This window comes from Acomys minous (genome assembly GCF_964271855.1).
Source record: "Acomys minous genome assembly, chromosome: 12".
In the NCBI taxonomy this organism is placed as follows: domain Eukaryota; kingdom Metazoa; phylum Chordata; class Mammalia; order Rodentia; family Muridae; genus Acomys; species Acomys minous.
The window spans coordinates 79684765-79755187 of NC_140493.1; the positions used below are offsets into that span (position 1 = coordinate 79684765).

At 46.2% G+C, this 70423-nt stretch overlaps 2 protein-coding genes and 1 pseudogene across 5 annotated transcripts; 1 reads left to right on the forward strand and 2 right to left on the reverse strand.

Annotated features, from left to right (window-relative positions):
• Positions 1–17301: 17301 nt before the first annotated feature.
• Positions 17302–53868, reverse strand: GDPD1 (glycerophosphodiester phosphodiesterase domain containing 1). Of its 3 annotated transcripts, XR_014783523.1 has the most exons (12): positions 53138–53868; positions 46172–46214; positions 41858–41993; positions 38294–38339; positions 34970–35044; positions 30677–30795; positions 29870–29959; positions 25601–25734; positions 22199–22258; positions 18978–19029; positions 18510–18695; positions 17302–18111 (listed from the first exon to the last, which is right to left on the reverse strand). XR_014783523.1 is itself a non-coding variant. In XM_084803302.1 (11 exons), exons 1-11 carry the CDS (start codon positions 53277–53279, stop codon positions 18573–18575), a joined length of 1020 nt encoding a protein of 339 aa, XP_084659428.1. In that variant the 5' UTR covers positions 53280–53868; the 3' UTR covers positions 17302–18572. The 3 variants fall into 3 exon arrangements, 2 of the variants coding, with proteins under 2 accessions (XP_084659428.1, XP_084659429.1); XM_084803302.1 differs by having other exon boundaries at positions 17302–18695; XM_084803303.1 differs by lacking the exon at positions 34970–35044 and having other exon boundaries at positions 17302–18695; positions 53138–53864.
• A 2127-nt stretch (positions 53869–55995) lies between these two features.
• On the reverse strand, positions 55996–65586 carry SMG8 (SMG8 nonsense mediated mRNA decay factor). The gene is made up of 4 exons (XM_084750566.1): positions 63777–65586; positions 62004–62149; positions 58390–59262; positions 55996–56412 (listed from the first exon to the last, which is right to left on the reverse strand). The coding sequence occupies exons 1-4, from the start codon at positions 65536–65538 to the stop codon at positions 56215–56217; spliced, it is 2979 nt and encodes a 992-aa protein (XP_084606692.1). The 5' UTR covers positions 65539–65586; the 3' UTR covers positions 55996–56214.
• Positions 65587–69330: 3744 nt separating this feature from the next.
• LOC311579091 (small nuclear ribonucleoprotein Sm D3-like) lies at positions 69331–69939 on the forward strand (annotated as a pseudogene). The gene has a single exon. The product of its transcript is annotated as a small nuclear ribonucleoprotein Sm D3-like (transcript).
• The last annotated feature ends 484 nt before the right edge of the window (positions 69940–70423 follow it).

Consider the following 70423-nt stretch of genomic DNA (forward strand, 5'->3'; position numbering starts at 1 on the left):
AACCACATGGTGGTTCGCAACCATCTATAAGGAGTTCTGGTGCCCTTTTCTGTCCTGCAGGCACACATGCAGGCAGAATATTGTATGCATATACATAATAAATAGATAGATAAATGAATAAATAAATACTCAAAGAATATGACTTCATTGGAGATCCAGATTTTGGGGTGGTGAGGAGATACAGTCTTTTAATTTATTTAGGATTTTTTTGGTTTTTGTTTTGTTTTTTGAAGGTTTTTTGTGTGGGGGGTCAGCTTTTGGGGGAGCGGTTCAAGACAAAGTTTCTCTGTATAGCCCTACCTGTCCGAGACTCACTTTGTAGACCAGGCTGGCCGTAAATTCACAGAGAACCACCTGCCTCTGCCTCCTGAGTGCTGCATCCTCTTCCTCTGTGGCCTGGCAAGGCCGCCCTGCCAGGGGGACATGATCAACAAGTGGGCACCAGAGTCCATATCAGAGGCAGCCCCCACTCCCCACACACAAGGAGACTGTGCGGCCAAGCAACTACCTCTGAGTAGGGGGGGTCTAGGTCCTCACCATCCATGGTCCTTGGTTGGTGCGTCAGTCTCTGCAGTAACCACCTTAATTGCCTTTTTTAAAAAAGGGTTTATTTATTTTATGTGCTTTGCCTGGCATGTATGCAGTATACATACACACATACTATATATATGCCTATGCAGTATACATACACACATACTATATATATGCCTGGTGCCCTCAGTGATCATGAGAGGGTTATTCGCTCCCCCAACCTGGAGTTATGGGTCGTTGTAAACCGCTGTATGGATGCTGAGAATTAAATCCGTGTCCACTGCAAGAGCAGCAAGTGCTCTTGACCACTGAGACATCATCCCAGCCGTTATTGGTAGATTTTATTTTGAGTCCGGGCCTCATTACACTATCCAGGCCAGGCAGCAACTCACTGTGAAACGCGAGGGCTACAGGTCCCTAGCAGCTGAAATTACAGACCTGCCAGTGTGAGAGAGTAAGTTAGGGAACAGGGAAGGCTGAAAGGGGCACTTGGTAGGCCCCAGATGGCGTGGACTGTTCATACTCTTCCCACATATGACTGAGATTATAAGCCTGCAACACTACAGTAGGCCATGTTTACTTTCTAAGACAGAGCCTCATCGTGTGGCTCAGACTGACTTCTAACTCAAGGCAATGGTAATCCTCCTGCCTCGGCCTCCCAAGTACAGAGAGTACACGCTTGAGCCATTGCGTTCTACCATCTCTCTCTTCCTCTTTCTTAAAATGTTTTTATTTAATTTTAACTTCTGTGCGTTGGTGTGAGGGTGTCAGATCTTGAGCTGTGAGCTGCCATGTGGGTGCTGGGATTTGAACCCTGGTCCTTTGGAAGAGCAGGCAGTGCTCTTAACCACAGCCATTCCTTCAGCCCCCTCTCCCTCCTTCTTATCCGCACTCCTCCCCAGTCCCTTCCTCCCCCCCCCCCCCCCCCGTGCTTTTGCTTCTGCGGGTGCAAGGCATAGAACCCAGAAACTTAGACAAGTACCCCACCAAACAAGCTACAGCTCTGTCTTTTTATTCTTGTTTTCCTTAAGAGTCTGAATATTACTCTTCTGGAAGATTATTTCAGTGCCACAAGCTGTGCAAGAGCAAAACCATTTTCTACCACAAGCTTGTAAAACGTTTTAAAGTTCACCTAACTATTAGGATTAAGTTTTTATTCGCTTATGCTACTTTCACAGATGAGAGACGGTCCTAAAAGTGCAAAGCTGCAGCCAAAGAATATTTCAAGATCCCTTCTACCATAAATATAAAAAGAAAGCTGGGAACATAGTTTAGATATCGCCACGGCCCAGCACACTGAGTGAGGCCCAAGGTCCTGTCCTCAGCAAGGAGGAGCCACAGCAATTAGCTTAGGCCTCTGCGGCCTCCATGTAAAACACCTACTGGAATTTTTGCTTAACAACACATTGTGGGGCTGGAGAGACGGCTTAGAGGTTAAGAGCACTGTCTGCTCCTCCAGAGGTCCTGAGTTCAATTCCCAGCAACCGCATGGTGGCTCACAACCATCTATAGTGAGATCTGGTGCCCTCTTCTGGCCTGCAGGTATATGTGCAGGCAGAACACTGTACGCAAAAATAAATAAATAAATAAATAAATAAATAAATAAATCCACACTGTGTCTAGGAGCAACACTATCTACATCTGAAGCTTTTTGGTTTTTTGGTTTTTCTGAGACAGGATTTTTCTATGTAACAGCCCTAGCTGTCCTGGATTCACTTTGTAGAACAGGCTGGCCTTGAACTGACAGAGATCCACCTGCCTCTGCCTCCCTAGTGCTAGGATTACAGGAGCGCAGCACCACACCTCACCTTTGTGTTTTTGTTGTGGTTGTTTTGGTTTGGTTTGGTTTTGGGTTTTCAAGGCAAGGTTTCTCTGTGTAGCCTTGGCTGTCCTGGACTCATTTTGTAGACCAGGCTGGCCTTGTACTCACAGCCATCCGCCTGCCTCTGCCTCCCAAGTGCTGGGATTAAAGGCGTGTTTTGATTTTTAATGTGGGTGCTGGAAACCGTTCGAGGCTTTTTCGTTAACATGGGTGCAGGGGTTCAATCTCAGGTTCTCATACTTCCCCGCAAGCCCTGGATGAGCTGAGCCATCTCCCCAGCCCCACAAGATTACTTTTGTTTGTTTGTTTGTTTGTATTCTTTTTTGAGACAGGCTTTCTCTATGTAATAGCCCTGGCTGTCCTGGAACTCTCTTTGTAAATGAGGCTGGCCTCCAACTCAGAGATCTGCCTGCCTCTGCCTCCCAAGTGCTGAAATTAAAGTCGTGCGCCACAAGATTACTTTTAAGCTGGGGACCCAGAGCAGAGATGTACAAAGGCCCCAAGGCCAGAGTCTAAGGAGAAGGATGGAAGAGCTAGTACAGTAAGAACTCACGCTGGGCAGTGGTGGCGCACGCCTTTAATCCCAGCACTTGGGAGGCAGACGCAGGTGGATCACTGTGAGTTCGAGGCCAGCCTGGTCTACAAAGTGAGTCCAGGTCAGCCAAGGCTACACAGAGAAAACCTTGTCTTAAAAAAACAAAAACAAAAACAAAAACAAAAACACTGGTGAGATGATGTGGTGAGAAGTGGAGGCTGTCTCAGGGGGGAGACACCATGCAAGGCCTTGTTTGCTTTCTCTTTTGTTTGTTTGCTTGTTTGTTTTGTTTTTTGAGACCAGGTTTCTCTGTGTAGCTTTAGCTGGACTGGCTTTGTGGACCAGATGGGCCCTAAACCCACAGTGATCCGCCTGCCTCCACCTCCCGAATGGTGAGATTACAGGCATGCACCACCTCACCAGGCTCTTGTTTTGGTTTTGTAAGATTTATTTACCTTTGGGCTGGAGAGATGGCTCAGAGGTTAAGAGCACTGGCTGCTCTTCTAAAGGTCCTCAGTTCAATTCCCAGCAACCACATGGTGGCTCACAACTATCTATAATGAGATCTGGTGTCCTCTTCTGTCCTTCAAGCGGAATAGTGAATAAATAATATATAAATAATTTTTAAAAGATTTATTTATTTTTATGTGTTTGAGTGTTTGTCTCCATGGTCACCAAGTGCATGCAATATATACATCAGCCAGCAGAGGGCACCAGATGCCCTGGAACTGGAGGTACAGATGCTTAAGAGCTGCCTAGCATGAGCTGGGAACTAAGCCTGGTTCTTAACTGCTGAGCCATCTCTCCCGCCCCTGGCTATTCCTTTTTGTTTTTCTTTAACCTTTTTTTGTTGTTGTTGTTTACAGGAGTATTTGCAAAGCTATGACACAGCACACAAGTGGAGGAGGTCAGAGGACAATCTATATAGTAGTTACTTTCACCAAGTAGGTTCTAGGGATTTACCTTTACCCACTGAGCTATCTCACAAATCCTGACATATGCTTTGGGATTTATCATCACCACCACCACCACCACCACCACCATCATCATCATCATCATCATCATCATCATATTTTTTTTTAGTTTTTTGAGACAGAGTTTCTCTATGTAGCCTTGCCTGTCCTGGACTCACTTTGTAGACCAGGATGGCCTTGAACTCACACGACCCACCTGCCTCTACCTCCCGAATGCTGGGATTAAAGGCAGATGCCACCACTGCCCGGCTTTGTTTTGTTTTGTTTTTTGGTTTTTTGAGACAGGGTCTCTCTGTGTAGCCTTGGCTGCCCTGGACTCGCTTTGTAGACCAGGCTGGCTGTTTTGGTTTTTTTTTTTTGAGAGAGGGCTTCTCTGTGTAGTCCTGGCTGTTCTGGACTCGCTTTGTAGACCAGGTTGACCTCGAATTCACAGGGATTCACCTGCCTTTGCCTCCCGAGTGCTGGGATTAAAGGCATTCACCACCAAGCCTGGTATATTTTTTGTTTTTGAGACAGGGTTTCTCTGTATAACCCTGACTGTTCTAGAACTCACTCTGTAGATAAGGCTAGTCTCAAACTCAGAGATTCAACTGCCTCTGCCTCCTCAGTGCTTGAATTAAAGGCATGGGCCACCACGCCCAGTTGTCTTTGGATTTTTAAAAATATTTGTTTATTTTGTATGTGAGTGTTTTGCTTGCACCGCACTAGCAGGTGGTGCCTGGAGAGGTTGTGAGGTGCCGTGTGGGTGCTGGGAAGTGGACCCAGGTCCTCTGCAAGAGAAGACAAGAGTTCTTGACCACCAAGCCACCTCTAACCCCTGACATATTTTTAGCTGCTTGGGAGGCTTCCTTAGGGGCAGGCTAAAGCCGGAAAGAAGCTGGAGAGATTCTGAAGTAATACAGGAAGGAAATGGTTTGGGATGATGTCAAGGCTGTGGCACTGAAGGAAACGGAAGATCTGATTTACTGAGCCCAGGGGTGTAGGCCTGTAAACCCAGCCACTTGGATGGCAGAGGCAAAAGGTTCATAAACTCAAGGCCAACCTGTGCAATTTAGCAAGACTCTAGCTAGGTAAGAAGTTGGCATGTGTTTTGGTTTGGTTTGGTTTTGCTTTTTTTTTTTTTTTTTTTTTTTTTTTTTTGAGACAGGGTTTCTCTGTGTAGCCTTGGCTGTCTTGGACTTGCTTTGTAGAGCAGGCTGGCCTCGAACTCACAGTGATTGATCCACCTGTCTCTGTCTCCCAAGTTCTGGGATTAAAGGCGCGCGCCACCAGACCTGGCCCTATTTTTTTTTTTTTTTAGATTTATTTATTTTATCTTATATATATGAGTATTTGGCCTGCTGGAATTGGAGATGGTTCTGAGTGACTGTGTGGGTGCTGGGAACAAACACTGGGGCCTCCGCAGGAGCAACAAGTGCTCTCAATAGCTAAGTCATCCCTCCAGCTGTTTTGTGTTTTTTAAAAAACAACTGGAAGCCAGGCGGTGGTGGCACATGCCTTTAATCCCAGCACTGGGGAGACAGAGACAGGCGGATCTCCATGATTTCAAGGCCAGCCTGGTCTACAGAACAAGTTCCAGGACAGCCAGAGCTGTTACACAGAAGAAACCCTGTCTTGAAAAAAAAAACCCCAAACCCAAACCAAAACAACTAGAACTGGGCATTGTGGTACATGCCTTTAATCCTAGCACTGGGGCAGGGGGGGTGGGAGGTGGCACGGGGGTCAGAGGCAGGCGGATTGATGTGAGTTCAAGGCCAGCTTGGTCTACAAAGCAAGTCCAGGAGAGCCAAGGCTACACAGAGAAACCCTATCTCAAAAAAAAAAAAAAAAAAAAAAAAAGATACACTGTCAGTTTGATCCTCAGTACTGCCTCCCCAAAAAGTCATTCAAGCCATGTGCGCTGGGCCATACCTCTACTCCCAGCACTGAAGAGGTAGGGCAGGATTGCTTGCAAATTCAAGGACCAAGCCAGTGCAGACAACTTAGTGGGACCCAGTTTCAAAAGAAGCCAAGTGGGGTGGGACTTGGAAAAGCATTTGTTATCCAAGTGTGAAGATTTAAGATGGAACCTCGAGAAGCCATGTAAAGTCAGAGTAATCTGTGTTGGTAAGCCCAGTCCTCTGAAAGACAGGAGACGGACAGGAGACCTACCCCAAGCTCACCAGGTAGGTAGTGATCAACAACAGAGAGACTTTGGCCCGGTGTGGTGGCGCACGCCTTTAATCCCAGCACTCGGGAGGCAGAGGCAGGCGGATCGATGTGAGTTCGAGGCCAGCCTGGTCTACAAAGCGAGGCCAGGACAGCCAAGGCTACACAGAGAAACCCTGTCTCAAAAAACCAAAAAAAAGAAAAAAGAAAGAAAGAAAGAGAAAAAGAGACTTTGTCAGGCTGGACATGGTGGCCTGTAATCCCAGCACTCGGCAGGCAGAGGCAGGTGGATCGCTGTGAGTTCGAGGCCAGCCTGGTCTACAAAGTGAATCCAGGACAGTCAGAGCTATTACACAAAGAAACCATGAGAGAGAGAGGGGGGGGGGTGGAGAGGAGGTATCTTCTGACCTCTACGCGTACCCTGTAGAACACGAACACACACACACTTAAACTGGATGAAAGCCGTTTTACAATAATAGCCTCTTTACAGACCTCGCCCAATGGTTCTGCAGGATTCGCAGATCCACCCGAAGAATTGCTTCACTTCTATAACAAAGCAGAGAATTAAGAAGTGTGAAAGAGGTCAAGAACCTAGGTCCGGGAAGCTAATGCCTTCCGTACAGAAAGAGCTCAAAGCTACCTGCAGTGCTGAGAAAGGGCACCAACAGGAAGCGGAAGTGTGCCCCGCCCCATCGCCCTTTCAGGGCTCCAACAGGAAGCGGAAGTGTCCCCCGCCCCATCACCCTCCCCAGGCTTCCACGCAAGGACAAACCATCTGGAATTGCTTAGGGCATTCACAAAATGAAATGTTCTGGTCATCAAAGAATTCAAGATTAAAACCAAGTATGTATAACACAGATGTTTTATTCTCAGAGGATTCTCTGACATGCTTGAGTCAGTTTCCTATATAACTAACGGCTAGCAAAACCAACTTTTTGGTTTGGTTTGGTTTTGGTTTGAGACAAGGTTTTTCTGTGTAGCCTTCACTGTCCTGAACCTGCTTTGTAGACCAGGCTGGCCTCGAACAAATTTTTTTTTCCAGCCAGGCATTGTGGTTCATGCCTTTACTCCAGCACTCTGGAGGCAAAATCAGGTAGATGTCTGTAAGTTCAAGGCCAGCCAGGCCTACATAAGCAGTTCCAGTGAAATCCTTGGTTTGTTTCTTTTCTTTTTCTTTCTTTTCTTTCTTTTCTTTCTTTCTTTCCTTCTTTCTTTCTTCTTTTGTTTGTTTTTTGTTTGTTTTTTAAGACAAGGTCTCTCTGTGTAGCCTTGGCTGTCCTGAACTCACTTTGTAGACCAGGCTGGCCTCAAACTCACAGCGATCTACCTGCCTCTGCCTCCCGAGTGCTGGGATTAAAGGTGTGCGCCACCAGGCCAGCTTGTTTGTATCTTGAGACAGGGTTTCTCTGTGTAACAGCCCTGGCTGTCCTGGAACTTGCTCTGTAGACCAGGCTGGCCTCGAACTCAGAGATCCCCTTGCTTCTGCCTCCTGAGTGCTGGGATTAAAGGCATGCATCACCATGCCTGGCTTGAGACACTTTCCTTATAAGAAATAAACAAACAAAAAAGAATCCTTGGATTTCTATCTTATTGCCTTAATGTGGGACAATACATGGCTGTGGTGGCTCACAACTGTAATCCTAGCACCCAGGAGGTAGAGGCGGGAAGCTCCTAAGTACAAAGTCAGGTGACTACATATCAAGACCTTATCTTTTGGGACCTTGTCTGAGGGCTGGAGAGCTGGTTCAGTGGTTAAGATCACTTCCTGCTTTTCCAGAGGACCCAAGTTCAGTTCCCAGCACCCACATTGGATGGTTCACAACTACCTGTAACTCCAGCTCCCGGGGATCTGGTACCTTCTACCGAACTCATTAGTGGAGAACTTCTGTGAATGTGTGTGTGTGTGTAAGCATACGTGTGTGTGTAAGCGTGTATATGTGTCAGTCCTTCCCACGTGCTTTGCTCCACGCACCTCCCAATCTGTCTCCTTTGCACCGCCACACCCACAAACCACAGACACTAGTATTTCACATCCTCCCTGTGGTGTGTGCACCATGGCTTCCTACACACCTTAGACCATGGCCCTTTGTAGTCTTCTGCTTTATGGGAGGTTGGCTATGACAAGGAGAGACCTATCTGATATAGAGTTTCTTGGCAGAGAAAAAAGAAAACAACTAAAAAGGAGAGATGAAGCCATGAACAGTCTTTCTGGAAACCTCTACCCTAAAGGCACCCAGATCACCCCTGTTTATATTTCTTTAAAGGAGCTGGCCAGGCCCTCTGCCAGATCGAAGGCGAAGACAACAGAGACGTCCTCTGCAGATACATCAACGCCCACAATCTTGGGCTGGGCGTCAATCTGCCACACAGCCTTGGGGTGGCAGATAAAGGTGACTGCTGCCAAACCAGATGACTTGAGTTGACCTCTGAACCCACAGTGGCAGAAGAGAACTGAATCCTAAACGCAGTTGCTTTGGCTGGTGTGGGGGTTAAAACTGTGGTCCCAACCAGACCTCGTGGTGATCAGGCCCTGGGCAAGCTGGGGGGGTTATCTAGGTTCCTCTTATGGAGGCAGGAAAGTTAAACCCAAACAGGGCAGTCCGTTTTATGAGCCGGTGTCCCGAACTGAGTAAAAAGGCAGAAAGAGAGTAAGCACAAGAATTCCTCACCCTGGGCCCGGCGTGTGGCGCACGCCTTTAATCCCAGCACTCGGGAGGCAGAGGCAGGAGGATCGCTGTGAGTTTGAGGCCAGCCTGGTCTACAAAGTGAGTCTAGGACAGCCAAGGCTACACAGAGAAATCTTGTCTCGAAAAACCAAAAGCCAACCAATGAACCAACCAGACAAACAAAAACCATAAAAACAAATAAGGGTGCATACCCCCATGCCTGGCGTGTCTATTTCTCTATATAGCTCATCTGGCCTTGAATTTGCAAGCTTCTTGCACCTGCCTCCCCTCTTAAACACTGGCACTACAAGCATGTGCTCCAGACTTCTGCTAGGGAGGCAGAGGCGGGAGAATTCCTGGGACTTGCTGCCTTTCAGCATATCCTAGAAAGCATAAAGCTCAATCAATTTCGGGGGCAGGGGCTGCCTCCAAGGAGTGATGGAGAACTCCTTATCCTCTCTTCTGGCCTCTCCATGCATGTACAGGCACACACATATGTGCACACACATGTTCATGAATGGATAAATAACAGTTGTGCCACTTCTCCAGACCCCACCTTGTTTTTTGAGCCATGATCTCGTCATTGGCCTGGAGCTCACCAATTAGACTAGGCTGATTGGCCAGCTAGTCATAGGGACCCTCTTGTCTTAGCCTCCCGGATACTGCATTTACAAGGGTGAACCAACATTGCTGGCCTTTTCACATGGGTTCCAGGGATTGAACTCAGAGCCTTGTGATTGTGTGCCAAATGCTCTATTGAGCTATCTCCCGTGCTGGCTTTCTGACAGAGGCTCTCACGTGGCCCAGTCTGACTTGGCATTCTCTGTACAACTGGAGCTGGCTTTGAATTCCTCATCTTCCTACCTCACTTCTTTCCCAGGATTGGGAAACCCTTGCATTACCAGAATTACAAGGCTTCACTACCGTGCGAGGTTTCTAAATGTTTATTTCAGAGTCACATGACCTAAAAAGTGATGACTTGTAGTCACGCACCCAACCAAAAGGAGAGTGGATCCGATATGGAAAGGGGCTTGGGAAAATGTTTGCAGCACACCCTAGAACATTGTGTGTTTAATACTAAAAACTATAGCTTCATCACTGGTAAACTTTATTTTATTATTTTATTTAACATAGACTACCCCTATTTTATTTTATTTTTTTGAGACAGAATTGTACTATGTAATTCAGACTAATCTGGAACCTTGCTATGTTGACCATGCTGGGCTCAAATTCACCATTTAACCCAGGACTATCACCAAACTCGTAGCAATCCTCCTGCTTCAGACTTGCAGAGTGCCAGGATAACATGTATGGGGCACACTCCCTGCTCCCGCCCTTTTTGTTTGGTTTGGTTTGGGTTTTTCGAGGGAGTTTCTCTGTGTAGCTCTGGCTAGTCTGGAACTCACTCTGTAGACCGGGCTCGCCTGGAATTCACATAGATCCAACTGCTTCTGCCTCCCAGATGCTGGGACGAAAAGTGTGCGCCACCACGCCTAGCAACTTCTGCCCTTCCTTCATACAGCATTTGCTTGCGTTTGCAAATCAAAAAAGGTTTTTCTGTCACTCAGGAGGCCAGAAGACTAACTGGTTTTACCTGCTCAGGGAGGGATTCATCAAGCCTTGGCCCCCGCTTTGTTTGTTTTCTTCTCCTAGACTGTTTGGTAGTCCTGGAGACAGCGCGTGCTTGGACTCCCGTTCCACCACCAAACCACTCTATGCCCCGTGTTGGACCCCCAGCCTCTTACAGACATCAAGGATGGTAGAACATGCCTGTAATCCTATTTCTTGGGAAATAGAGGCAGAGAGGATCAGGAGTTCAAGGCCAGGCTTGGCTTCAGGTTCAAGAAAGAGAGAAAGAGGTGGGGGAGGGAGGGAGGAGGGAGAGAAGAGGGAAGAGGTGGGGCGAGAAGGGAGGGGGCGGGCGGGAGGGGAGGAGGGGGGAGGGAAAGGAAAGAGCAAGAAAAATGTCCAGAGAAATTTCTTTTGGCCAACTTCCCAGATGAATTGGCCAGAGAACAGCATGAAATAAGGGCATAGGCAAATATACAATAACTGCGGTTGTTCAACAGGAGGTCACTTACAAGGGTGTGGAGGGACCTCAGGAGCGTAGACCGCAGCCCGCTCAGACGCGAGCAGCGCTCTCACCCACAGGGCGCGAAAAGTTGCTCCTTATTAGAACCCAAGAGGACGGCTTCCAGGGACAGACACCTCCAAATAAGCTTGCCTTCCTGCCATGGGGCATTAGCCTCAAGTGAGCCAAAAAGGAGGCCTGAGAGAATAAAATTTACCTCTCTCTCTGATTTCAAGTATGGTTGCCTCTTTTGGGGGAGGGGCGAATGGTTCAGGGATGGGGATTATAGTCAACTGAGCAATTTCCTCAGTGCAGGAAGGCACAGACACCTTTGCTATCATACCTTGCTCATGAAGGAAAAATAAGCCTCCTTCTCAAAAAACAAAAACAAAAACAAAAAACCAACAACAAAAAAAACCTCAAAGTGATATGTCCCTCCCACCTACTTCCTGTGCGTCTCTCTATCCATCCTCCTGACTTCCTCTTACTCTCTGGTTTTTTTTTTTTTCCTATATTCACTTACTGTCAACTGGTTGTTTGCTCCACCTCTTGATTTATGGCTGACTTTATTTAATCCTGTTTAGGATTAAAGGTGTGTGCCAGGGCTGAGCCACACCCCAAGTAGAATCAGGTTTTTCCAGTAAGCAACACAATCTCAGGGTTCACATTGAGATTAAACATCCTGCAACAGTTGGCTATGAGAGCTTTCTTTTCTTTTCTTTTTGGTTTTTTGAGACAGGGTCTCTCTATGTTAGCCTTGGCTGTCCTAGAGTTGCTTTGTAGCCTGGCATTGAACTCACAGTGACACACCTGCCTCTGCCTCCCGAGGGCTGGGATTAAAGGCGTGCACCACCACATCTGGCACGAGAGCTTTCTTTTCAGCTTGCCTAGATTTTGTCAGTTGATTCAGTTTCAGCCTACCCCCATAAGTAGCCAATCTCCAGATCCCCTCACCTTTGACTTCTCTGCCCGACTCTTTCAGAATGTACACCCCCACTTGGATGTGTGTATGGATCTATAGAGCCACTGTATTTGCAGCCATGGCCTAGAAGAGCTGTTTAAAGTTAAATGAGGTCATATGGATGAAGTCCTAGCGTGACAAGACCGAAACTCTTTTTTCTCTCTTCCGTAGGAGCATGTGTGCAGGCCAGAGGCAACCCACGCATGACTCTCACCCACTTTCTTTGAGACAGGGTCTCTTTTTCTTTTTTCTTTTTATTTATATATATATATATATTTTGAGACAGGGTCTCTCTGTGTAACCTTGGCTGTCCTGGACTCACTCTGTAGACTAGGCTGGCCTCGAACTCACAGTGATCCGCCTGCCTTTGCCTCCCAAGTGCTGGGATTAAAGGCGTGCGCCACCACGCCCGGCCAGGGTCTCTTTTTCATTGCTGCTGTGTATCGCAGACTAGCAGTCCCTCAAGCTTCTGGCAATTCTCCTGCCTCAGCATCTTTCTCTCCCTGGTAGGGTGGCAGTGGATGGCAGATGCTCACACCACTGTGTCCAGGTTGCACGTGGGTGCTAGGGATCCAAACTCAGGTCAGCAGGCTTGCCTAGCGAGTGCGCCACCCACTGAGCCATCTTCCCAGTTTTTCTTTTTTCTTTTCTTTTCTTTTAAGGATATCGCTGAGTAGTTGAATAGTCCTGGCTGGCCTAGAACTCGCTGTGTAGATCAAGCTGGTCTCAAACTTGGGACTATCATTCCGCCTCCACATCCCAAGCACTGAGATTACAGGCCTCCACCACCACACTCTGAGAGCTGAGATCCTTGTGAGAAAGGGGCATCAGAGACCTTTCCCAGCTCCGTTTGATCCTGCTAATTCTGTTTGTTCGTCTATTTATTGAGGCAGTGTCTCGCTGTGCACCCTTGGCTGGGCTGGAACTTAACATAGAGGCTTACAGGAGTCCTCCTGCCTCTGCCTGTGCCTCCGTCCTCGCGCTGGGATAGAGGCCGCTCAGCAACAGAGTGTAATTCTGTGGAGACATTGATTCCTGGGTTCCGTCCCCAAAGCCCCCACCAAAGTGAACTGCATAGTCTTCCTCCCCTGACTCTGGATTGATTCCTTTTCTAGTCTTAAGTCTCAAACCCTGGGACAAATGGCTGAGGTGCCTATTTAACATATCAGAGTGGACCTGGCTGCCAGGTTCTCCCAGCATCCCTCAGTCCTCCTGGCTGGCGTAGTCCACCCTGAGCTCTCCAGCCCTGAGAGCTAGGCTGCTCTTCCCTATATAATCTAGCTATTTTGGCTACCTGACCCTTTATGTACCTCTGCCCTCTTGGCCACTGCACCCCCCTCTCTCCTCTCCCTCCCCTCCCTCCCTCTCTTCACACGGCCCAGCTCAGTCTGGTCATCATCCCTCTGGGCTCTCCCAGGTGTGCAGGCCTCTCACTATGCTCTCCCTTTTATCGATAATAAACTCTCTCCTCCACCATACCCAGGAGCGGTCATGTCTTTCCTTTTTGTTTCTTTTTTTTTTTTTTTTCATTCACCTAGCCCATAAGCATCAAAGGCAGGTTTTTCTCGAGACAGCTCACAGCTGTATCCCAGTGGCCTGGTAAGGCAGGCTCTCACCAACACTTGAAGGCACAATGAATGCCCAGGTGAACTGACACAACCCTGGCTGGGCTCTTTCTCACACACTCACAAGCCTCTGCTTTCAGAACACACCACACTGATGCCCTTTCAAACGCCCTGGTTCTGTTATTTCTTTGAATAAGTTGCCAAGTGTTAACCAGCATCACTGACAGCCACTCAACACACCTTTTTTTCCCCCCTTTGTCGCTTGCTATCAGTCTCATCAAGGAAAGACACAAAGGAACCAGTCACAGCCGCCTCCTGGAAACCAAATGCGACCATCCTTTCCCAGCCAACTTGGGGAGCGGCTGATAACAGCCTTTGTTCACAGGTTGAGGACAGCGGTCCCCTCTACTTCTGCTTCTCCCACCCCAATTTCTTTGTCTCCTTTGAACAGATCTAAGACTCAAATCTCTGGCCCCCCGCCGGCCCCTCCCTCTCTGCTCCCCACCCCTCCACTCTTCCCTGAGAACCTATTCTCTTAATTTCAATGATCAACTCTTTTTCTTTTGTTGCTGTCAGTAGAGTTTATTGATGCTTGTTTTCCTAAAACAGTCTTGTTACATAACCCAGGCTGATCTCTGGAACTCGTGAGCCCTGTCCTAGCTCCAAAGGGTTGAGATTCCAGGCATATACTATGCCAGGCTGAACTGATTTTTGAAAATTTTCTTTGTTTTCCCCCCTGAATTATGCTATTTTCTTTTGATTTTTTTAAAGAGGAACTGGAATTTGTTGTTGTTATTTGAGACAAGTTTTTACCATGTTAAATTTGGCTAGCCTGGAACTTGATATGTAGACCAGGCTGGCCTTGAACTTAATTTGCCTGCTTCTGCTTCCCCAGTGCTGAGACTAAAGGTGTTTGTCACCATGTCTGGCTTGTGATTTTCTTTTTTCTTTTTAATGTTTGAACACCAAAAAAGGTAAAGAATTAACACTGCTCCTTGTAAGTAATGTTGTATTTGCATATATTAATTATACATAATTCAAATTGCATAAGTGCCTGCTTGCGTGTGTGTCCCAGTGAGATTTATTAGGGCTTGTTTACAAGAAGTGGTACTCTTGCTGAGTGTGCTGGTGCATGCCTTTAATCCCAGCATTTGGGAGGCAGAGGCAGGCAGATCTCTGTGAGTTTGAGGCCAGCCTGGTCTACAAAGCAAGTTCGAAAACAAAACAAAAGAGGAAGAGGCAACCCTCCTAGTGGCTAAATCAGTAGAGAAAATGTCCCCCCATCAACCACGGACCGGTATAAACCATAAGGGAGTGCTGGGGCCCCACGAATCCCTCCCCTTGCATGACTGGGTGCTGATAGGCCCAGGCTTGTGCAGGTAATCACAGTTTCTGTGAGTTCAAGAGTATAACAGCTGCCTGGGATGAGTCACTCGGAGTGAAGGTGCCTGCCTCTGGCCTGATAACCTTAGTTCAGTGCCTAGCACGGCCACTTCCTAGAGTGTGCCCGCTGACTTCCACATAGACACCAGGGTTCATACTTCAAGGGTGGCCACACATTGAAACACAGTGTTCAGGCGTCGGTTTTTTGAAAGAGTTGTGTAGCTCTGGGCTGTCTGGGGGGCATTGCAGAATCCAGACTGGCCTTGAACCAATCTCAGAACTGTTTTCTAAGTACTGGCATTACAGGCATGTGCTACCTCATAAGGCTGAGAGGATTTGGCATTTCACTCTTATCTACGGCAGAGGCAGATTCCCTTTTTTATTTACTTATTCTTTGATACAGTCCTCTAGGGCAAACTCACATTGCAGTTCTAGGCAGGACCATTCAGTGTGACTGAACTGCTTAGGGTGCGTGCGTGTGTGTGTGTGTGTGTGTGTGTGTGTGTGTGTGTGTGTGTGTGTTGCACATGTGTGCCACAGCATTTATGTGGAGGTCAGAGAACAAGTTTGTAGAGTCAGGTCTCTCCTTCTACATTAGTGTGGATTCAAGGGCTAGAACTCAAGTCACCAGGCTTTGCCCATAAATGCCTCTTTACTCAATGATCATCAGCATCTTGGGCTTCTGTTTGGGTTTTTTGAGACAGGGTTTTCTCTATTATGTAGTTCTAGCTGTCCAAGACCTGCTATGTAGACCAAGCCGGCCTCCAACTTATAGTGATCCACCTGCCTCAGCCCCTCAAGTGCTGGGATTAAAGGTGTGTGCTCTATGGCAGGCCACACTTTTTATTTTTGTTTTTTAAGAGAAGTCTCTTGGCCAGGTGTGGTGGCACACGCCTTTAATCCCAGCACTTGGGAGGCAGAGGCAGGCGGATCGTTGGCGAGTTCCAGGCCAGCCTGGTCTACAAAGTGAGTCCAGGACAGCCAGAGGTACATAGAGAAACCCTGTCTCAAAAAACCAAACCACAACCAAATACACATAATAAAGATCAGCTGCTGGACATGGTAGCATAGGACTGTAACTCTTGTCATCTCAACACTGGGGAGGCTGAGGGAGGAAGACTAAAAGTTCAAAACCTAACCAAGCTGTAGAGTGAGTCCAGGGCAGCCTGAGTAATTTAGTTGCAAAAAGAAAATAAAAACAAAATGAAGGTGTTAGAAATACAACGATAGCAAGTCCAGGACAGTTAAGGCTATATGGAGAAACCTTGTCTCAAAAAATAAAAACAGAAAACAAAACAAAACAAAACAAAAAAGGCCCTGGGTCCAATGTTCAGTATGGGGCATGTACAGATCAGCCAGGCCTGGGGGTGTAGGTCTGTAGTTTTGTCACTCAAGAGGCCGAGGCAAGGCCTGTGAGGTGGCTCGGCCAGTACACAGGACATCCTGAATTTGATCCCTGGAACCTACTTAAAGGTGGAAGGACAAAACCAACTGGACAAAGTTGTCCTCTGACCAGTGTATGTGCAGCATGTGCGCTCATACATGTAAATCATGCACACAGGCACAGGCACACACACACACACACACACACACACACACACACACACACACACGCGCGCGCGGGACGGTGGGGGGTGTGAGGGTGGTCCGCTGAGCCTTTAATCTGAGCACTCGGGAGGCAGGTGGATCTTTGTGAGTTCGAGGCCAGCCAGGATTACAAAGTAAGTCCAGGACAGCTAGGGCTGTTATATAGAGAAACTCTGTCTTGAAAAACCAAAAAATTCAGCCGGGCGGTGGTGGCGCACGCCTTTAATCCCAGCACTCGGGAGGCAGAGGCAGGCTGCATCTCTGAGTTCGAGGCCAGCCTGGTCAACAAAGTGAGTCCAGGACAGCCAAGGCTACACAGAGAGACCCTGTCTCGAAAAACCAAAAAAAAACAAAACAAAACAAAACCAAAAAATTCAAAAATAGAGGCTGAGGTAGGAGTATCTTGAGTTCAAGGCCAGCCTGGGCTACAAAAATGAGACATTAAAGATTAAATAAGATTAAAATGATCTCTAAGTACTAGAATTAAAGCCGGGGGCTGGTGACACAAACCTTTATTTTCAGCACTTGAGAGGTGGAAGATAGGCAGATCTCTAAGTTTGAGGCCAGCCTCGTCTACCGAGTGAGTTCCAGGACAGCCAGGGCTACACAGAGAAACCCTGTCCTGAAAATAAAATTTTATAATACAAAAGCTCCTCTGCTCTAGTAGATTGGCTTACACAAGTCGTTTGTCCAAATACCAAGAAGTAACTTCCTTATTATAATTCTGTTTTCCTTTCTTTTTCTTTCTTTCTTTCTTTCTTTCTTTCTTTCTTTTTGTTGTTGTTGTTTGTTTTTTGAGACAGGGTTTCCCTGTGTAGTAGCCCTGGCTGTCCTGGAACTCTCTTTGTAGACCAGGCTGGCCTCAAACACCCAGAGATCTGCCTGCCTCTGTCTTTTTGGGATTAAAGGCGTGTACCACCACCTCAGCCAGCTTTCCTTTATTTTCTCCATGCTAGTGAGAAATCTCGAATTTTACTCACTTATTAACTACCTCATTGATTGAAGAAACTGCATGAAACACACTGGAATTATAAACATAAAAGAAAATCAAGACCCTCTTTTTGTTCTTGGAAAACTTTATTACAGTTTAGACAACAAAGCAACGGACGGGACAGACGGCAGAGTAAGGCTGTCCTTTATAACAGAGCCCACATGAGCGCCGGGACTGAGGCAAGAGACGTTTGTTAGTCTGTGCTCTACGTATGGCCCAATCTGAGACCATGAAAATCAATCACAAAGGCTAGAGACAGATTTGCATGAAGTCACATCGGAAGGCAGAGGAAGTGACGCGTAATGCTGGGTAAGTCTGTCCGGATTTGACCCTCAGAGGAGTAAATTCCTCAGGACCAGGAGCAGGCGGCTAGCGGTAAAGACGCCCGCAGCCGTACTGCACGCCCCCCAGCTCCGTCATTACGGGAGTTCCATGTCACTTCCAATCCAGATAAACCTTCAAACAGTCTAGTCGAGCCTTAAAGAACTGTGTATTTCTTTAGAGGAAAATATAAGAACACGACTAATTGGATCTTGTCTTATTTTACAATCATAAAGTCTACTTTTAAAGACATTTTAAAAAATTAGACATGATAGCATTGTCACACACCTGAAAAAAGACTCCAGACAGAATGTCCCCATTAACAAGCACAACCCAGAAGTCTGCCTCGGCCCACAGATTTGGTTTCTGAGTAACTAACAAACTTATTTACTTGAATTTGCCTTCTATCAACAGCGCAGGCCCTGCCAGGTAACTATAAACATCTATTTTTAGGCTCTTCTTCCACTGTTTTGTCCCGTTAACTAAAATGCACCTAGACACAACCAGACAACTCAAAAGGCTGTGATGGCCTACAATAATTTTCTTCTTCTTTTATCTAAAAAAAAAAAAAAAAAAAAAAAAATTAAAGACAGGGTTTCACTATGTAGCCCAAGCTGGCCTCCAATTCATGACTCTCCGGCCTCGGGCTGTATCTTAGGCTCCGCAGTCTTCTTTTACTATGGTGGGTCTTGCTTCAATTTGGCCTCTAGTGTTTGATTTTAGATTTACAATAGTACAATACGGCATCATATACAGACATCTTGATCAATGACCTCACAGCCAGTTGTCTTTCTAATCTAGTCGCCAGTGTAAAATATCAATATTGTTGAAAATAAATACATAGTATAGAGAAGTTTTTACATTTCCATACAGACTTAGAAATGAGGTAATAAAAGCTGAACTGGCTAAACCTTTTACCATTCTGGAAATCTCAAAGAAACCATGGCGACACACCTTTCTTCCGATCTTTTCATGTCGTGTCTCCTGTGAATGATTTGGAGTACTTTTTTTTTTTTTTTATGCTGAAAAATTCTTTAGGAAGTCCTTAAGCTTTGTCGGGTAGTCTGTCATCACTCCAGTGGCTCCCAAGTCAAAAGCTCTTTTGTACTCGTGTTCTTCATTTAAAACCCAAACGTATACCTGGAAGTTGGGGTGTAAGAAGTGCAAACGTTAAACAGAAAATGCCTTTACATCTGCTCACCCTGACTGCAACGCACTGACAATGAACCTCGTGAAGGCCACAGTTTCTCATTACACATGCACGCCCCGCCCCTCTCATTACGCATGCACGCCCCGCCCCTCTGACTCCTCATTATAATTGCAGCATCAAAGTCGCAGCTCAGACAGAGTTAACCCCTGTGCTGTGGCCTGTATTAAATGGTGAGCGCTGCTGCGTCAAAATGAATCAATGCCCAGACTTACTTGGATGCCCCGGGCGGTGAGGTGGTCAAATAAAGCTTTCCGCATTAGTAAGCTAGAGGGAGAGAACACGGTAGATTCAGGCACATCTTCACTGGGACTAGAATTAACCTTTAGTTGTCTTCTCTGTCAGTTACAGAGTTTAGAAGTCACTAGTTTAATACCAGTGCTTCAGCAATCCCTGTCAAGCCATAATGACTGTAATAAATTAATTACCTTTCCTTCTTTGTTCCTTTTTTTTTTTAACGGTCTCACTACATAGCCCTAGCTGACCTATCTGTCTGAGCAGCAGACACCTGCTTTTCCAGGGGTGAAAGGCCACCGCACCCAGCTGAGTGAGTGTTCCTAACGTCTGGCTGCTGGCCATCCAGCGTCTGCTCTCAGGCTGCCGCTGAATGCTCACAAGACCATTCTCCCGCAGCAGCCTCAGGCAAGCGGAGGCTTCTAGAACACTTTGCCTGCAGGAGCCAGAATGAGAGTAAGGACGAGCTAGAAGCCCTGGTTCCTGTTCCCAACTCTCCAAATCAAATAAGGCCGGGAACGCAGGCGAAGCGCTGTGCCATCTTAGCTCTTCAAATGTGGCTTTGGATGTCTTTTTTTGTTTGTTTTTTTCGAGGCAGGGTCTCTCTGTGTAGCCTTGGCTGTCCTAGACTCACTTTGTAGATCAGCCTGGCCTCGAACTCACAGTGATTCACCTGCCTCTGCCTCCCGAGGTTTTGTATGTCTTTTAACTGTAATATTCTGTATCTATGAAAAATCATTTTCCAGTTTCAAACACTTGTATTTACTTCAGCAAGATGGAAACTAGTAAGACTGGAAAATTACATTTTTTTTTCTCTGTGTTAGCCTTGGCTGTCCTGGACTTGCTTTATAGACCAGGCTGACCTCAAACTCACAGCGATCCGCCTGCCTCTGCCTCTCGAGTGCTGGGATTAAAGGTGTGCACTACCATGTCCGGTGAAAATTACAAATTAAAAAAAAATTTTTACTTTAAATTATGCCTATATGTGTGTTGTCTGTGTAGACAGGTATGTGAACACATGAGTGCACGTGCACGTAGAGGCCAGAAGAGGGCGTCAGAACCCTTGCAGCTGGAGTTACCGGCAGTTGAAAACTGCCTGACATCAAACTCTGTGCTAGAGTATTTACTCTTAACCACTGAGCCCTCCCAACAGCCCCTATAGATTAGGCTATCCATTCATATGTATTACAGTGATTAAATAAGACAATCTAGCAATCGTGAACTTTTGGGGGTTCAAAACAGGGTTTCTCTTGTAGTCCTGGCTGTTCTGGACTTGCTTTGTAGACCAGGTTGGCCTCGAACTCACAGAGATCCACCTGCCTCTGCCTCCCCAAGTGCTGGTATCAAAGGCGTGCGCCACCATGCCCATGGCAACCATGAACTTTAACACCAATTAAAATGTATTCTTGCAAACTAGAAATTAAGCCAAGAGTAAAATGAAAAAAACAGACCCCCGTGACATACAGAAAAGAGAAAGCTAATTTTCTAAGACTCTTTGAAAGAGACACTAAATAGCAAGAGGCTGCCTTTTAGAGTTGTAACATATTTAAGCATTTAGGGCTCCACTTGAAAACAAAAACGCGGAACACTTCGTTGTTTTGATCTAAAATGAAACCCAACATTTGCAGAAGGTTTCGGCGTAAGTATTTCAGAGAGATGTGCCAGCAGGCCACACCCACTTCTGTGCGCCCTGTATTTGACAGGGTGTCCACACAGTTCTTTTGGTCATGTTGAGCTGTGGGTCTGTGGAAACAGCAAGGAAGCAGAGGGAAGGGTTAGTTTTTCCGCGCTTGCTAGTAACCAGCCACACAGCCCTGAGTCGATCAGATAAGTGACTGGGCAGACTCATGGTTGGGTAGACGCATGAACATGGTTTACTCGGGAGAGTAGAGGAGACTCTTTCTCTAGGTTCCCACTAAGGTTTTATGACTAGTAACTGAGCCGGCTCAGGTAGGTTACTGGGACCCAGCTGTGCAGCAGGCACATCAGTCCTGGCTACAAATGACATGTGGATGGACTGCATGTTCCAAGTGTAGCATCCAATAAACACAGCTGCGGGGCTAATGAGTTGGCTTAGGAGGTAAAAGGGCTTGCCCGAGCCTGCCATAAGTTCCATCCCCTGGCACCCTCCTGTGAGAAAAGAGGAGCAACGCCTCCAAGTAGTGCTCTGACTTCCACACGACGCAGCACTAGACACACACTCCCCCCCTGCACACAAAATAGATTTATTCAATTTTTTTTTTTAAAAGCCAGGCATGGAAGGACTAGAGAAATGGCTCAGTGGTTAAGAGTACTGGCTGTTCCGCAAAAGGACCCGGGTTCAATTCCCAGCATCCACCTGGCAGCTACAACTGTTTGTAAGTCCAGTTCCAGGGGATCTGGAGTCTTCACACAGACACGCAGGCAGGCAAAACACTAATGCACATAAAAAAATAAATGAGCTGGGGGGTCCTGGAGGGAGAGGGAGGGGGAAACTGTAGTCAGGATGTAATATATGAGAGAATAAATTAAAAATAATAGGGCAAGCTGGGCGCATGCCTTTAACCCAAAACCTCAGGGGCAGGTGGATCACTGTGAGTTCGAGGCTAGCCTGGTCTACAAAGTGAGTCCAGGCCAGTCAAGGATATATAAAGAAACTCAGTCTTGAAAAACAGAAATAAATTAAATAAATAAATACCCTGTTTTGGAAAACACACACACACACACACACACACACACACACACACACACACACACACACTACACACTCTTTGGGAGAGCTAGAAATGGCTTGGTAGTTAAGAGCACTTGCTACTTTTTCTTTCTTTTTTTGTTTGCTTGCTTTATGTAGACAGGGTTTCTCTGTGTAGCCTTGGCTGTCCTGAACTCTCTCTGTAGACCAGGCTGGCGTTGAACTCACAGAGAGTTCTGTACTTGCTCTGTAGTCCAGGCTGGCCATGATCTCACAGAGATCTGTGCTAAGATTAAAGGCGTGCGCCACCACGCCCGGCTGAGCATTTGCTACTTTTGCAATCACCCACATCAGGCGGCTGTGACTCCATCAGGTACAAGGGATCCAATGCTCTCTCCTGGCCTCCTCAGGCACAAAGTATGCATGTGGTACAGAGACATACATGTAGGCATGCACGTGCACACACATCCTCTCTCTCAAAAAAACTACTCTTAAAATATATAGATATCGCCACAGCAGCAAAGTACTTACGTGTCAGAAAGCCAGATGAGGAACTTGTGACCTTTGGACATAGTGTGTGGTTCTTTTAGCCTAGAGAAGTCAAAGGCTGAAGTATGAATTAGGAACACAAGGCTGTATCCGTGTGACAAACAAGGTAAATCCAAACTGAAAACAGAGCCTATACATAGGGTGGGAGGCAGAGGCAGGAGGATCTCTGTGAGTTTCAGTCAGTCTGGTCTTCATAGTGAGTTCCACAATAGTGAGAGCTACATAGTGAGACCCTGTCTCTAAATAAATAAATACATAAATTAATTAATTTAAAAATAACAGGAATTTGGTTCTGTCTCCACTGGCCTTACGCTAGCTTTTACTAAAGCCATACAAGGCTAAATAAAACTAAGGAAAAATTAATTTCCCAGAGACCTAGTGTCCTGAGCTTATCATATCATGCTTGCACAGCAGACATTTTACCAACCGAGCCGTCTCTTTAGCCCTCGTAACCACCCCTTAGAGGTAAGACCAACGCCACAGTGTCTGTGCTTGCTATGTTTATTATGTTTGAATAGATTCACTTCTCTAAAGAGTGCACAGAGCTATCTAGAGGACATGGTACTCTATTCTAGGCAAGAGAAAGCTAAACGCTTCAGTAATAAATGGTTAGAATCACTTAATACAGCAAAAGAAAACAGTTTCTTTTTGTAGACAAATGTTTTCTGAGTACGGTGGGATGGCGCACACCCGAAATCCCAACACTCTAGAGGCCGGGTAATATAGGACTGCCGTGAGTGTGAAGTCAAACGGCTGCACTAGTGAGGTGTGTGTATGAGTGAGTGAGTGAGTGAGTGAGTGAGTGAGTGTGTGAGTGTGTGTGTGTGTGTGTGTGTGTGTGTGTGTGTGTGTACACAAAAAGGTATTTCAGTTCTTTTTTCTTTTTCTTCAAGACAGGGTTTCTCTGTGTAGCCTTGGCTGTCCTGCACTCACTTTGTAGACCAGGCTGGCCTCGAACTCACAGAGATCCGCTTGCCTCTGCCTCCTGAGTGCTGAGATTAAAGACGTGTGCCACCATGCCAGGTTTGTTTTGCTTTTTGAGACAGGGTTCTCTGTCACACAGAGCCCTGGCTGTCCTGGACTCTCTTTGTAGACCAGGCTGGCCTTGAACTCACAGAGATCTGCCTGCCTCTGCCTCCTGAGTTCTGGGATTAAAGGAGTGCGCCACCACCACCCGGCTCAGTTGTTTTTTTCTATGAAATGTCCATGAAGACTTTTAACAAATACAAGTGAGAATTGATGAAAAAGAAAAAGATCACCACGGAACTCAGACAGTGAAAGTGGCCAAGAGCAGGCGCTAAGCACAGGAATCCGAGCATGGGTCACCCAGACAGCTCAGGGGCTTGCTGCCACCTCTGATGACCTGAGTTGGGTCCCCTGGTTGCCCTCTGACACCTGCGTGTGCACGGTGGCACACCAGGGGACACTCATGTATACACACAATAAATAAATGTAAGAAAAACTTGGTTGGAGGGGGTGATGGGATTGAGGGGTGGCTCAGACAGAACAGTGCTTATCTGAGCCTGAACCCCAGCACCCACGCTGAGTGAAACTGGGGAGCCTGATGTGCAGGGTGATGGTGGAGACCAGCAGATCCCTGGGGCACGCTCGCCACCTAGCCTAGCCTAGTCGGTGACCCAGGGTCCCAGCTGAGAAAAGATCCTGTCTCAAAAAATAAGGTGGGGGCTGGAGAGATGGCTCAGTGGTTAAGAGCACTGGCTGCTCTTCCAGAGGTCCTGAGTTCAACTCCCAGCAACCACATGGTGATCTGATGCCCTCTTCTGATGTACATGAAGACAGCATACTCATATACATAATAAGTAAATAAATATCTTAAAAAAAAAAAAAAGCCGGGCGTGGTGGTGCACACCTTTAGTCCCAGCACTTGGGAGGCAGAGGCAGGTGCGATACGATGTAATTAAGAAGCTTGTGATATCAGGATTTTTTTTTCAGGGTTTTTCGAGGCAAGGTTTCTCTGTGTAGCCTTGGCTGTCCTAGACTCCCTTTGTAGACCAGGCTGGCCCCAAACTCATAGCAATCCACCTGCCTCTGAGACTAAAGGCGTGCGCCACCACTACTCAGCAAAAGAAGAATCTTTAATTGTTAAAAAGAATTGTGAGAGCCGGGCGTGGTGGCGCATGCCTTTAATCCCAGCACTCGGGAGGCAGAGGCAGGCAGATCGCTGTGAGTTCGAGGCCAGCCTGGACTACAAAGTGAGTCCAGAACAGCCAAGGCTACACAGAGAAACCCTGTTTTGGGGGAAAAAAAAAACTGTGTTCCTTAAATGTGTCATACATGTGTACACTTTGATCACAGCAAACCCCCACTGCTTTTTATTCCACTCCCTCTGAGCCATTTTTTTCTTTCCAATAGGACCCTGTCATGTTCATGCCCCCTCTGTCTTTAAAATCAGTTTAGTTAGGGTCCTTACAGGAGCATGGGTGTGTGTGTGTGAGGTTACTGACTAGAAGAGCAGCAAGGTAGCAGAGGCTTCACTGTCTAGGAAAGCTTGCCCTCTCCCTGAGGCTGTCAACCCTCAACTAGGGGAAGGAAAGTCTATTGTTTCCACTGATATTTGCTTTATTCTGCTTTTCTGTAGTTATAATGAACTATCTGGAAGGCAGACATGGTGGGACACACCTTTAATCCCAGCATTCGGTAGGTAGAGGCAGGCCGACCTCTCTGAGTTCCAGGCCAGCCTGGTCTACAAAGTAAGTCTAGGACAGCCAGAGCTGTACACAGAGAAACCCTGTTTCAAAAAATCAACAAAACAGAAAAACAAAAAGATTATCTGAGGCTGGGTTCTTTTGTTTTGTTTTGTTTTTGCTTTTCAAGGTAGGATTTCTCTGTGTAGCCCTGGCTGTCCTGGACTCACTTTGTAGACCAGGCTGGCCTCAAATTCACATTGATCCACCTGCCTCTGCCTCCCAAGTGCCGGGATTAAAGGCGTGCGCCACTGAGCCCAGCCAAGGCTAGGTTCTTTAAAAAAAAAAAAAAAAAAAAAAAGAGGTTTACTAGGTCTCAGTTCTAGAAGCACAAAAGCACAGCATGGTATCTGGTTCGCTTCCTGCGCGGGCTTCATGGTGGCAGGCAAACAGTGTGCAGCTGAGGAAGAGGCATTTGGACGCAAGAGGGAGCGGAAGAAAACCACAGGCAAAAACTCATTCACCTCACTGAGTCACCAGATCACCGCGGCGTGGAAGCCCGGCCTGGAGTTTAGGTGAGCCGCAGCCAAGGCCGGGCAGGAGCTGGGAGCGGCCTCGGCTGGCATGTGAGAGGCCTGCAGTCCGTCCCCAGCACCAACCAGTTAACCCCGGGCTGCAGGGGTGGCCGGCCACAAAGCCATTCTGTAGCGGGGCAACGGCAGAGAGCACAGGGACTTACTTCAGGATGATAGAAGGCATTGGGATTTCAAAGAACTGTTCGCGAATGGGCACGAAGGGCAGGAGGCCGGTGAAGAAGAAGCCCAGGATGAGGAGGACGCGCTGCAGGCTGAAGAGTATAGGGATAGCGGAGTTCTGAAACACAAACGGCGCCAAACGTTACTCTAAGAAGCAGGACCGTTTAATACACCTCAGATTATGCTTCCCAGACTATATGCTGACAAGCGTCCCCCGAATATGGATATTCGTTACAATAACAGCTCAGAATTCTAGCCCCTGACCTTCTGATCCTCCTGCCTCAGCCTTCAGAGTAGTTGGGATTATAGGCTTGGACCTCAAGCCTGGTTTGTTTCTTTTTGTTGTTGCTGGTTTTTGTTTTCTTTTGTTTTTGCTTTTTTTTTTTTTTTTTGGTTTTTAGAGACAAGGTTTCTCTGTGTAGCCTTGCCTGTCCTGGACTCACTTTGTAGACCAGGCTGGCCTTGAACTCACAGCGATCCGCCTGCCTCTGCCTCCCGAGTGCTGGGATTAAAGGCGTGCGCCACCACCTCCCGGCTTGTTTTTGCTTTTTGAGACAGGGCTTCTCTGTGTAGCCTTGGCTATCCTGGACTCACTTTGTAGACTCAAAGATCTGTCTGCCTCTGCCTCTGCCTCCTGGAGTGCTGGGATTAAAACTGTATGCCATTGCACCAAAGTAAGCCTGGTTTCTTAGAGTAATTATTTTTTGGGTTTTTTGTTTGTTTGTTTGTTTTTTGATACATGGTCTCTTCTTATGTACACCAGGCTGGTCTCGAACTCATATCCGCCTGGATCTGTCTCTTGAACGCTGGAATTAAGGGCATATGTTACCACAGCTAGTATGACTTTGAATTTATTTTTGTGTATGTGCATGCTGTGCATGTGGGTGTTCATACCACGGTGCACAGTGGCAACCAGAGGACAACTTTGGGGAGTCAGTTCCCTCCTTTCACCTTTGTATGGGTTCTGGAATAAATGACTAAGATGAAATTGCTGGTTCATATGGTAACTGTGTTTAGTTCTATTTAAAATAAACCCTCTTCAAGTGCTGAAGAAAGTGGTTGTGCATTCCCAGCAGCCCAGGGCAGATCCGGCATCCCGGTATTTGTATTGTTATCTTTAGAAAAGTTGTGTGATGGTGTAAAAATGCCAGCAGCTTAAGAGGACTCTCTGGCGTGTTCTCTCCCTGTGGTAACACCTGAAAATAGCATTAGACAATGACCAGCCGAGGGAAAACCATTCCAGTTCTAAGTTTTGATTTTTTAAAATATTTTTTATTTAATTAATTTTAATTTATGTGTGGTGGTATGAGGGTGTCAGATCTTGGAGTTACAGTTGTGAGCTGCCATGTGGGTGCTGGGAATTGAACCCGGGTCCTTTGGAAGAGCAGGCAGTGCTCTTAACCACTGAGCCATCTCTCCAGCCCCCAGTTCTAAGTTCTTAAGACCCGAAGCTGCACAGCCAACTGCATGCTCTGTGGTTTCCTTTTGTTCACAAGCTGCCTTGGGCCCTCACAGCAAATAGTGCGTAAACAGCACTTACTGGGCTTAGTGGGGCCTCAGCTGTACTCTGAGTCATGGCATGCGGGACCCTGTTTTTGCTTTTTTTCTGCTGAGAAGGAAGGACGGTTTGTTTTTTTTTGTTTTTTGGTTTTTCAAGACAGAGTTTCTCTGTGTAGCCTTGACTGTCCTGACTCACTCTATAGACCAGGCTGGCCTCGAACTCACAGCAATCTGCCTGCCTCTGCCTCCCAAGTGCTGGGATTAAAGGCGTGTGCCACCACACCTGGCTTCTCACATATATATTTTTCTTTCTTTCTTTCTTTCTTTTTTAAGATTTATTTTATTATTATGTATACAGCATTGTCTGCTTGTTTACCTGCAGGCCAGAAGAGGGTACCAGGTTACATTATAGATGGTTGTGAGTCACCGTGTGGTTGTTGGGAATTGAACTCTGGACCTTTGGAAGAGCAGGTGGTGCTCTTAACCACTGAGCCATCTCTCCAACCCCCAGAAGGACAGTCTTTTTTTTTTTTTTTTTTGGTTTTTCGAGACAGGGTTTCTCTGTGTAGCCTTGGCTGTCCTGGATTCTCTTTGTAGACCAGGCTGGCCTCGAACTCACAGTGATCTACCTGCCTCTGCCTCCCGAGTGCTGGGATTACAGGCATTCGCCACAACGCCCGGCTCGGAAGGACGGTCTTAAAAAGAGTTCTTTGTATCTGAAAACTTGTGTCATGGTATTTTTTTTCCTTACACTTTGATATCATTTGTGTCCTTAAAAAGGACATTGGGTTGAGGATGCAGGTCGGTGGTGAGGAGTTATGAACTAGCAATTTGTCAGCCTGTGTTGAATCCCCAGTACCACAAGAGTAAATGAGTGAATTGTATACATAAAAAGGAATCTTCAATTCTTAAGATTTTTTTGAACTTATGAGCTTATAAAAGTTGCTGGAGGAAATGTAGAAAAGCATTTCAAAAATAAAGCAAAGCTTTACAGACATATTCCCAACAATTGGAAAAACTTCAAAGGGTGAAGGTCCTACTATACGCACCATGCGACCTACTATACGCACCATGCGACCTACTATACGCACCATGCGACACACTCATCACTTTCACTTGTGTGTGACGGGGGAGAGCAAAAACTTGAAAAACTAAATGGTTTGTTTGGAAATTACGCACAGAAGTTTAATGTGCCAATAAAATAGACATTACAACACAGAGATTACCTTCATCTGTAATGCACACAGCCAATCAACCATCTTACCTGTACTCAAACTGACTGACGCTAACCTAAGGGACTGACTCCTGAGAGGCTTTAAAATTCCCAAGGCTTGAGAAGAAACCAAGCGATCCCCCGTCTGCCCGCCGCTTCGCCAGAGGGCCTTTTCTCTGCTGTGTAAGCTTCCTCGGCCTCGCCCCCCCAATAAACACCTTCCTTCAGCTGGTCATTCCGCCCGCACCCCGCCCCGCCCCGCCCCCCCCCCCCCATGCTTGGGATTCTTCTGCTGCTACGTGGGGCACTTCAGAGTTTGCCTGTCTTTTAATTCTTTAACTGTGGGAGGAAGTGGACGCAATCAAAATGCCCAGATGATATCACAGCAGACATAAGATGCTAGATGCCCCCCCCCACCCCCGACCCTCGTCACCATACACAATTGCTGGGCAGTTCCTTCCATTCGTACACGAGCTTTGAAAGGAATGGGTTTTGCAAACTCTGTCACAGTGACATGTACAAGCAGTGTGGGACTTTCCTGGGCAGAGGTCTAAGGCGGCTCCTCTCAGGAGAAGCCAGCTTTACCTGTGCGCAGATGAGGGAAGCACTCCCTCCTGTCTCCAGAAAGAAACCATAAAGTCTCATTTGGCGAAAAGGTGTGATTACCCTGGTTCCTTTTGGACACTTCAAAGCAACCTCTGTTTGGTTTTGGTTTTGGTTTTTTTCCGAGACAGGGTTTCTCTGTGTAGCCTTGGCTGTCCTGGACTCACTTTGTTGACCAGGCTGGCCTCTAACTCACAGTGATCCACCTGCCTCTGCCTCCTGAGTGCTGCGATTAAAGGCATGCACCACCTCTGAATTAACAAAAGGATCAATTCTGAAGGCAGGCTCCAGGACATAGCCTGGGTATAAGCCTCCTGCAATTTACATCCCAGAGCTTTAAAAACCAGAGGTCCCCGAGTGGGGGCGGGGGAGCTTTTTCTTTCATTCTCAGCCCCTGTCCCTTCTATCTTTTTTTTTTTTTTTTGAGACAGGGTTTCTCTGTGTAGCCTTGGCTGTCCTGGACTCGCTTTGTAGACTCACAGAGATCCACCTGCCTCTGCCTCCCGAGTGCTGGGATTAAAGGCATGCGCCACTACACCCCAGCCTGTCCCTTTTATCTTTAAGCTTAGTTTGGACTCTTGTTTTTATACTGTTTTAGAATGCATGGAAAATATTTCGTGAATTAAAACCTAGTTCTTGTTTCTCGGCTACCTAGCCCTCTTTTAAGTCTGCAGCTCCCTTCTGACTCTGGAAGCGGAGGGCTCACTCCTGCAGAGGAGAACGGGAGCCTGGGCTCCCTCTGCCTCAGAATGAGTTCCCTTCCTCTTTCACCAGGGGAACAATCAGCCCCGCTGCCTGAAGGCGCGTCTACGCCCTCCTCCTTCCGATTTTTCCTCCTCCACGGAGAGCGGTTCATCCGAGGGGCTGCTGAACCGGAGAGGAGGGCGGGAAGAGTCAGCACTCAGAGCCTGCACTGTGTGTCGCTTCGGAAGCTTACCTCTTTGTAACACTTGTCTACAATTTCAGAGCTGGCATTGCCCCACACTGTCAGGTGCTCTCGCTTATACTGTTTCACCAGTTCCGAGACCTGCGAGGGAAAATCCAAGGGCTTTATGCATGGGCCTGTACATAAACCCACCCAAACCGTTTTACTTTAAAAATGGGTTACAAGCAGTTACTTGGCAAAAGATGGTATACAACTGTGGGGAAACCGGTAATCAAACTGAGACTATGTTATAGGAGACAAAGCTGTTTACATTTACCAGTCTGAGACAGATTTACTAGAATATGACTACTTAGTAAGGTGACATACATCAACCACAAATGAAACAACCTAAAACTGGTCAATTAGGGGCTGGAGAGATGGCTCATCACTTAAGAGCACCGTCTGCTCTTCGAGAGGTCCTGAGTTCAATTCCCAGCAACCACATGGTGGCTCACAGCCATCTATCATGAGATCTGGTTCCCTCTTCTGGTATGCAGGTGTACATGCAAGCAGAACACTGTGTATGTAATAAATAAGTAAATCTTTAAAAACAAAACAAAAACTGGTCAATTATAGAAACGTCCAGCTGAACGGAGCCTCCGAGAGCTTACGTTTTTATCCGTGACTAGGCTAGGCTGACTCACTCTGAGAACAGTTCCCAGGACTGTGACCTTTACAGGCATTGCTTTAAACAATGCCGAGCCTCGGCGCGTATCTACTTTCCTTGATCGCTATCAGTCTCTTACTCTCCAACCTTCAGCTTCTGAAACCAAGCAACGCCGACGCCCAGAATATCACATCTGCTCTCGCGCTGCGTACCTTCTTAATCAGCACGTTGTTGTTGACTTTGATGTCAATGTTAATGGGAGTGTCAGGAAAAGCCTCAAACACTTCCTGCAGCAACGGGATTCGGTTGTCTTTGCCCTCAGTCTTGCATGCTGAGAAAGCAAAACATTTAAAAGGTGACATCCATTCTAAAAGGGTAACTCTTACTTTGTTAATGGTTGCAACTTATACTACAGTGTCATGATAGGACAATGACAAAATGAGGCAAAGGGCAAAGGAAAGAGAAATCGCGTGAAGTGCAGCAACACAGACAAGCCACCATGAGCACCTGATGGCTTCCTTTTTCCCTGTGCATATTCGACACAGTTACAGTCCAATGTGCCTACAGTTGTTAGCCTGATATTTTCAGATACACAAGAATATTTTCATGTAGCTGGGTGTGGTGGCACATGCCCGTAATCCCAGCACTCAGGGAGGCAGAGGCAGGCAGGTCTCTGTGAGTTTGAGGCCAGTCTGATCTATAGAGAGTACAGGACAGCCAAGGCTACACAGAGAAACCCTGTTACAAGGGGGAAAAAAAACCCAACCAAACAACAAATTTCACTGGGCTGGAGAGATGGCTCAGAGGTTAAGAGCACTGACTGCTCCTCCAGAGGTCTAGAGTTCAATTCCCAGCAACCACACGGTGGCTCTCAACCATCTATAATGTGATCTGATGCCCTCTTCTGGCCTGCAGGTGTACGTGCAGGCAGAGGACTGTATACATAATAATAAATATAAAAATCTAAAAAATTTTCATGTTATACATTTATAATTATGATTTCAATTTTTTTTATTTGTTAATTTATTTTGGAGGAAGGGTTTCTCCGTGTAGCCCTGGCTATTTTACAACTCACTCTGTAGACCAGGCTGACCTTGAACTCAAGAGATCCGCTTGCCTCTGTGATTTCAATGTGTAAAGTTTTCAAGATAACTAGAGTCATATGAAGATTCTGATAACCAAGACACAGATCTATGCACTGTCTGTCCAGCTGTCCCAATGGTAATGCACTGCAAAAGCATATACGTATCAAACTCTAATACTAACATCCACACAACTCATTATTTCCTCACTGGCTTATTTCTTGACTTTTTGTTCGTGTTTTGTTTTTTTGAGACAGGGTTGCTTTGTGTAGACTTGGTTGTCCTAGACTCACTTTGTAGAGTAGGCTGGCCTAAAATTCACAGAGATCTGCCTGTCTCTGCCTCCTGGAGTGCTGGGATTACAGGTGTGTGCCACCACGCCCAGCTATTTCTTGCCTTTTGTTTTTATGCCGCTTGGGATAAACCCAGGGCCTCACATGTTATAGGTTGCACTCCACCACTGAGCTACGTGCACCCACTGAGGTTTTAAATGGTCTTGGTTTTTGAGACAGTATCTTCTGTAGCTCACCCTCACCTTGAACTCACTACAGAGAGAGAGAGCTCACCTTAAATGACTGATTCTCCTGCTCCCACCTCCCAAATGTTGGAACTACACAACACATGTGACCTCACTCAGCCTGCCATTAATCATATGAGGATATTTATTTATTTATTTTTGTTTTTCAAGACAGGGTTTCTCTGTGTAGCCTTGGTTGTCCTGGACTCGCTTTGTAGACCAGGCTGGCCTCAAACTCACAGCGATTCACCTGCCCTCTGCCTCCCGAGTGCTGGGATTAAAGGCGTGCGCCACCACCACCTGGCTCATATATGAGGATTTTTAAATGTTGAGTAGCTACACAATAATTTAATTAATTTATTTGCTGTAAGGTCTCATTCTATATAGTCCTGGCTGTCTGGGAACTCTCTTTGTAGGCCAAGCTGGCCTCAAACTCAATAAATCTGCCTGCTTCTGGCTCCTTATTGCTGGGATTAAAGGTGTGTATCACTATCCCCAGCTATTTATTTTAATTAACCATTCGTTAGTTGAGACTGCTTTGCTATGAGATTATCATTTAAGTGTTCAGAGATTTGAGAATAATTTTCAGGTAAAACAATTACACTGTCCCAGCACTCGGGAGGCAGAGGCAGCCAGACTGCTGTGAGTTCGAGGCCAGCCTGATCTACAGAGTGAGTCCAGGACAGCCAGGGATACACAGAGAAACCCTGTCTCGGAAAACTAAAAACCAACCAACCAAAAAATAAATAAATAAATATTTGTAAAATATGTATTCATTTTATTTTAAGTGTGTGAGTGTCTGGCCTGCATGTCTGTGTGTGCACCAAGTGTGTGGCTGGCTGGTGCCCACAGAGGCTGGATGAGGTTGTGTGATGCCCTAACAGGAGTTATGGATGGCTGCTAGTCACCATGTGGTGCCTGGGAACTGAACCCAGGTGCTCTTAAAGAGCAGCAAGTATTTTTAATCACTGAGCCATCTTTTCAGCCCCAATCTGTTAAGTTATTATCATCAATATTGTTATTCAGAGAAAGGAGTGATAAAAATTATGTATAAGGCCGGTTGTGCTAATGTACACCTTTAAATACTCAGGAGGCAGAGACAGGCAGATCTCAGCGGTTAGAGACCAGCCTGGCCTGCATAGTGAGTTCCAGGGCAGCCAGTACTATGTAGAGAGACCCTGTCTCAGACAGACAGACAGACAAAAGGTAACAAAAGATAGAGCTGGGTGTATAAAGGTGCTGCTGTCAAGCCCTGATGCCCTGAGCTATTTCCTAGGACACACAGGGGGAAGCAAAGGACTGACTCCCACATGATCTCCACACACAGAGACAGGACTACCTACCTGTAGCCCCACTATATATAAACTTTTAAAAAAAAATTTAAGTCTTTGAGAACAAAGCTAATAGATAAAACACAAATCCAAGAGATCAAGTAGAAAGAAAACAATTGTTGCATGAAGGAAGGTATATAACCCTGGGCTTTTCAGTCATGCAGTTAAACTCATCAGTTAAATTCTTTTTGTATTTAGTGTCTTAGAAAAATCTTGAGATGTGCAAGGCAGTGGTGGTGCATGCCTAATCTCAGCACTAGGAGACAGAAGCAGGCAGAGCTCTGAGTTTGAGGTTAGCCTGGTCTACAAACCGAGTTCCTGGACTACACAGAGAAACCCTGTCTCAAAGCAACAACAACAATAACAACAACAACAACAAAAACCACAACAATTGTGGGAATGGGTATCTAGTACTTACAACTGAGTTTAAATTTATCACAGACTACAAAAATCAATAAAAAAAAAAAACAGGCTGGAGAGATGGCTCAGAGGTTAAGAGCACTGCCTACTCTTCGAGGGGTCCTGAGTTCAATTCCTAGCAACCACATGGTGGCTCACAACCATCTATGATGTTATCTGATTCCCTCTTCTGCAGATAAAGCACTCATATACAATAAATAAAATAAATAAACCTTTAAAAAAAACCCTACATTTAAAAATTGAAAGCTTGGCCTAGAGAGATGGTTAGAAGAATTTGTTGCTCTTTCAGAGGACATAAGTTCGGTTCCCAGCACCCATTTCCAGGCATCTAATGCCTTCATCTGGCCTCTAAAAGTACCAGGCACATATACACATGTAGGGAAAACATTCTCACACGTAAAATAAATAGCTATAAACATCATTCTTTAATGTGGAAAACTTCGGCTATGAATACAGATAAGCTGGTAGTGTCTGCCCAGCACTAGGCTGTGGGTTAGAACCCCAGCACTGCCTAAATAGGTCAGGGTGGTGTATGCCTGTGATCCCATCACTTGGGAGATGGAGGCGAGAGGACCAAGAAACTCAAAGCCATCCTTGGCTACATAGCAAGTTCAAGGCTAGCCTGGGCTACATGAGACCTTGATCTGAGAAAAAGAAAAAAAATAAAAGAAAATCTTTTCTGTTTTTGAGACAGTTTATGTAGTCCTGGCTGCCCTAGAATTCATTACATAGACCAAGCTGGTCTTCAGATCCACCTGCCTTGGGATTGTCGTGGCTTCTGGCTGGTAGGAGAGGGACCGGAGAAGCAGAAAAAGACTTAGGCAGAGGAGGAACCTGCAGCTTTGTGTCTACGGACCTTTGCCTGTCTAGCTGTAGCCAGTCCCCACTGCTTGCGTGGTACTCATGTGTCCCAACACCGAGGGCATCCTCTCTGCCCTCAGTCTGCAGCAGGTGGGTCCCTTTTGTGCTTCTTCCTCTTCAAGTACCCTTCCCCTTCATCCCCAGCACTCTTGGGGTTTACCTCTTCCCAGTGTTTTTTTATTTCTTTGGGGCACACCCCAAAGTAGCTTTGTAATCAAAAACAAGACAGGGTTTCTTTGTGCAGTATTGGTTGTCCTGGAATCACTTTGTAGACCAGGTTGGCTTCGAACTCACACTGATCCGCCTGCCTCTGCCGCCCAAGTGCTGGGATTGTAAAGGTGCGTGCCACCATGCCGAGCTGAGCCATCTCTTCAAAAAAAAAAAAAAAAATTTTTTTTTTAAAGTTCAATTTCTCTGTTGTGCTAGACTTACCTCAAACTCAATAAACACATGTGGCCCTTGGCTGTCTCATATCAGGACACAGAAATACAGAATGCTCCCATCACTGCAGAAGGTTCTACGTGGACAGCGATAGTCTAGTTAAGTAAAATAACTGTTGTCTTTTAAGTATGGAAAACTGACATTCAAATGACTTGCCATGAGCCAATAGCTATCCGTAGCCAAGTAAGATGACAAGGGACACGGAAAAAGGTCAAACAGACACAATTAACTTTAGATAAACAAATTATATAGAGCTACCATCACATACATCCCAGCATCCGGAGGCTGAGGCAGGAGAATCTCAGTAAAGCAACCTGGGCTATCTATGCAGAGACAAGGAGCCAGCAAGATGGCTCAGCAGGGTCTACGAACTTTGGCTTGTTGGAACTTGCTATGTAGATCAGGGACAGAGACCTCAGAGACCTACCTCTCTCTGCCTGGCCCAAACGTTGAGTAGTCTAAAATCAATTATGAGTCAATGGCAATATAACTAAAAGGGATTTTTTTTTTTTGGCTTCACTTTTGTTTTTATCCTTGAACTTGGTGGCCTAGCGCCTAGGAGACAGAGGAGAGTGGATCTGAGTTTGAAGCTAATTTAGCCTACACAGTAAGACTTTGTCTCAGAAAGCTTTAAAGAAAAAAATCTTTAGTTGTCTGAAATCTGAGCACCTGTCAGCAGGCAGGGCGAGTGCTCAGAGTTTGAGCGCTGGCCAGGTAGGTGAGGTGGAAACAGTGTCAAGTTCTAGCTCAGTCATTTGCTTGCTATATGACGTTCATCACGTTAATCTCCTCTGTGACTTCAGTTTCCTTCTCTGTAACGGAAGATGGGCTAGCTGGCTTCAGAGGGCTCTCCACATTCATAAGTTTAAGATTTTACGAGGAGACATAAAGCCGGGGGGGGGGGGGGGGGGAGTTGTTTTGTTTTGTTTTGTTTGAAACAGAATCTCATGTAACTCAGGCTGGCCAAGGATAAGCCTGACTTTGTAGTCTTCCTGGCTGGGTCACTGAGACCTGCCCGCTTCTGCCTCCCAGAGTGCTGGGATCACAAGCATGCGCCACCAGACCTGGCTTTTCTTTTCCTTTGAGGTTGTTTTCTAGCCGGGGCAGAGCCTTGTCCCTCACATCTTCCTGCTGAGACCACTGTGTTGCAGATGTAGCTAAAAACTTCACATCTTAACCTTCATAAATCCAATCTATCTAAAACTGACAGAGGCTCAGAAAGTTTAACATAAATTACAAGAGTGAAAAGAACATTTCCACAAACCAACATAGATCAAGGATACTTAGGTGAAGACAAATCAAACATATGCCAGATTGAAATATACCTTACAAAAGCCGGGCGTGGTGGCGCACACCTTTAATCCCAGCACTCAGGAGGAAGAGGTAGGCGGATCTCTGTGAGTTCGAGGCCAGCTTGGTCTACAAAGCAAGTCTAGGACAGCCAAGGCTACACAGAGAAACCCTATCTCAGAAAAAAAAAAAAAAAAAGGAAAAGAAAAAGAAAACGCCTTGGGACCTGTGAGATGGCTCAGAAGGCAAGAGATGCCTGCCACCAAGCCTGGCAACCTGAATTCAATACTACGCAATGAAAGGCAAAATCGACTCTCCTAGGTTATTTTTTATCTCCACATGTGCACTGTGACAAGCTTGTATATAAACACATACACAACAACAACTAAAAACAACCAACCAGTCAACAGGATTACTGACATCTATAGATGGCAGAAATATTTTCAAATTATATAACTGACAAGAGGTTAAAACTCACAGTATAAAGGGACTCGGGTGACTGACAGCCTATAGATGGCAGAAAGTACCGTATCTTTCGGACCATAAGACTCACTTTTTTCCCTAAAAAAGTGGGGGGTGGGGGGGAATTAGGGTGCGCCTTATGGTCTGATTGCTGTTTCAGTTTTACTAATCTAAAAACTGGGTGTGTCTTATGGTCAGGTGTGTCTTATGTTATCTTCAAATTACATAACTGACAAACACAGTATCTTCAGATTATATAACTGACAAAGTTCACAGTAAAAGGCACTCAGAAGCTGGGCCAGGCAGAGCACAGAGGAAACGAAGCTCTTCGGTTTAAGGCCAGCTTTGGCTACATGGTGAATCCCAGGTCAGCCTGGGCTACATAGCAAGGCTGTGTCGGTGGGCTGGTGAGGTGGCTCAGTGGGTAAAGGCCGTTACCACGAGGTCTGATGACCTGAGTTTGAACCCCAGAACCCACAAGGTGCAAGGAGCGCTGCAAACAACTTCTTCAACTATACTGTCAGGTCTACAAGCTCAGCATGGCCCAGGCAGATGAGCGTAGACTCTCTCTCTCTCTCTCTCTCTCTCTCTCTCTCTCTCTCTCTCTCTCTCTCTCTCTCACACACACACACACACACACACACACACACACACATATAAATAAATAAATGCTACTTAAAAAACTTAAATAGAGCCAGGTGTGATGGTACACGCCTATAATCCCAGCACTTGGGAGGCAGAGGCCAGCAGATCGATGCAAATTCGAGGCCAGCCTGTTCTACAAAGGGAGTCCAGGACAGCCAAGGCTACACAGAGAAACCCTGTCTCGAAGAACCAACAAGAAAAACAAAAACAAAAACAAAAACGGATCAGCTGGTGACAGAATCAAATATTCCAGAGCCAGAAAGGATCTACGAGAGGCTGGCTCTGTCTGGGTGTCTGTCCTTCATTCTATTTATAATGGGCAACTACTACTAGGCAATGCTATAAAACTTGAGGCTTTAGAAGTACAAAAAAAAGAAAAGACAGAGAGAAGCAGAAAGCCATCAGGCACGGTGGCTTGTTTCTACAACTTCTACCACTCTGAAGGCTGAGGCAGGAGGACTGCTGTGAGCTTGAGGCCAGCCTGGGATACACACTGAATTCAAAGCCAGCTGGGACATAGACTGAGACAATCTCAAAACACACACCCTTGCTCCCCCACAAACCCATATAATTATTATGGTATTAGGCTTCAACTAGTTGTCAACTGAATTTAAATCTTTGGGCTAAATAGTCTCAGATTCAGCTAGTCATCAAGGTTTTAGATTTGTAGGTCAGAGGTCAGGTTAGAGGGCAATACTATTAGCAAGAAATTACTATTCTTCTCAACATAAATTAATATACTTTCATGTCAGTGTTTAAATCATAAAAAAGAAATGTTACCTCTCTGAAATGGGACATCCAGTTTGCAAAGGTAAGGTGGGAGCTCCTTTAAAAGATATGATTAAAAAAAAAAAAGGTTAGCTCTCAAAATCAAAAAGCGCTTTAGTGTCTCACATTATGACATAAAAATTGTTTTCTTTAAAAAAGAGAACCACGCAGAATACATTTAAACCCAGTATCCTTTAGCATTTCCAGAGGCAAATTCATGATATAATTACTTAGACACCAACCACAAGAAACCTGTCCTATTTAAATTTATATACATTTTAAAAGGTTTTGCCTCTTTACTTTTTTTTTTTTTTTCTTTTTGGTTTTTCGAGACAGAATTTCTCTGTGTAGTCTTGGCTGTCCTGGACTCACTTTGTAGGCCAGGCTGGCCTTGAACTCAGAGATCCGCCTGCCTCTGCCTCCTGAGTGCTGGGATTACAGGCGCGCACCACCATGCCCGGCTTGTTTTAATTATCTTTAATTATGTGTAGGTGTGTGTGTAGTTGTGCGTGTATGTGCTTATGTGTGGGCACAAATGGGGTTGAGATGTCAGGCACCCCAGAACTGGCTAACATTGAAGTGGGGAACTGAACTCAGACCCTCTGCAAGAACAGTTGTAAATGCTCTTAACTGCTGAGCCATTTCTCCAGGCCCTAAACTTGTGTTCTTATTGTTTTGTTTTGTTTGTTTTTGAGATATGGTTTCTCTGTATTGCCCTGGCTGTCCTATAATTCACTCTGTAGACCAGGCTGGCCTCAAACTCAGAGATCTGCCTGCCTCTGCCTCTCGAGTGCTAGGATTAAAGCACCACCAGGCCAAGTACTGGCAAAACATTTGAGTGCTGTAATTATAGGAATTTGCCATCACATCCATTATATTAAAGTACTTGAAACACAATATACACAATCTCTGTTGAGTATAAAACTGTAGAAAACCAACACACTGTAACAATATTGTTAGTTTTCTTCAGGTAACAAAAGTGGACACTCTTTCTTTCTTCCTTTTTTTTTTTTTTTTCTTTTCAAGACAGGGTTTCTCTGTGTAGCCTTGGGTCTTAGAATCTCTCTGTAGACCAGGCTGGCCTCAAACTCATGAGGATCCACCTGCCCCTGCCTCCCAAGTGCTGGGATTACAGGTGTGTACCACATGCCTGGCTTTTATCTGTCAGGATTTACTACTACGCACATATATAGATTGTATGGTTTACATTTTTTTTCCTGGAACGGGAAAAATTATTTATTTTCCTGGTGGGTGAAGCCAGGTCGGGGGTTGTTTAGGAGGCCATGGGTCCCCTTAGGGACAGCAGACGCCCATCCCAACCGCCCCTCCCTCCGCCCTGCTCCAAGAGATGTGGGTCCTGTTCCGAGCTGGGGCCATGGCGCCCGGCAGGCGAAGGCTGAGGCGCCAGGGCGCCAACCCTCGCCTTTCAGGAAGCCAGGTGGCCACTCTCATGAGGTAGCCTCATCGCTGGCTCGCCTGCCAGCTCTCGCCAGCTCTCGGAGCATAGGAAGCCCAGGAGAGGCGGGGGGAGGCGGAGCTTATGCATAGGTTACCCCACGGAGGGCGGGGTTTGCGCAGAAATGTACCACAGGACATTCAGAGGACACAATGCAGAAGTCAGTTCTTTCCTTCCACCAAACAGATCCCAGGGACACAACTTAAGACTGCCAGGCATGGTCTCAAATGCTGTTATCTACTGAGCTATCTTGTTAGCCCAGATTTTTTTTCCTCTATGACCAGCTTATAAAATTGTGTGTGTGTGTGTGTGTGTGTGTGTGTGTGTGTGTGTGTGTGCAAGCATGGGCACCATGTGTGCCACAGTAGACATGGAGCTGAGAACATCTGGGACTCAAGTTTTTCCTTCTTTTAAAGTAAGACACCCTTGGTATTTCTGTTGCCCCGTGTACTCCAAGCTAGCTGGCCCCCAAGTTTCCTTTTTCCTTTCTCCACTTCTCATCTTGTGGTAGGATCACAAATGCACGCAAATTCATCCTTTTTTCCCCCCTTTCCTTTCGTCTGGTTTCTTTATTTATTAAGTGTATTTGTTTATTTTTATTTTATGTGCATTGGTGTTTTGCCTGCCTATATGTCTGTGTGAGGGTGCCAGATCCCCTGGAACCAGAGTTACAGTTTTGAGCTGCCATGTGGGTGCTGGGACTTGAACTCGGGTTCTCTAGAAGATCAGCCAGTGCTCCACTCCTGAGCCATCTCTCCAGCCCCTCATCTGGCTTCTTAACCTGGACCATGGAGCTCAAACTCAGGGTGCCAGCCTTTCCCGGCGGTCACTTCCATCCGCTAAGCCATCTTGCTGGCTCCTGGATAGACTTCAATGACGTTTTCCTACACTGGAAGGCTGAAGCTCATTCCTACATTAAACATGATTCAAATAGGCGATTTGAATTGTAATGTGATTTTTCACACTTGATGATGTTGGGGGCTGGTAAAGTAACTGCCTAGTAGGCAAACGGCCCTGGGCTCTGTCTTTAGCACCTGTGTAAACTGGCACAGCAGTTGTACCTACAATTCCAGCATTTGGGAAGTGAAAGCAGGATCACCAAGAAGTTCAAGGTTACCCTCAGTTACATAGGGAGCGTGCACTCGGCCAGCCTGGGATACGTGAGATTCTGTCTAAACAAAAGGATTAACGCTAATCCCCATAGACGCATTTGAATTATATACATTCTTCATTGGATGCCAAGGCAATTTAACATTTTTTCCTTTTCCTTTTTTTTTTTTTTTTTTTGGTTTTTCAAGACAGGGTCTCTCTGTGTAGCCTTGGATGTCCCAGACTCACTTTGTAGACCAGGCTGGCCTCGAACTCACAGCGATCCGCCTGCCTCTGCCTCCCAAGTGCTGGGATTAAAGGCGTGCGCTACTCCATTTATTTTTTTAAAGGATTTATTTATTACATATATAGTGCTCTGTCTACATGTATGCCTGCACACCAGAAGACGGCAGCAGATCTCATCATAAATGGTCCTGAACCACCATGTGGGTGCTGGGAACTGAACTCAGGACCTCTGGAAGAGCAATCAGTGCTCTTAACCACTGAGCCATCTCTCCAGCCCCCGTTTTCCATTTATTTTTATCACTGTTATTCTTTAAGGGCTTTGCTCACTTTTCTTTTTTCTATTTTGTAAGTATTTTGCCTGCAGCAGGTATGCTGTGCACCACTTGCATGCCTGGTACCTACAGAGGCCAGAAAAGTGCACTGGATCCCCTGGAACTGGAGTTACAGTTGTGAGCTACCATGTGGGTGCTGGGAACGGAACTGGGACCCCCTAGAAGAGCAGGCAGCCCTTTCAACCACAGAGCCATCAATCTGGTCCCTGTTTGTTTGTTTGTGACAGAAGCCCAGACCTGAAGACTGGCCCAGACTGGCTCAGACTGGCCCAGACTGGCGTCAAGCCTTTGGCAGGCTCTTCGCTTCCCAGGTGCTGGCGTTTTATCTGCGAGCCACTACACCAGCTTAGTCATCTTCGTTTTCAAAAGCAATTTGTGGAGGTGACACCTGGCTCTTTCTTGCCTTAAAAACATTACCCTCGAGCATAACAACATTGGTTTATTGTTACTTACACAATATTTGAGATCAGAGACATTTACGTTGATCCCAGTTGCCCTCTTCAGATTTGCATCATGTGACACGACAACCTGTTCATCTTTTGTGATATGGCAGTCCAGTTCTAACATATCGGTTCCAATGTTAACCGCGCTGAAGACGTGAGAGGGAAAAAACGGCACTTTAAAACCCAGTAAACATTTACTTTACATGTATCAGATATGCAAATTCTGATTTTAAGATCTGAGGTGTCCAACAACACTGAAATATCTCAACCAATTTATCTTCCACCAATGTGATGTTGTAATCTTATAATAAGTTATTAAAATGCTGTGACTTGTGATAAGTGAATCCTGTTGTCTCTTCCATAAGCAGCTATGGATAATTCTTACATTTCAATACAACGGGACAAATATTTGACCAGAAATTAAGAGATTTGGGTGGCAGTTCCTAATACCTTAGTGTAACTTAGAGCAATCTGACTTTCCTTTTGTGGTCTGTATCTCAATACGTATAAAATGAAGGTATCAAAAACTAAGATAAAGATGGCTGCATTTAACATCTTGATTCGACTTGTGGTATATGCTGTAATCCCAGCACCTGGGAGGAGGAGGAGGAGGCAGAAAGATTACAGAATGAAAATTAAAAAATAAAACTTCAACAACGGATTCCAAGGAAAAGGTGACCTAGAAAAAGACAGTAAAGGAAGAGAATAACCAGGTGGGCTGGTGCGTTGTCTGTGATCCCAGCACTCAGGAGTTATAGCAGGAAAAGAGGTTCAAGGTCATCCTCGGCTACACACAGGGTGAAGTTCAAGGCCAGCTTAGGATACATGGCATCCTATCTAAAAGCAATGGAAAACAAAAACAAAACCAGAAAATGAAAATAAAGAGAAAGGAAGAAAATGAATGAATGAATGAATTTGGAATATAATACATGAACAAAAGAAGTTTGTCAGAGACATAGAAATGATAACAATGAAAATAAGTAAAACTCCGGAAGATGGAAGCCATCACTGAGCTCAAGAGTGAAACAGAGAGCTTCAGAGCCGCACCAAAGTAAAGCTCTTAGCCTCTGCAGAGGGTAGGACATTTCACTAGTGAGGATTTACAAAGGGCTGCCAAGTGTATAAACAGATGCAGACTCACTAAGCAAAGGCTGGATACAGTAGCTCACATCTGAGCTCACCTGAGAAGCCTCCAGTTTTGAGTCCAACCTAGGATATATAGTGAGTTCTAGAGCAGCCTGGGGACACTATGAGACCTACTGACGCATGCTCACATGGGGTACAGCTCAGTAAAACAGAGTGTGCTTGGGTTGAGTGGCACACAGCACACCCAACTCTTCTAGCTCCTTTGCCTGAAAATACTACACACACACACACACACACACACACACACACACACACAGACTTGGATAACACACCTAGCATCCTCCAGTGCCTGTCTGCTTTGGGCTCCATGTATGTGACCTTCCAAATAAGTTTCTCTTCCCCTCAGTGACCATAAAACTTGAGAAGTTTCTACTCAAATGTGTTCCTGACAGTGCACAATAAGGAAACACTGACCTTGAACTCACAGAGAGCCTCCTGCCTCTGCTTCCTAAGTGGACTGCTGAGATTAATGGTGTGTGCTACCATGTCTGACTAATGCGTCTGATTTTAATCAAAGGCACACCCAATTATGCATAGATGATAGAGGATTCTCCCTAAAAATTCACTTGAGAACCCAGTGTTTCCTTATTGTGCACTCAAATCAGAGTCAGGCAGAATCTCCCGTGTGTGTGTGTTTGTAAAGACTTTATCATGAGATGGTGGGTGTGGTGGCAGATTCCCTGTACATCTCAGAATTTGGGAGGTTGAGAAGGTGCAGAGTTCAAGGCTAGCCTGGGCTACTGAATGGAATCCAGTTTCAAAAAAGAAGAAAGCAACTGGGCATGGTGGTGCAGGCCTTTAATCCCAGCCCTTGGGAGGAAGAGTCGGGTGGCTCTCTGAGTTTGAGCTAGTCTGGTCTACAGAGAGAGTTCCAGGAGAGGCAGGGGTGCACAGAGAAACCTGGTCTCAAAAAACCAAATAAATAAATAAATAAATAAATGAGTGAGTGAGTGAGTTAGGCAGCCACATGATGAAAGAATAGAACTGACGTAATCAATCTTCACACAGGAGATACACACACACACACACACACACACTTAAGAACAAAACAAAGCCATGAGAGCTAGGGCACTGACTTAATTATTTTGACTATATGCCTAATCAGCCTCCCAGGTATTGCTAATATAACTTTCTTCTTCCTCTTACCATACTTCACATAAGTATTTCAGGGACTACATTGTCCTCTGAGTATTCACCTGTGTGGCCTAGTTTAATAACCTGTTTTATTAGCTTTTAGGAATCAGGTTTTGCAAGGTGTGGTGCTGCATGCCTGTAACCATAGCACTGGGGAGGTGGAGGTAGGAGAATCAGTGTAGAGTTATTCTTGGACACATGTTCCGTTCAAGGGCAGCCTGGTCTATGAGAACTCGTTCGCAAACCAACCCAGCAGATGTTATACACCCAAGGGCTTCGCCAGCTCCGCGTGTGCACGCACGCAGTACACTTCCTTAGCTTTAGGTTCCACGCTCACTACAAATGAATGCCGTCCCTTTACCAGCCTTTTGCTAACACACTGCTTTGTTCTCGGGGCGTGCCGCTCCAAATCTATTCCAGTGACCAACTAGTGAGACTGAGGAGCGTCAGAGCCTGAGCGAGATGCCAGAGAACGGGAGACAGAAAGGCAAAAGCCCTGCTCTGCCTTACTCAGCCTACAGGAGATGGGATTTGTGAACGGATTTTCTGAGCCACATGGAAGGATGCTTCATGAATTGTGGTGTGTGTGTGTGCGTATGTGTGTGTAGGCTTTATTTTATTTTATTTTTTTACTTTTTTGGTTTTCTGAGACAGGGTTTCTCTGTGTAACAGCCCTGGCTGTCCTGGACTTGCTCTGTAGACCAGGCTGGCCTCGAACTCAGAATCCGCCTGCCTTTACCTCCGAGTGCTGGAATTAAAGGCGTGCGCCACCACGCCCGGCTGTGCAGGCTTTATTTTAAATATTTGTTGAGACGCCATTTCTATTCCTTAGGGTTAGGGCAAAGATCCCCCTCTGTGGATTTAGGAGCTGTGCGCAGAGCAACAGAGGCAGTACTTGGCTGAAGCTGACCACTGAACTGGGGAAATGGAGTTCAGGCAGAGAGAGGCAAAAAGCCGGCAAATTTATTGGAACGGTTGGGTATAGAGGAATCCCATTTATTTGGCTACACCCCTGGCTGCAGCGATGCTGTCACTCAAGCTCCTGGTCCCCCAAGCTCTGGCAGCAGAGTCCCAAGTCTGAGGATCAGGTTCTTCTTGAAGTCACTCTTGTCAGTCTCACCATACAACCCTGGCTGCCTGAGAGTCACAGAACTGCCCGCCTCTGCCTCCCCAGTGCTGGGAAGAAAGGCGTGAGCCACCTCTCCCAGAAGAAAAATAATCTTTAAGATGTCACTGAATGGCAAAAAAGCAGAAACTTAGACCAGATTCTGCTGGGACGTGGGAGTACCTCAGCACGGAGCGCACGCTTAGCACACAGGAAACCCTGGCTTCAACCTCCAGCATTACATATAAGATGTTTCCAAATTGCCTAGGAGTGGAAGGCCACCTGGTCAACAGGGAGATATGCCCACCCGACCTTAAAATTGGCTTAAAATCTTATTCTTTTTTTTTTTTTTCTGACTAAGTATGAATGGGTAACGTTTTCCTTTCATTGACCTTGCTTCATATCCTGTTTGGTGATTCAAGAGAGGAAAGCAGGCTGGTGTTGATCATCCGCTCTGAGACAAAGAACAAGGGCGCCAACCAGTGCCCTTCCGTAGCTTCCACTGCTACCACAAAGCCTTGAAAAGGCCTCTGCATGAAACATGAACCCCTTAAAGACAGAAACAATTTAACTCATCTTAATAAAAGATAACAACGGTACACAAGACAACGGCAGGTTCCCGCCGCTCAGAGACACACAACCCTACTCATGACCAGCGGCCAAGGTAGCTCTTTCTGCGCTGGACCCATTAGCGGTCGCTCACAGTCTGTCCCTTGTCACGGACGTCTGCTTCCACATCTGGAAGCCGAGTCTTTCTGGACTACTCTGCAGTTATTGAGAAGCCAAGCACTCTTTGTAAAACGTCAAACTATTAAAAAGGCACTTTATAGAAACCACCCTCGCAGGTGAGCGGCACATACACACGCTGTCCCTCCGGAGTCCCCATCGCTCCACTGCCAGGCTGTGAATGAGGAGGCGGGCCCCTCCCTACGTACTTACTGCTGGAAGGCGGCCATTGTGTTCTCCAGGTTTTCTCCAGCACCTGTGAAAACACGGGGTTTACGTTTCGTTTACTTGTCATTTTTAACATTTTATTTCTCTAGAAATCAGGATGAAACCCTCCTTCCTCCCCCCTCCTTTTTTTTTAAAGTGAGGTGTGTGTGTGTGATGGGTGAGGTGGGTAGAATCCTTTTTTTTTTTTCCAGGGTTTTCTTTTTTAAATCAACAAATTATGTATTTGATTTAAGGGATTTGAGATGATGGTTCCCTCACTGTCCATGGCAGTCACTGATACTCTTCTAGAGCACCCCCTTTTAAAAAAAAAAAAAGATTTATTATGTATACAGTATTGTGCCTGCATGCATGCCTGCCCACCAGAAGAGGGCCCCAGATCTCATTACAGATGGCTGTGAGCCACCACATGGTTGCTGAGAATTGAACTCAGGACCTCTTGAAGAGGAGCCCGTGCTCTTAACCTCTGAGCCATCTCCCCAGCCCCGTTTTTGTTTTTTGAGACAGGGTTTCTCTGTGTAGCCCTCTCACAGAGATCCACCTGCCTCTGCCTCCCGAGTGATGGGAGTTAAAGGCGTGCACCACCACCACTTGGCCTAGCTAGAGCTTGTTTTTGAGGCTGGAGCTACAGCTGTTAGTGGAGTCCCTAATTTGTACAAAGTCCTAGACTTGAGCCCCAAGACTTTGTGGTACTGTAAACCAGGCATGAAAGCCCAAGTCTATAATCCCAGCACTTGCAAGGTAAAGGCAGAAAGCCCAGGAGTTTGGAGGCCAGCCTAGGACACATCAGACAGACTTAAAAGAGAAAGAGAGAGAGAGAGAGAGAGAGAGAGAGAGAGAGAGAGAGAGAGAGAGAGAGAGAGAGAGAGAACCCACTTTTTAAAAAAAATAAATAACTGCTGCTTAATTCATCTGTCCTTTCAGTCCACAACTCTTTTATCTGAACTTCTTTTATCTCCGTCTGAATTATAGGCATACTTATAACAACTTCAAAGCTCCCCTTTTGAGTTCTTTGATGTGTAATTTTTAAAGCAGTTTATTTCAGGATCTGTTTTAGGATAAATGGTTTTCAATTGCCGGCATGCTAGTAATGCCTATTAGCTTGACAGTATGAGACACTATATCCAGACCACACAGGACCGAGATGCAGGTTGAGAGGCAGTGCGTCTATCAGAGCCATGTGCGCAGCCGCTGCATGACAGTCATCACAGTGACTGCATGGCGGTCAGACTCTATATATCCAGAGGTCACAAGAACCTTAAAAAGCACCATCTCCTCAAGGTTAAGCACCTCCCACAGGACAGCTCCTAAGAGCTTACAGTGCCCTTGAAAAACCCAGAAAGAAGCCGGGCAGTGGCGGTGCACCCCATTTAATCCCAGCACTTGGGAGGCAGAGGCAGGTGGATCTCTGTGAGTTCGAGGCCAGCCTGGTCTACAAAGCGAGCCCAGGACAGCCAAGGTTACACAGAGAAACCCTGTCTCAAAAAAAAAAAAAAAAAAAAGATAGACTCTTCTTATACATTCCTGGATGGCCTCTAATTCACAGACATCTTCCTGCCCCTACCTTCCAGGTGTTAAGATTCTGTGATCCCAGCACTCAGGGAAGCAGAGGCAGGCAGATCTTTGTGAGTTGGAGGCCAGCCTGGTCTACAAAGTGAGTCCAGGACAGCCAGGGCTACACAGAGAAAACCCTGTCTCCAAAAACAAAACAAAAGGTTAAAACCGTATTAACTGATTAAATTACTGACTAGGTGGTGGAGAGGCCTGGAGATGTGAGTCAGGGGTAGAGAGCTTTGCCTGGTATGCAGGAGGCCCTGTGCAGACAGGACACCCAGCACTTCCCGTACCCCACTAAAGTCTTTACAACCACCCTGTGAGGTAGTTAAGCTTCTCTAAGGATGAGTGATGGGGGGTCGGGGGAGGGTGGGGGTGGTTCGCGACTGTTATCCCAGCTTTGTTAAGCCAAAAGGGAACTGTTTTTGAGGCCAGCCCAGACTACTTCCACAGTGAGATCCCATCTCCAACATAAAACAACAAACCACCACCCAAAACAAAACATTAGCTAAGAGCCAAATTAAACAGCATTTCTGAGCCCAGCTTTCCAACACGGACTATGCTGCAGATTTTTATGTTGCGATGCTGCTGCTCAGATAGCCTCATCTCAGTTCTATAGGTAAATGACATCCCTGGTCTTCTGTTTGCTGTAAAGCTAGGAGGCAAATTGCAGAAGGGCTCTACCTGAAGATTACTGAGACTCATCTGGTGGAGCCCGCAGGGTGTCGCTGCGGGACTAATTAAGAAACACAGTGTTCCTCTCCAAGGAATTATTTAGGGGTAAGGCCTTCCGTCATGAACTTGCTAGAATTCACTTTCTCTCAGATAATCATCATGTGACTCACAGGAATAGCCTAATTAATTTTTTTTTTGTTTATCTCAAAAACTAACTACAGTTTACAGATCTACAATTAAGCAACTGTACATACAAACAAAATAATCGTTTCTACGTTTTCGAAGACAGCGTCTGGTGCATTCCAGGCTAGTCCCAACCTCACTATGTAACTGAGGATGACTTTGAACTTCTAATGCTCCTGTCTCTGGGCTTCCGTGCTGGAATTACAGCATGTGCCATCGTTATCTGGCTTACATAGGTCGGAGGCTAGAACTCGGGGGCTTCATGCATGTTAGGCAAGCGTCATTTCCTCAGCTCCTCAAAAAATTTTACTACAGATTATTTATTTCACGCAGGTGGGACAGAGTACACACACCATGGTGTGTGCACGTGCAGGTCAGGTCAAGAGCAACGTGAGGAGGAAAAGCTTTCTCTCAGCTTACACCTCTAGCTCAGAGTCCATCACTGAAGGAGGCCAGGATAGAAACTCAAGCAGGGCAGGAACCTGGAGGCAGGAACTGAACTGAGGCAAAAGCCATGAGGGAACACTGCTTACCGACTGGCTCCTCACAGCTTGCCTCAGCCTGATTTCTTATACCCTCTAGGACCACTTGCCCATGGGTGGCACCACCCACAATGGACTGCGCCTGCCCATATCAGTCATTAGTCAAGAAAATGCCCTACAGACTTGTCTACAGGCAATCTGGCAGTGGGGCACACCTTTAATCCCAGAACTTGGGAGGCAGAGGCAAGCAGATCTAAGTTCGAGGCCAGCAGGGTCTACAGAGTGAGTTCTAGGACAGCCAGGGCTACACAGCGAAACCCTGTCTCAAAAAAAACAAAAGAAAACAAACTAGCAAACAAAAATCCCTCTTCTCAGATATATGCCTAGCTCTGTGTCAGTGTGACAAAAAACAAGCTCTCATCTGCTACGAGAGTCTCAAGGATCAAATTCAGACTATCAGGCTTGGCAGTTAACATCTTTACCGACTGAGCCATCTAGCCAGCCCTATTTATTGGTTTATTGAGACAGAGTCTTATGTACGATACCACAAGGCAACTTCCAACTCACTATGAAGTCAAGGATGACCTTGGACTGCTCATATTCCTTCCTACACCTCTCGTGTGTGTGTGTGTGTGTGTGTGTGTGTGTGTGTGTGTTTAGCCATTTCACTATATAGACCAGGTTGGATTCAATCTTCCTATCTCAGTCTCCACAGTTCTGAGACTACCACACTGTTAATTTTATTTATTGTTTCACTGTATACTTTTATTGTATGTGTATGTGTGGGAGTTTATATGTGGAGGAAAATCCTGGTGTCATTTTTTTTTTAGATTTATTTATTATTTATACAGCATTATGTATGCCTCATATGTGCCTGCACATCAGAAGAGGGCACCAGTTCACATTCTAGATGGTTGTGAGCCACCATGTGGTTGCTGGGAATTGAACTCAGGACCTTTGGAAGAACAGCCAATGCTCTTAACCTCTGAGCCATCTCTCCAGCCCCTTGGTGTCATTTTTTTAAGTGCTAACACTTTTATTTTATTTTATTATTGTTGTTGTTTTCTTTGGAGACAGAATTATCTCATTGGCCTTCAACTCACCATACAGACTATGCTAACTGGCCAGAGCCCCAGAGACCAGTCTGGCTCCATCGCTCCGGGACTACACGTGCATATACCACTGGACCCAGCTTCAGCTACACAGGTCTGGGAATCAAGCTCAGGCCCTCTTACTAACTTGCCAGCAGCACCATATGTTTTCATTTTAATTAATTCCCACCCCCTTTATGTACTGCTTCCCAGCTGCTTTGGATCAGTGAATCTTTGATAGAATTGGAAAAGGAAACATTGCACTCAGCGCATCCTTATATGGAAGACCTTTTTAAACATTTACTTATGTTACCCATGTGCACACACACGCACGGGGTCCAGGTTGTGGGAGTCAGATCTCCTCTCCCACCTCGTGGGGTCCCTCAGATTGTACACAGCTATCTGCCTCTGCTCATCTCCCAGGCCGTGATCTAGATTTAAGTGCTACAAAGGAAAGCAATATTGGTCCAGCTCCTTCTATAATCTTTAAGACGTTCTCTATACGAATCGATGCTGATGTTTCCTGCAGTTGTCATCTGGCCACCATTATACTATCATTAACACCCGCATTTATATGATGACATTTAATGTGCTATAGTGTTGTTTATAAGGTCAATGAAAAAAAGATATGACAACATGCTTCAGCCATAAAATAATCATCTTCCAAAGGAAGGTTGGTGATGACAAATATCTGTGATGCCAGCACTCAGGAAGCCTGAGGCTGAAATCAAGGCTAAGGCTATTCTGCTCAAGGCCAGCCTGAGGTACACAGGAAGGCCATTTAGAAAGCAATAAAAAGATGGCAAGGGCTGGGCTGGATAGATAGCACAGTAGGTAAGTCATTTGCGTCAGATTCCTAGAATCCATGCACAAGCCATAAGTTGTGGGAAAGACTGTAAGCTTTGTCACAGGTGAAAGCACTCTTGGCAGGCCTTACCCTTGGACACACCATGGATACCTTGAGATAGACTGGGTGGGGCCATCCTGGGCCTGGAATTCAGGAAGCAGACCTGGCGACTCCACCTGGACTATTGTTTTTCTCATCAACCCTCAATGGGAGAAGGAGACTGCCCCTCGCACGTGACACAGACAGGCACAGAGAGGAAAGAGCTGCAGCAGGTTGAGACCGGGCTTGAGCGCCCGTGAATCAGCGAACAGGCCCGGCCAGCACGCAGGCCAGAGACACCTAGGGACCCGTCCTGTGGAACGGATACCGGAAGGTTCACTCTTTTTTTCCCTCTTGTGTAAGCTAGTTGGGTTGTATAATAAAGTTTAATTGTTAAGAAACAGAGCCAACAACAAGTAGTAGAAGCAGCAACTCGTGTGTAACCCCAGTGCCCCTGTTGGAAGACAGGAGGCCGGACAGGAGAATCCCCAGCCCCCAAGTCAAGCTTACTGCTGAATTCGGCCCTGAACAACAAAAGGCCTCATTTCAAACTAGTGGACCAATCTCTGCTAATGTCCTTTGACCTCCACACATAGCATGTATATGCCTACACTCACATGCCAACACACCATATACCTAGGCATAGACATATTAAAATAAAAAAAGCCCACCACCAGCAGCTAGGAGTAGTAGTGCCTGCCTTTAATCTCAGCACCTGTGAGGCAGAGGCAGGTGAATCTCTGAGTTTGAGGCCAGCCTGGTCTACAGAGTGAGTTCCAGAACACTCAGGGCCACAGAGGAGAAAAAAAAAAAAACCTCAGAAAAACAAACGGTGGGAAACTGTTTACTAGGTGTTTAACTGATGAAACCGTGGGAGAATAATGTGCTTCTATGACTTATTTGTCACAATATAAGTCATGGCCCCACCATAGTGGCCCACACCTTCACTCCCAGCCCTGGGAAGCCAGAAGGAGAATTCCAGACTAGGCTGGTCTACACAGCGACTTGCAGGCCAGACAGCACTCCATAGCAAAAAACCCCCATCTTTGACAAATCTAAAAAGAAAAGCCATTATGGTACTACACCAAATTTTAGACTGTAGAATTTACCATTGAAACTCTAAAATTTCAAGCAACTTAAACTTGGCGCCATATTCACCTCAAAGAAAAGTTTAAGGTGCCCGAAACAATTTCATATTTTATACATTATGACTGGGATTTAACAGTAACGAAGAGGCAAAGGAGTGGCGTGTTGTAGGAAATGTACTTTTGCAAGAGAAAAAAATTATCTTAAAAAAATAATAATAATAATGATCATACGGGAAACCATGTTTTAGTCTCTTAGATACCCACGAGCCATTGCTTAGGTAAATGATGCTGTTAAAATAAATTTAATAATAATAATAATAATAATAATAATAAAAGAAGAAGAAGAAGAAAAAAAAAAAAAGAACAGGCACTGTAGAGGTTTGGAGTACTCCGAACCAGATCAGTCCAAGTTCCCTGTCCCATTTCAGTCCCAGCTCTGTGACCTTGGAAAACGTCCCTGGTTTGGAGACATTCCTCTCCAGAGCTCAATTACAAATGCGTGGAAGGTGGGCCAGGTCACCTGGCATCACAGACTCCTCAGCTCGCTTCAGGTACTCGCAGATCCTCAGCGCTGCCTGAGCCTAAGCTCTTCCCCTACGGACTCAGCCAGCAGCTTATTCCAAGCAGTCTGTTCCTGGTTCCCCCTGCGGGTGTCTCCAGGATCCGCACTGGCTTTGTGCCCGGCAGCCAAGAAGGGACCTTCCGACCACCCTCCCATCGGCTGAGAAACGCCCCACCTTTCTTCTCGTCGTGCGCTTCCCTCCTCACAGAAGCTCTGCCATCCTTGCTTCCCAAAGACGCCCACCAGGACTGGGACAGGAGACCTCTTTCCTTCCCTCCCCTCGGGACCACTCATCTGAGGAAGCCCTCCAGTCCCAGGAGTCCACTCTTCCTCAGCCCCTCCGGTGTCGTCCGTCCCCCCCCCCCACGCTCTACCTCCAGCTAGGAAGCCTCCCCCCGAAACCCCGCCATCGGATTCTGGGGAGCCCTCTCACCTCCGCGGTGAGAGATGTGCCTACAGCGGAATCGCTGTTTCTTTTTCTGATGCAGCAACGTCGGATATTTAAGCAACAACAACGAGGTGACCAGATACCCTCCCAGGGTAGAGAGGAGGCAAAAAGCCGCGGTGGACGACATCCTCGGTCACCACCTTCTGGGCCTCTGAACCCCACTGCGCTGCGGAGACAGCAACGGCTGCGGCGCCGGCGGCTGCTCGAGGTCTGCTCGCCCCCAGCCGGCGCCCTCGGCGCAGCGCACTTGTTCGTGCGAGCTCAACACGCAGGCGCAGCCCGACCCCAGCGCCCGAGCAACAAAGGGGCTCCGATACGCAGGCGCGCTGCGTCAGGGAGCATTTGGCGTTCATCCATCCTGCTGTGGTCCCACGCGCAGGTGCTTCTAAGAAGAAAGACCCTGAGGCTAGAGGTTGGAAATTGCCAGTGTTTTTTGTTTGGTTGGTTGGTTTTGCTTCGGCAGAAGAGGCTCTCAAACCAGGATAGCTTTCAGGAAAATCTGACGTAATTGGGAAATGTACATCAAAGGAGGATTGATTCCAAGGCAGGACCAAGTCCCTTCCATGGGAGATCCAAAGAATGTTTCCGATGTCTCGAATTCCTTACGTACTGAAGAAATGCTGTTGACTTAAGAGCTCGTGTAAGAAACTTAAGCTGGAAGGCGTATCCCTGTTGGTAGAACATACCGGACTCAAGCTCCAGCACAAAATAAATATAAATAAGGAAAGTGGCAAATAAATCGTTTCCTACAAAGACTGGCTACTACATTTTCCTTTTTTTTTCTTTCTTTCTTTTTTCTTTTCTTTTTCACCGTACACATTACAAACTACAAAAACACTAGGAACCACGTTTTAAGAGGGTAGGGTGTTGGTTTTGTGCGATAGGGTTTTAAGTAGCACAATCTGGGCTTGAGTTTACCACATAGCAGATAGAGCCTCCTGAGTTCTGGGATCCTAAGTACATCCAGCTGAGGATTGTGGTTCATGCAAAGGAACTAACCACAAGGGCTGTGGTTGTGGCTCAGTGGTAAAGCACTTTCCTAACATGTTCAAGGCTTGGGGTTTTTGGGGTTTTGTTTATTGAGATGGTCTCACGGACCATGCTAGCCTCAAATTCACAGAGATCAGCTTGCCTCTGCCTTCCAAGTTTTGGGCTTTCACGCTCTTTTTTGGGGGGATGGGGGAGCTTTTCGAGACAGGGTTTCTATGTGTCACCCTGGCTGTCCTGCACTCACTTTGTAGATCAGGCTGGCCTCGAACTCAGAGATCCATCCGCTTGCCTCTGCCTATCAAGTGCTGGGATTAAAGGCATGCACCACCATGCTTTTCTTCTTCTTCTTCTTCTTCTTCTTCTTCTTCTTCTTCTTCTTCTTCTTCTTCTTCTTCTTCTTCTTCTTCTTCTTTTGAGGAGGGGGGGGCGTTTCGAGACAGGGTCTCTCGGTGTTAGCCTTAGGCTCACTTTGTAGACCAGGCTGGCCTCGAACTTACAGAGATCCGGCTGCCTCTGCCTCCTGAGAGCTGGGATTAAAGGCGTACACCACCACCTGCCTCTGCCTTCCAAAAACAAACCCCTTAAGGCCAGGGGTTTGATTCCCAGTACAAAGCAATCAGCTACAACAAACTCCCAGTATTTAGCTCAGGCTGGCTACAAGCTCCTAGTGTCAAGGACTCTTCTCGCTCCATCCTCCTGATTAGCTGGAAGTGCAGGCAGGGGCCACTGCACCTGATCTGTTTATTTTTATGCTTTGATTTTGTGTGTATGTGGGTGCACACGTAAAGGCAGGGGACAACCCACATACACACAAAATAAAAGCACGAACATAAACAGTACACCACGACCACCCAGCATCTCATGGCAGCTCACGACTCTTAACTCCTCTTCCAGGGGGATCCAACACCCTCAGACATGCAGGCCAAACACCAATGTACATAGAATAATTTAAAAAACAATAATAGGGGCTGGGGAGATGGCTCAGATGTTAAGAGCACTGTCTGCTCTTCCAAAGGCCCTGAGTTCAATTCCCAGTAATCACATGGTGGCTCACAACCATCTCTTATGACATCTGGTGCCCTCTTCTGGCCTGCAGGTGTTTGTTACCCGCAGGCTGAACACTGTATATGTAATAAAACATTTCTACTCCCTGGGCATGGTGGTGCACACCTTTAATCCCAGTACTTGAGAGGCAGAGGCAGGTGGATCTCTGAGTTCAAAGCCAGCCTGGTCTACAAAGTGAGTCCAGGACAGCCAAGGCTACACAGAGAAACCCTGTCTCGAAAAACAAAAAATAATTTTTTTCTACTCATAATAATAAAGCACCAGATTTTTGCAATTAAGTCAGTCCCTGAGGCAGTAGATAATCAAGGTCACCTTGTTCTTGTGTTCTGTTTTGTTGAGTCTTTGTTGAGCCTCCTAGTTCAGACTGGTTTCCAGCTAGCTAATATCGTCAAGGGTCTTCCTGTCTCTGCCTCCTGAATGTCAGGATTACAGGCAAGCGCTACTACATTCAGCCCATTTTTATACTTGAGGCAGGTTTTGTCATGTAGTTAATATAGGTTCACCTTAAATTCAAGAGTACAGGGTTACAGGTACTGGGATATATTCACTGTGCTTGGAAAATAATTCGAAAAGCACCATCTTGCCAGGTTCTAGTGATACACACCTTTGATCCCAGCACTCAGGAAGCAGAGGCACGTAGATCTCTGAGTTCTCAGTCAGCCTGGTCTACAAAGTGAGTTCCAGGACAACCAGGGCTACATAGACAAAAGATAGAACACTTAATTATGATAAAAATATGTCTTATTATGGACAATGAAATAGAAACAAGAAAAGACAGATACCAAGTATACATTTTACATCCGTTTTTATAGAACAACAAACTTTTATTGATTTTAAAATAAATATCAATAGAAATAATGGAACAATTATTGTCCAAATACTGAATACTTGTAACCAAAACACATTTTGGTTTTGGGAAAACACAGTATATACACACACACAAAAATCATGTACATCAAAAACAAGACAAACAGTAGCTCCAGGCTGGGACCCAGTGGCTGGGAAGCTCACTGTGTCACTGCTTTAAGCACTCCTCGAAGCAGCTTGTAGCTCATGAGCTGCACATTCTCCTTAGGAGGGAAACAAGCTCCTCTCTCAGTCACATACGCATAAGGAAATCTCAAGACCCAAAGGCCATCAGGCGGGAGAGTGATTTCTTGTTTTTCTGGGTAAAATACCGGACATGGTGGTGGGCCTGGTTGAACCTGAAAAACACAGGCAACAATTACTTTTCCACTTCTCAAAAAGAGACACCTGAAAGATAAGTGTCTAAACAGACAATGATTCAAAGACCACCAAAGACGCAGCAGCTACACCGGACAGGAGTCAGAAGCTGCCCATACTTTCCTGGTCCTCACCTTACCCATGAGGTGTCATTTCCCTCAGCTCTTTCTTCCATTTCTGTTGACCAGATTCTGGTTTTGTTTTGATACTGGAGCTCTCTCTCTCTCTCTCCGTAGCCCTGGCTGTCCAGGAACTCACTCTGCACACCAGGCTGCCCTCAAACTCAGAGATCTGCCTGCCTCTACCTCTGGAGTGCTGGGATTAAAGGCCTCAAGCTCGTTTGCTTTTTGTCTTTGACTGCACATCTAAATCATCAGGCATTTGGAAAAGTAGAGTTTAATTAAATTCTAATGGTTGTCATAGTTGTCAATAAAGATCTTGGATTTAAAAATAAGTTAGGTACTGGGGATGTAGCTTAGTGGGGAGAAGGCTGGCCTAGCATACCAGTGTACACACAAACACCAAATAAATAAGTAGGCAGACAGACAGATAAATAATAATTTTTAAGCAGATATGCGGCTGGAAGGCAATTTAGTGGTAGAACACATCTGGTGGCAGAACTCTGTGAGTTCTTGTTGTTTTTAAAAATGTAGCGATGTGGGCCAAGTGTGGTGGCACACACCTTTAATCCCAGCACTTAGGAGGCAGAGCAGGCACTTTGCTATGAGTTCGAGGCCAGCCTGGCCTACAAAGGGAGTCCAGGACAGTCAAGGCTACACAGAAACCCTGTCTCGAAAGACCAAAATAAATAAATAAATAATTTAGAGATGCCATGTCACAAATCTGATATGAAGAGATTTATTTGGGGAAAGGAAAGGGGAAAAGAGTTAGGGCCTGAGTGGCCATGAGTGTACAGAGACAGTGGGGGAGAGAAAGATGAGGGAAGGGGAACCTAGGTGCAGAGAGAGAAGAGGAGGTGGAGAGGGGGAGGAGGAAGATGACAACAGAGAGAGACACAGCGAGCGAGACACACACACACACACACACAGAGAGAGAGAGAGAGAGAGAGAGAGAGAGAGAGAGAGAGCGCAAGCGGGCAAGCAGTGAAAGGTCAGTCCTTTACATCTGGTAAATCTGAAGCACCTCTGGCACACACCTGGCCTCGGCAGGTGATGACATCAGAGGTTGCTAAGCAACCTAGAGGCAGGCTAGCTGGGGCTACCTATATGCTAACAGCTCTAGGTCAGCCTAGTCTACAGTTCAGGTTCCAGGATAGCACAGAGAGTCTATCTCTAGAAACAAAAACAAACCAAAATAATAAATAAGTAATAGCCGGGCAGTAGTGGCGCACGTCTTTAATCCCAGCACTCGGAAGGCAGAGGCAGGTGGACTGCTGTGAGTTCGAGGCCAGCCTGGTCTACAAAAGCGGTCCAGGACAGTCAAGCCTACACAGAGAAACTCTGTCTTGAAAAACCAAAATAAATATATAAGTAATATAAAATGAAAACAAGGGCAGAGAGCGCAGCTCAGTTGGTACAGTGCTTGCTTAGCAAACATGAAACCTGGGTTCAATCCCTAACGCTGCCTCAACTAGTTATGGCTTGTAGCCCTGCTATCCTAGCATCCAAGGACGTAGACACAGGAAGGTCCAAGTTCAAGCTTATCTTTACCTACACAGTGACTTTTAGGCTGGCCTGGACCACATGAGACTGTCTCAAACAAACAAAAATCAAATAAGCATCACGGGCTAGGGATACAGCTCAGCCAGTAAAGAAGTGGGGCACATACCTATAATCCCAGACTGTGGGAGGTAGAGACAAGATGATCTGAAACTGCACACCCAGTTACAAGTCAGCACGGGCTACATGCCCTGCCCCATAAGGACTACCACCAAAAGAAAGCACACACACAATGGTTTTGTGTGTGTGTGTGTCGAGGGGAAGGGCTGCACCTCTTACCTGAGGCATGAGGACGATCTGCAAAGGAGCATCAGGAACCACAACAAAAAGCCTCATAAGTTGAGCGTAATGTGGTTTTAGCCCTCGGCCCTGCGAGGAGGACAGGATGTAGAGGGGCATGTCGCTGTTGAGGGCCTTTAGCGCGGACTCCTTTGGTCCACTTCCCATCACCTTCATTACTTTGTCAGGCCCCGAGCACATGAATCTCCGACCTCGAGAGTCTTCATACTCAAAGCCAACAAAAGCTCGAGCTATGTCATCCCGCCGCCTTCCTCTTCCCATGACAACTGCGCTTCTTTTCCCAGGAATAGCTTTATTTGGAGCAGGCCAAGAGTTTGTGTCTAAGTCTCCTTCATCTTCGGCTCTGGTCCTGATGACAATGTCCCAAGGCATGAGATAGTTTGTTCCTGGAACGAAGCCCTGTTGGTCCAAACCTGTATGAAAGTTGTAAGACTTGGCTGGGCCTAACTTAACCAAAGACCAACTGGAGAATTTGGGCAAGAGACCTTTTGGGCAATTTGAATGTAGCATCCCTGGGAGATACTCAACCGTGGATGCCTGCCGATCAACCAAGTTTGGTCTCTTCTCAGCTTTTACTTCTCCTTGACCGTGGACTTCTGGGTTGTCTCCTCCTGCCTGTGGATCAGCTGGGTAGGTGCCTAGGCTGTCTGTGGACTGGCCCAGACTCAAAGCTAAGCTCAGGCTTGTGCTCTCCCCTTGAGTTTGAGGCTCTTTCTCTTTCAGTTTCTCAGCATCCGAGTCTGGTGGGGCAGGAGAGGGTTCATTTTTGGCAGGAGCAGGATCTGGAGTACTTGGCTCAAATACGGGAAAATTGATATGATCCAATTTTCCACAACATTTTTCTTCCAGAAGCTATAAAGATAAAAAAGAAATGAAAACTTTTTATTTTAAATACCCATTCTCCTTTGCATGCTCATTTAAGAAAACAATTGAACGTTTACTGAGCAGAGGGTGGGCGCTTCATGCCTGTAACACAGGACTTGGGAGGGCAGACTGAGTGCTGCAGAACTAGTTCACAGCTAGCCTGGGCCACAGAGCAAGTTCCTGTGCTAGTCTGTGCCCAAACAAGTAAAGCAACACACACTTCACTCTAGCTAGCAGGGCTGCCAGTCAATATATGAGCAAAGAGCATGAAGGGTTTTTCCCCTTCGAGGTGGATATGTGAATTCAGTTTTTCGGGGTATTGAAGCAGCAAAAACTATTTTTGTATTCCAAAATAATCTAGTATAAGCTATTCCTTTGAGGCGGTGAGTGATTCAAGGCAAGGCTCTCTTTTTAATCCCAGTGACCATTAGTGTGATAAGAATTAGACACAAAGAGCCATTGAAACACGTTTGCTGCACTGACCCATTTAGAAAAAGTGACTTAAAAGTTGTTTTGGAGAAGTGGTTCTATAACCAGATTTTTCCAGTTTTTACTTCAGTTTAAAACCATATTTTATCAATGGAAAACTAGAGCCGGGCGTGGTGGCACATACCTTTAATCCCAACACTTGGGAGGCAGAGGCAGGTGGATCTTTGTGAGTTCGAGGCCAGCCTGGTCTACAAGTGAGTCCAGGACAGCCAAGGCTATACAGAGAAACCCTGTCTCGAAAAACCAAAAATAAATAAATTAATAAAAAAAAACCGTATCAATGGAAAACTAGAGTGATGGCTCAGCGGGTAAGAGCGCTTGTTGCTTTTTCAGAGCACCCAGGTTTGATTGCCAGTACCCACATGGTGGCTCACAACAATAACTCCAGGCCCAAGGGATCCTATACTTTCTGATTTTAGTGGGTGTTAGCAATCAGGCATTCCCACTGGCCTGCCCTCAGGTGCCTAGAGGTGGCTTACGTTATCACCCTCTTCCACCAGGTGTGGTGGTAAAAGCCCCTCCCCCACACAACATCTCTTGTCTCTCTCGTTCCTTACCTGTCTTGTTCTCTCGCTGTGTGCCTCTCTCTTGGTCTCATGACCCCATTCTGAGACATCCTTTTAATCTCCCCTTCCCCAATACACTTCTCAGAGGCATGGGCCTGCCGTAAGTACACCCACTCCTCCAAGCTTTATCCTAAGTGGGCATCTGGCACACACATGGTGCACATCCAGGCAAAACACTCAGACAAATAACTCCAGCTCACATGGGTTCAACACCCTCTTTTCACCTCCACAGGAATGTACACAATATATATTCACATACATAAACACTTTGATGAGCTATTTTAGTAACAAATACAACTGTGATAATGAATACTTTTGAGCCAGACAATAAAGGCCTCCTTTCAAGCCAGGCATTGTGGCTCACGCCTTCTGGAAAGCAGAAGCAGGTAGATCTCTGTATATTTGAGGCCAGCCTGATCTACATAGTAAGCTCCAGGACAGCCAGGACTACACAGAGAAACCCTGCCACACACACAAAAAGAAAGAACAAATGTTTTAAAAGAGAGGTCTTTCCAAATAAGTAAGTAAAAACAATAACAACAACAAAACAAAACAAAAGGACCTAAGGCTGGAGAGATGGCTGAGCAGTTAAGAACACTGACTGTTCTTCCAGAGGTCCAGAGTTCAATTCCCAGCAACCACATGGTGGCTCACAACCATCTATAATGTGATCTGATGCCTTCTTCTGGCATGCAGGTAGAGCACTATATACATAAGAAATAAAAACAAACAAAGGACCTAATAGGGCTGGAGAGATGGCTCAGTAGTTAAGAGCACTGACTGCTCTTCCAGAGGTCCCAGGTTCAATTCCTAGTACCCAAAGGGCAGCTCAAAAACTGTCTGTAACTCTAAGACCTGATACCCTCAAACAGACATATGTGCAGGCAAAACACCAATGAACATAAAATAAATAAATTCAATTGGGGTTTTTAGGTTTGTTTTTTCAAGACAGGGTTTCTCTGTCCTGGACTCATCTTGTTGACCAGGCTGGTCTCAAATTCACAGAGATCTGGCTGCCTCTGTCTCCCTAAGTGCTGGGATTACAAGCATGGGCCACTGCACATGGGGGGGGGGGGCAGCCTACTTAACTAAGCCAAGCAATGGTGGCACATGCCTTTAATCCCAGCATTATTTAGGAGGCAGAGGCAGGTGGATCTCTGAGCTCAGGGTCTACAGAGTGAGTTCCAGGACAGCCAAAGCTACACAGAAAAACCAGCCAACCAACCAACCAACCAACCAAACAAACAAACAAAAAACCCAGAACAAAAACCACAGCCAGGCGCGGTGGCCCACACCTTTAGTTTCAGCTTTCCGGAGGCAGAGGAAGGTGGATCTCTGTGAGTTCGAGGACAGCCAGGACTACAAGAGAACCCCTGTCTTGAAAATCAAAACAAACAAACCCCAAAAAGTGCATGTGAAGAATTTGCCCTTGCTGGGTGTAGTGGAGCATGGGAGGCAGAGGCAGGCAGCTCCTGTGAGTTCTAGGCCAGCCTGGTCTACAGAGTATGACAACCAGGGCTACACAGAGAAACCCTGTCTCGAAAAGTCAAAAAGAATTTGCCTTTATTTTTATATGACTGCAGTTGCATTGGCTTTTCTAGGTACCCCATTTCTGAGTATGTATTTTTACTTAGATAATCCCCAGTAACAGAGAAGAAGAGCTTCGGAGTCTACCTGGTAAAAGTCATAGTTAGCGGCCTTGATATCGAAGGGGTCGTCTCGAGGTGCCTGCTTCCTTCCACAGTTGCAGGCTCCAGTGGAGCGGGCTCGGCTGTTGTGGTAGAGCACAGGCGGGTTCCTGTCGGCCTCTGGTTTTTCTCCTGAAAGATGTATCCGTCATCATTAATCTCACAAAGACAATGTAGAGCCAAGTTTAGTTGTTGTTCTACCAACTCCCCAAACTCTCCAGATAGTTCTCTGGCAATTAAGAAACACATACACAGCCGGGCGTGGTGGCACATGAGTTTAATCCCAGCTGGGGCAGGCGGTCTCTGTGAGTTCGAAGCCAGCCTGGTCTATAAAGAGAGTCCAGGATGGCCAAAGCTACACAGAGAAACCTTGTCTCGAAAAAAACAAAACAAACAAACAAAAAAGAAACACATACACACACAAACAAAAATCCTGATCTCTGAGTTTGAGGCCAGCCTGGCCTACAAAGTGAGTTCCAGGACAGCCAAGGATACACAGAGAAACCATCTCAAAAAAAAAAAAGTTTTTCCTTTTTTCAGCACTGAGGGCCCGACTTGGGGCCTCATTCATATATGCAATGTGAGTGCTCTGCCCCCTAGTTACACCCTCTGTCTTAATCTTTTTTTCCTTCTGTATCATTTTATGGTGACCTTTTATTTCATTATATTCCTATTAATTCATCAAATACTCTAAGATAAAAGGTAAGCACACACTTTCTGAAACTTCATGATACTTAACTATCATCTATCAGTTCACTAGAGTTCATTGTTTAAATAAAAAAATATTAGTCATGGGTGATATTTTCCTTTTAGAGATAGAAGAAAAAATGTAAGGCTGGAGTTGGCAAGATGGCTCATCTGGTACCTGTGTTCCTACAAGTTGTCCTCTGACTTCCACATGAAAAACACGGCAGTCGCATATCTATCTATACACACACACTATATATCTCTCACATACATATGCATGCATGTATATATTATAATTACACATATATATATGTATACATATAATGTAATTTTTAAAATAACCCACTCCATAGGCAGGAGGATCTCTGATTTTGAGGCCACCTTGGTCTGCACAGTGAGTTCCAGGTCAGCCAGGACTAAATAGAGGCCTTGTCCAAACCAAAAACAAATAAACAAAAATCCAATAAAACAACAACAAAAACACCCCACAAACAGACAGACAAAAGGCTGAGTGGTGGTGGAGCATGCCTGTAATCCCAGCACTCAGGGAGGCAGAGGCAGGAAGTTCTCTTGTGAATTCAAGGCCAGCCTGGTCTACACAAAAGAGTACAGGACAGCCAAGGCTACAGAGAAACCTCGTCTTGAAAAACCAAAAAGCATCCCGCTCAAACTAAGGCACCAGCCAAGGACAATACAGGCGGTAAACTTTAAACCCCTACTCAGATCTAGCCAATGGACAGAACATTCTACACAGTTGAGTGGAGAGTGGGGTATGACTTTCACACGAACTCTGGTTCCTCATATTTGATCATGTCCCCTGGATGGGGAGACCTGGTGGCACTCAGAGGAAGGACAGCAGGTTACCAAGAAGAGACTTGATACCCTATGAGCATATACAGGGGGAGGAAATCCCCCCCAGGAACAGTCATAGGGGAGGGGAACAAAGGGAAAATGGGAGGGAGGGAAGAATGGGAGGATACAAGGGATGGGATAACCATTGAGATGTAACAAGAATAAATTAATTAAAAAAAAAAGAAAGAAAAGAAAAACCAAAAATGAAATGTTGCACTACCTGATTTAGGTAAGGAGTGAAATTTGTGCACACAGTGCTGGTCAGTCAAACTCCTCTCTTCACAGAGCTGGTGGCCATTGCTCCAAAACTTGTAGCAGTCCTCATGCAGCTGCATGGCGTATTTGTGGAAGGCTGGCCCTCTGGCATGCTGACTGTATACTCGAAGAGCCTGAGCAAGCTGATTCTTATGGACTGTCATGGTGTAATTGTGAGGCAGGTTTGACTGGTAGGCACTATGAGCCATGGGTAGGGCTTTTTGGCACCGGTTTTCTGAGAATTTGGTGTCTATATCCAAAAACCCTTCTAAGACTTTAATACTGCTTAAAATCTTAGACGTTAGCTCCCCAGTGGGTGAGCCCAAATCCTCGTCCTGCCCATCAATGGCCACTTCATACAGCTTTGCAGCAGCCGAGATCCACTTCTGATAGGTGGGGAGTTCAAAATGGGAAGGCTGTGGGTTTCTGCCCACACTGTCATCAAAGCCTTTCTTGCTTAGGACCAGCTCCACATGCTGCCATAGGAATTCTCGAAGAGTGAAGTCCACTAGCTGGCCCGAAGAACTGCAAGTGCTGCTATCAACGTGGAAGGAGAGCTGCTGCCGGCTGTGCTGTCTCAGCACTTGGTATCGCCTCGGTCCGGAGAGGGGTGCAGGTACCAACAAAGATTCATGGTCCTTCATAGTACAGTGACTCCTAAGTTGGTCCAGCAACATGCCAACTGGGTCCTCTTCCTGGCTTCCTGGCACTATGTACACAAAAGCTTGGTTGGCAGGTACTGTAAAGAGGCAGTTGATACTCTGATTAGTCAGGACTCGACTCTTGCGGAAGATCCTATAGATCTGATCCTCCAGGGCATGCTGTAGCCTTCTTTTGGGAGAATGCTTCTTGGGCTTGTCTGGATGAGCTGTATCTTGGCTGCGAGGAGGTTCCACTTTAAGGGCTCCGTTGAGTTGAAAGAGGAAAAGGAGTCGAGGTGGGCAAGGTCGGCAATTTAACTTCCAGTCTTTGCCGACTGGACAATCCTTAATGGCCGTTTTGAGGAGGGGTAGTACTTTTTGTCTCAGGCCATCCAGGGCTCTAAATACTCGATCATAAGTGATGTCAAAGGAACAGGTAGGATGGACCAGGAGCAAGATATGACAGACAGAGAAGAGGTAAAGGAGGCTGAGACATTGCAACTTCTCCTGATGCTTCCAAAATTCGTGTGTTTCTGCATGAGGTAAAGAGAGGCCCCCGCCAGCTTCACCACTCTGGAGAGCCCGACAAGCACGCAGAAGCTGTGAATTGTCACAGATGGAAGTAAGAATAAGATACAGAACTTTGCTTTCCTGATTGTAATAGGCCTGCAGAAGGCTGAAGTCCTGGGGCACCGGCTCCGCTCGGTTACCTTCCGCCGCCGTAGCCACACCTCCGCGAAGTGAATCCCCCGCGGCAGCCCCCGGGTCCCCAGCTCCTCCGGCCTCTCCGGCAGGGACAGATTCGATCTTGATTCTAGGCCCTGGATCCCCAGGACCCTGATGGTGAAAGAGAGGGAAAACCTGTCGGTCGCACACTGTGTTCACCAGAGAGAACTTCTCGGAGTTTAGGCGCAGAGCCGTCTTGCCGAAGATTCCCACCACGCAGATCTCATCTTCCCTCCACGGCGGCTCGGGCGCGGCAGCCGCGTTCCCCCCACCTTCGGCTGGGGGTCCTCCGGGACTCTCAGAGCCCAGCCAGGCCGACGCTCCCATAAGAAGCTCTCGCAAGCTCACCGGCCCCGCCATGGCGGAGAAAGAGCTTCCTCCAACGTCCTTCCGGTCCCTCACTAATACCAGCCCACCCCGTCCTGCTGTGAAATCCCTCCTCCCTGCTTTTCTCTAGATTTGGTTCCGAGGGGGTGTGTGTTGGGGGGCGGGGGGGGTCTGTGTCCCGTCCCGTACCCCACCTCCGCGCGCCTTTTCTAGTGTTCTGTCAAGGTCTTACTTAGTCTTATTTGCTCAATTCAAGACTATAGGGGTTGAGCCGGGCGTGATGGCGCACGCCTTTAATCCCAGCCCTCAGAGGCAGGTGGATCGCTGTGATTTCGAGGCCAGCCTGGTCTACAAACGGAGTCCAGAACAGTCAAGGCTACACAGAGAAACCCTGTCTCGAAAAAAAGAAAAAGGAAAAAAAAAAAAAAAGATTATAGGTGTTGAGATGCCAAAAACTAGATTGTATGCGGTTTTAATTTTAAAGAATACGTCTAAAACCCACAAAAGTCCCAACTGATTCTTCTAAAAGGTCAGCGTGTGTGGTTGCTTTCTCACCTTCTTTGGAGGCTGAGACAGGAGGATTTCTTTTCTTTTTCTTTTTCTTTGTTTTTTCGGTTTTCTCTTTAAAAAAAAAAAAAAAGAACAACTATGAAAGAATCAGGAAAACCGAATGTGAGAATTACCTTCACTCACAGTGATTGTCCCGTCCATTTGTATTTGGCAATCTTTGGAGAAGGAACTCTACTATCTATTTTATCTTGCTAAGTTCAGGATTTTTGTATCTAACTAGATTTTCTAGTCTAACTTGCATTGCCAACCTAAAACATTTTTAGACTTAAGAACAGTTTTCTAAATCCTAAATAACCTAAGCCAGATTGTGAGACTATAACTATCTAGTCTTCAACCCCATCAGAGATTTGAGGGGAAAAAAATACTGTTATCTGAGTATGTAGGAAGTGCAGGCAAACAGCTTCTAAAATGGAGCTGACAAGCAGCTGGCTGCCTGGACAGCTACCCAAAATCTTCTATAATGTTAAAACATCAACCTGATTCTGTATATACTAATTAATCCATTTTACACATAATTCTATGACTACCTTAAAACCAAAAGTATTGTAAGAAATGAAAAGTGTGGGTGGTGCACAGCTATAATCCCAGTGTTGCAGGATATTTAATCTCATTGTGATCCCTGAGATTGTGACCTGTAAAAACCTGACTTTGGTGTGGCTGAGACCTAACATGCATCTTTAATCCAAGAGCTTTCTGTACACAGGATTTAATAAAGTTAACTTAGGTCAGGAGGCAGAGCAAGAAACCAGCTGACAGGGATCAAAGAATTAGCGGGACTTTGAGTCGAGGGGTATTTAAGACAGAGTGGGGAAGCAGAGGGGGCTTTTAGCTTTAGCTCTTTAGGTCTTGAGCTCCTCAGTTCTGTTTTATTTTTGTTTTTCGAGACAGTGTTTCTCTGTGTATCCTTGGTGTCCTGGACTCGCGTTGTAGACCAGGCTGGCCTCGAACTCACAGGGATCCACCTGCCTCTGCCTCCCGAGTGCTGGGATTAAAGGTGTGCACCGCCGGCTTTTTTTTTTTTTTTAAGCTCCTCAGTTCTTTGGCCTTTGGTTTTTGGGGGCTTCTTGAGTTTTCAGCTAGAAAGCTTTTGGCCTTGGGTTTCTTGGCCCTTTTCCTCCTGGGCTGTTAGCTGAGCTAGTGAGCCTTTTGAGCCTTTTCCATTGGGACCTGAGCTGAGTAGGAAGGTCAGCTGGGTGCTTTCTCTGCCTCTCTGGGCTAGCAGGTTTTCACCCCAGCATCTGGCTCCTGCATCAGATAAAAGGATTGGGATTTTCTTTTAAAACAACATCCCAGCCCTTGGGAGATGAAGGTAGGCCAGTCAGGACGAACAGAAGTTTCAGGCTACTTGAGCCTACAGTGGGTGGGGAAAGGAGAGGGAGAGATAAAGAATCCATTAGAAATGTGGCCAGTGGTGGGGCACTTGCCTAGCATTCACAGACCTGAGTTGGATGCCCAGCAACACACACTAGTTGTTTACACTTCCACTCTGATTAAATTTTTCTACAATTTTTTTTGTTTTTGTTTTTGTTTTTTTTTGAGGCAGGGTTTCTCTGTGTGGCCCTAGATGTCCTGGAACTCACTCTGTAGACCAGGCTTGGCCTCCAACTCAGAGATCCATCTGCCTCTGCCTCCTGAAAATGTTCTATAATGCTTTTATTGTTGTTTATTTGTTTTTTTAAACATTTATTTATTTATTATTTATACAGTGTTCTGCCTGTATGTTAGCTGGCGCGCCAGTAGAGGGCACCAGATTGCATTATAGATGGTTGTGAGCCACCATGTGGTTGCTGGGAATTGAACTCAGGACCTTTGGAAGCGCAGACAGGGCTCTTAATCACCGAGCCATCTCTCCAGCCCTATTTGTTTGTTTTGAGACATTTCTCTTAAAGCCCAGTCTGGAACTGAGCTTGAGACATAGTCCGGGGTGACCTTGAACTTCTGATCGTTCTTCTTCCATTTCCCAAGTGCTAGGGTTACAGCACTAGCTACCCTGCTTATATACTGACGTTGAGTATAGAACCCAGGGCTTCCTGTATACTTCCTGTATACTAGGCAAGCAGCTCTCCACCTCCACCCGAACACTCCTATTTCTTCAAGATTTATTTTTGTGTGTGTGCACGCCTGCGTGTGCATGTATGTGCACGCACACGTGTATATGTGCTGCTCCTGACTGCGGGTACTGTTCCTTAGTACAGATGTTCTTGGAGGCCAGTGGCAACACAGGCCAGGGAGGCTGCAAGACAGGAGCTCTTTTTCTTGCCAGGCGGTGGTGGCGCACGCCTTTAATCCCAGCACTTGGGAGGTGCAGGGGACAGTGGGTCACTGTGAGTTCAAGGCCAGCCTGGTCTACAGAGTGATTCCAGGACAGCCAAGGAAAAAAAAGGGGGGGGCTTCTTTTCTCAGCAAAAGCAGTATGTGATCTCAATCATTGATCCATCCCCAACCCTTCTCCCCCTATTTTGGAGCTAGTACCTAACTCTGTAGTCAAGTCTGGCCTTACACTCAAGACAGTCCTCCGGCCTTGCCATCCATAGGGGGTGACAACATGCTTGCCTGTCTTCCTTCCTTCCTTCTTTCTTTCCCTCTTTCTCTTTTTCTTAATTGAGACAGGGTCTTGGCTTGTTACCAGGCTAACAGGGAACTGCTGAACTCAAGAATCCTCCTGCCTAGCCATGGGGTGATGACGCACACCTTTAATCCCAGCACTCTGGGAGGCAGGGGACAGCGGATTTCTGAGAGTTCCAGTCCAGCCTGGTCTACAAATCAAGTTAAGGACAGCAAAGGGTGCATAGAGAAACCCTGACTTGAAAAACCAAAAAATAAATAATAAAAATATGATATATATATATATATATATATATATATATATATAGAGAGAGAGAGAGAGAGAGAGAGTGCTTTTTCTTCACATATACTAGAAGAGGGGATCAGATCGCTTTACAGATGGTTGTGAGCCACCATATGATTGTATGATTGCTGGTAATTGAAATCAGGACCTCTGGAAGAGCAGGCTGCTGAGCTATCTCTCCAGCCCCTTCATAATTGTTCTTTTTTTTTTTTTTTTGAGACAGGGTTTCTCTGTGTAGACTTGGCTGTCCTGGACTTGCTTTGTAGACCAGGCTGGTCTCGAACTCACAGCAATCTCTCTGCCTCTGCCTCCCAAGTGGTGGAATTAAAAGTGTGTGCCACCACGCCTGGCTTCATTTTTTATAATAATAAACTACATAGAATAAGAACATTTGCCAGGGTATTCTGGGTACTCGGGCCCCCCCATTCCCTTGCTTCACGCCTTCGCCTTGTAACGTTTGTGCCAGAACCGAAAAGGAACCTACAGTTATTTGCACAGGAAGAGTCCTGCCAAGATGTCTATTGGAGTGCCGATTAAAGTCTTGCACGAGGCTGAGGGCCACATAGTAACATGTGACACCAACACTGGCAAGGTGTACCAAGGGAAGCTCATTGAAGCAGAGGACAACATGAACTGCCAGATGTCCAACATCACAGTCACGTACAGAGACGGCCGAGTGGCACAGCTGGAACAGATGTACACACCTGGCAGCAAGATCCGATATCTGAAAAATGCACCCATGTTAAAGAGCATGAAAAACAAAACCCAAGGCTCAGGGGCGGCGGAGGAAAAGCTGCTATCCCGAAGGCCCAGGTGGCTGCAAGAGGAAGAAGACATGGAATGGGGCGTGGAAACATCTTCCAGAAGCGAAGATAATTTTCTCTGCTGAAGGGAACTTTATCCTTTTTCCTCTTAGGTTTTGGGAGGAGTTACATGTGCATATGTCCTAGGTTTTCTTTTGATATTTCTCTTTGTATCAGAGAAACTGTTCAGCTAAATAAAGTGTGGTTGTTTTATGGTTAAAAAAAAAAAAAAAAGAACATTTGCCAGGTCCAGGAAAGCCAAGGCTACACAGAGAAACCATGTCTTGAAAAACAAAACAAAACAAACAAACAAAAAGTCTTTTATTGGACTAAAAAGAGGAGACGTTGAAGGAGAATATTGTGCACTGTGCACAGATGCTGATTTCAGTGCCCTGAGATATGCTTACCGCCATGCCACAGGCATTGTTATGTATGTAACCATTGGTATAAGGAATGCTCCCTAAGAATCCCTGATAATTAATAATTAGTTAATAAATTGCTGAAAGCCTTGGTTGGGCAGAAAAGGGTAGGCAGAGGGAAGAAGGTTCCAGGGTTTGGAGTCTCAAGAGGACAGAGACAAAGAAGAGACAGGAAGTCGCCATGGGGTAACCAGGAGCACATGGCCAAGAGCAGCTTGCTCTGAGAACTGGTCTGATGGAGCAGAAGCAGCCTAATTGGAACGTGTGCAAGTATTTGG

What these genes read in the sequence shown, in the direction of transcription:
- SMG8 (XM_084750566.1), bottom strand. Translation starts at nt 65,538, where the DNA reads ATGGCGGGGCCGGTGAGCTTGCGAGAGCTTCTTATGGGAGCGTCGGCC. An exon ending in CTAACTATGACTTTTACCAG is followed by an intron (nt 59,263 to 62,003) that starts GTAGACTCCGAA and finishes TTATCTTTATAG; the next exon opens with CTTCTGGAAGAAAAATGTTG. An exon ending in AGATCGTCCTCATGCCTCAG is followed by an intron (nt 56,413 to 58,389) that starts GTAAGAGGTGCA and finishes TGTGTTTTTCAG; the next exon opens with GTTCAACCAGGCCCACCACC.
- GDPD1 (XM_084803302.1), bottom strand. Translation starts at nt 53,279, where the DNA reads ATGTCGTCCACCGCGGCTTTTTGCCTCCTCTCTACCCTGGGAGGGTAT. An exon ending in GCACATCTCTCACCGCGGAG is followed by an intron (nt 46,215 to 53,137) that starts GTGAGAGGGCTC and finishes GTGTTTTCACAG; the next exon opens with GTGCTGGAGAAAACCTGGAG. An exon ending in GGATGTCCCATTTCAGAGAG is followed by an intron (nt 35,045 to 38,293) that starts GTAACATTTCTT and finishes TTTTTTTTGAAG; the next exon opens with AGATGGCTCAGCTCGGCATG.